The sequence below is a fragment of the Ornithorhynchus anatinus genome, chromosome 1 (assembly GCF_004115215.2).
Source record: "Ornithorhynchus anatinus isolate Pmale09 chromosome 1, mOrnAna1.pri.v4, whole genome shotgun sequence".
NCBI classification, from domain to species: domain Eukaryota; kingdom Metazoa; phylum Chordata; class Mammalia; order Monotremata; family Ornithorhynchidae; genus Ornithorhynchus; species Ornithorhynchus anatinus.
Genome location: NC_041728.1, coordinates 177,822,377 through 177,894,465, shown reverse-complemented (window position 1 = coordinate 177,894,465; position 72,089 = coordinate 177,822,377). Strand labels below are relative to the sequence as shown.

The window sequence follows — 72,089 nt, the reverse complement described above, 5'->3', positions numbered from 1 at the left end:
TGTAATAGATGGTGTCGACATATTTCCTGCCCTAGAGAGGTTTTTACAGTCTAGTGGGAAGCGAAAGGAGACTAGTTGCAGAAACAGAGACTCCGGCCATCAAGCCGAATCTCAGCAGAATCAGTCAGCGGAAAGACCGGCTACTGGCTGCATTGCCTTTTATTATTATTATTATTACTATTTAAGTGCTTACTAGATGCTGTGGCAAAGAGTTAAGTGGTGGGGTAGAGCAACCAATAAATTGTATTTATTGCTCATTGTGGGCAGGAAATGTGTCAGTTTATTGTTGTATTGTACTCTCCCAGTCGCTTAGTACAGCGCTCTGCTCACAGCAGTCACTCAATAAACACGACTAAATGAATGAATATTGAGCTCTTACTGTTTGCACTAAGCACATTGGAGATTACAATATAACAGTAATATAGACACCTGCTCTGCCCAAAGTGAGCCTCATTCAGTCGTATTTCTTGAGCACTTACTGTGTGCAGAGCACTGTACTAAGCATTTGGGAGAGTGCAACACAACAATATTGCAGACACATTCCCTGCCCACAGTGAGTTTACAGGAGATTACAGTCTAGGGAAGGAGAAAACAAGCTAATCAGGTTAGACACACTCACAATCCTTTTCCTACATGGGGCTCACGGGCTTAATCCCTATTTTACAAATGAGGCCCAGAGAAGTGAAGAGATTTGCCCAAGGTCACACAGAAGACAAGTCCCACAGCCAGAATTAGAACTCAGGTCTTTCTGATCCCAGGCCCACCTTCTATCCACCAGGCAACACTGCTTCTTGTTCCAACCAGTCAACCTCACTGGGATCCTTAGCTCGGAGCGAAATTTCCAAAGTGTGAATTCCATTTTCCCAGCGGATTGGGCTTAATGATGGTGGATTTTTGAAATCGTTTTTCATTTTGATTAAGAGTGCTCTGAGCCAGGTGAGAAAGTGCCTGCAGACCTCCCTTCTGAATTAACAAGGATTAGAGCATTTGTTTATGACGCACCCCGAAGGAGGGGGTTCATTCAAGGGCATTTAGGTCCGGACGCGGAGGAATGAAACAAATGGGCACGTTGAGTTTTGCTACGAAAACTGTGGCTTTAATGCATTGAACATACAAAAAAGCTATGGTCTTGAAATGCATGTACCTACGAAAAAGCTGTGGATCCAATGCATGAAACATACCCAGACCTCAAACAAAAGGTATTATATCTCCTAGGGTCCCAACAAGCAAAGCTATTACACAAAACTCGATCACAAAGTATTACGTGCCCTAGGGTCCCAATGTCTCGCTCCACGATAGAGCGGCTCTATGCACGTACCAACCTCTACCCCAAATGGACAGGTCCTCGAACCCCTTTTCCTCTCTGGTATTGGTGTTTCCCTTACTGAACCTCGGATCGGGCATCCCCGGGAAAGCCAAACACACCCCGCGCTGTCCTAGCCTCCCCTCTGGGTTGCAGCCTCTTACCCAGGTGCACGGGGCTTTTATGATGGGAGCGATGATGTGGAAGCTGGATGTTCCTAGTTCCTTAACCAAGTGGGAGAGTAAACCACATCACTGCCACGTTTTGGAAAAGATTATCTGCCTGTAACGCGTAACACTGAGCTTCTGTTGCTCACCTCCTCACTGTCCCCCGTTCACGCCTATCCCGCCGTCGACCCCTGGCCCACATCCTCCCGCTGTCCCGGAACGCCCTCCCTCCTCACCTCCGCCAAACTAACTCTCTTCCCCTCTTCAGAGCCCTACTGAGAGCTCACCTCCTCCAGGAGGCCTTCCCAGCTTCCCCTTTGCCCTCTGCTCCTTCTGCTACTTCTCTGCCCCCCCTTCACCTCCCCTCAGCTAAACCCACTTTCCCCCCTTTCCCTCTGCTCCTCCCCCTCTCCCTTCCCCTCCCCTCAGCACAGTGTTCATTTGTGTGTATTTTTATTACCCTATTTATTTTGTTAATGAGGTGTACATCCCCTTGATTCTATTTATTGCGATTAAGTTGTATTGTTTTTGTCCATCTGTCTGCCCTGATTAGACTATAAGCCCGTCAGTGGGCAGGGATTGTCTCTATATGTTACCAAATTGTACATTCCAAGTGCTTAATCAATACTATTGAATGAATGAATGAATAATGTACATATCAACATTTCGTGGAAATGGCAGGCGGGGAAGGTTTCAGGGAATTTGAGTGAGAAGTTTAGTCCCTGTTAAATAAAAACCTTGGGCCACGACTGCAAGCTGTGGCCTGTAACTACGAGTCTTTCGTTCCCGTACATAAACAACTAAGGGCATGTAAACATTTCCCGGATAACGGAGGAGATGGCAGGCCTTTCCAAAATGGAGTCGGTTTGGCTCGCCCTGGGCGGACGGCTGTGGACGTACCTCGGGCCGGTCTCACAGTTTAGCGCTTACTGTGTGACAAGTACTGTTCTAAGTGCTGGGGTAGATAAACGTTAACTAGATCGGACACTGTCCCCGTCCCTCATGGGGCTCACTGTCTAAGTAGGAGGAGAGCAGGTATCAAATCTCTATTTTGCAGATGAGGAAACAGAGACCCGTAGTGTTAAATTATATTCTCCCAAGTGCTTTGTAATAATAATGTTGGTATCTGTTAAGCGCTTACTATGTGCAGAGCACTGTTCTAAGCGCTGGGGTAGACACAGGGGAATCAGATTGTCCTACGTGGGGCTCACAGTCTCAATCCCCCTTTTACTGATGAGGTAACTGAGGCACAGAGAAGTGAAGTGATTTGCCCAAGGTCACACAGCAGGCAAACGGTAGAGCCAGGATTAGAACCCACGACCTCCCGACTCCCAGGCCTGTGCTCTATACACTATGCCATGCTGCTTCCTAATAAAGAGAGCAAGTCAGGGCGATGCAGATGTAGAAGGAAGTAGGAGAAGAGGAAAGGAGGGCTTAGTCAGGGAAGGCCTCCTGGAGGTGATATGCCTTCAATAAGGCTTTGGAGCAGTGGAGAGTAATTGTCTGGCAGATTTGAGGAGGGAGGGCGTTCCAGGCCAGAGGCAGGATGAGGGTGAGGGGTCAGTGGCAAGATAGATGATGATGGCATTTGTTAAGCGCTTACTATGTTCCGAGCACTGTTCTAAGCGCTGGGAAGGATACAAGGTCGTCGGGTTGTCCCACGTGGGGCTCACAGTCACAGCCTCCATTTTACAGATGAGGGAAGTGAGGCCCAGAGATGTCAAGTGACTTGCCTAAAGTCACACAGCTGATAAATGGCAGAGCGGGGATTAGAACCCACCACCTCTGACTCCCAAGCCCATGCTCTTGCCTCTAGGTACCTTCCACACAGTAAGGACTCAATAAATACCTGATTAACGGGAAGCAGTGTGGCCTAGTGGGAAGCAGCCTGATCCCTTGTGTGTGCTGAGGTACCCATATTCTTTCCTCTAGGAGTCCGCGATATTTTGGGTAGGTAGAACAGCGCTTGGCAGATAGTGAGAGCTTAACAAATACCAACATTATTATTATTATTACTGGGAGAAGGCTGGAACCTGGGGTTGTGAAACGGAAAACATCCGACACCTCAAAGTAGCTGATGTAGGGATGGGAGGGTCTTTTCCTCTTTCTTAAGAAAACCTTGGGAGAAGAACTTATGTCCATATCTGTGACTTATTTACTTACATTAATATCTGTTTCCCTCTCTAGACAGAAGCTCATTGTGGGCAGGGAAAGTGTCTTTCAACTCTGTTATATGGTACTCCCCCAAGCAAGTAGTACAGCGCTTGGCTCACAGTTAGCGCTCGGTAAATAGCATTGATTGAAAGACAAGCAATGAGTGATACTTATTGAGCGCTTACCATGTGCAGAGCTCTGTACTAAGTGGAATACTAAGGAGTTGATAGACACTGACCCCATGAAAAGAAAATTAAAACAAAGAACAACAATGTGTTGTGGGAGGGAACGTGCTAACCAACTCTGTTATATTGTACTCTACCCATTGCTCAGAACAGCAAGCGCTCAATAAATACCAGTGATTGAATGGCAACAGAAATTACCTAGTCTTCCGCAAAACACCAAGAGCAACCGTCAAGTTCTTCACGGTCTACAACTAGTCAGTCAAGCAATCAATGGTAATTGAAATAACTTTGGTATTGCTTAAGTGTTTACTACGTGCCAAGCACTGTACTAAGCACTAGAATAGATGCAATATAATCAGGTCCCAAATGCGGCTCACAAGAAGTTAAAGGAAGAACAGGTAGTGAATCTTGTTCTGGGCAGGGAACCAGTTACTAACTCTGTTGAATTTTAACCACCCAAGTGCTTAGTACAGTGCTCTGTCACAGTAAGCTTTGAAAAATGTCACTGATGGATTGATAGATTAATTGAATCCCCATTTGGGAAATGGGGGAACTGAGGCACAGAGTAGTTAAGTGACTTACTCCAGTCAACACTGCAGACATGTGGCAGAGTCGGGTCTAGAACCCAGGACCTCTAACACCCAGGCCTGTTCTCTTAATAATAATAATAAAGATGATGGTATTTGTTAAGCACTTACTATGTGCCAAGCATTATTCTAAGTTCTTGGGTAGATACAAGGTGATCACGTTGTCCCACGTGGGGCTCACAGTCTTAATCCCCATTTTACCGATGAAGTTCCTAAGGCACAGATAAGTTTAGTGACTTGCCCAAAGTCACTCAGCAGACAACTTTGGTGAAGCCGGCATTAGAACCCATGACCTCGGACTCCCAAACCCGGGCTCTTTCCACTAAGCCACGCTGCTTCCCGTTAACCAGGTATTTATTGAGCCTTTACTGTGTGGAGAGTACCTTTCTCCTGAAAGCACTATCTAACCTCAGTTGCTGACAAGTGGCAGATTGGGGATTCGAATCCATGACCTCTGACTCCTAAGACCGGGCTTTTTCCACTGAGCCACGCTGCTTCTCACAATGCCAAACACTCTATGCCAAACACTGTATTAAACACTGGCAAAGATGCAGTGCTGGGTCTCGTCGCCCCTCTCCGGTCCCCCTTCCTAGTCTCTTTCCCTGGTTTCTCTAATGTCCCGCTTGCTCTAAGTGCAGTTGTGCCCCAAAGCCTGGTTTGGGGTTCCCTGGACTTATTCCCTCTGGGAGCTGAGGAGCTCAATCACCTTCTGAAAAAAAAGAAAAACAGAATTCTAGATTTTACTAGCCTCTGGCCTACCTTTGCAATCTCCCATTTTTCTCTTCCCTGTAGGAATTCTCCACTTGAATGAGCTGACAGCAAATAAATCCCCGACCCAGAATAATTTCCCTTTGCAGGTGTCCCAGGGAATCAGTCCATCCATCTATCATATTTATTTATTGTTCTCTTGTACTCTCCCAAGCTTTTAGTATAGTGCTCTGCACACAGTAAGGACCTAAAAAATGCGACTGATTGATTGAATATTGCTATTATCACTACTACTACTACTAATTCATTCAGGCATATTTATTGAGCGCTTACTGTGTGCAGAGCACTGTACTAAGCACTTGGAGAAGTACAATACGGCAATAAAGAGAGACAATCCCTGTCCACAACGAGCTCACAATCTAGAGGGGGGGAAGCAAATAGAATTGGACAAATTGCCTGTCCCACATGGGGCTCACAGTCTTAATAATAATAACTGTGGCATTTGTTAAGTGCTTTTTATATGCCTGGCACTGTATCGTTATCATTATGGTATTTGTTAAGCGCTTACTATGTGCCAAGCACCGTTCTAAGCACCGGAGTGGGTTCATTCAATCGTATTTGTTGAGCGCTTACTCTGTGTAGAGTATTGAGTAAGCACTTGGGAGAATACAATAGAACAATAAACAGACACATTCCCTGCTCATAATAATAATGATAATAATAGTATTTGTTAAGCGTTTAATATGTGCCAAGCACAGTTCTAAGCACTGAGGTAGATACATGGTAATCAGGTTGTCCTACGTGGGGCTCACAATCTTAAGCTCAATTTTACAAATGAGGCAACTGAGGCACAGAGAAGTTAAGTGGCTTGCCTAAGGTCACCCAGCAGATGAGTGGCAGAGATGGAATTATTCATTCATTCATTCAATAGTATTTATTGAGCGCTTACTATGTGCAGAGCACTGTACTAAGCGCTTGGAATGGACAAATTGGCAACAGATAGAGACAGTCCCTGCCCACTGACGAGCGCACAGTCTAATCGGGGGAGACAGACAGACAAAAACAATAGCAATAAATAGAATCAAGGTGATATACATCTCATTAACAAAATAAATAGGGTAATAAAAAATATATACAATTGAGCTGACGAGCACAGTGCTGAGGGGAGGGGAAGGGAGAGGGGGAGGAGCAGAGGGAAAGGGGGGAAAAGTGGGCTTAGCTGAGGGGAGGTGAAGGGGGGGCAGAGAGGGAGCAGAGGGAAAGGGGAAGCTCAGTCTGGGAAGGCCTCTTGGAGGAGGTGAGCTCTAAGTAGGGCTTTGAAGAGGGGAAGAGAGTTGGTTGTGAGTCAGGTATACAGCCATCTAATTTGAGAAAGACGGAGACTTTAATGCATCACTTTGCCTAAAGAGGCAGCTAATATAAAAAGATACCAGAGATAAATGTCACTCCCCTTTATAAAAGGACCACCAAATGATGCTCATTTCGTCTTTAAGCATAAAAAGAGATTAGACCATTCTAGATTTGTTATTCTAAAGAGGGAAATTAGATCGCACGTCCTCTGACTCCCAAGACCGTGCTCTTCCACGAAGCCACACTGCTTTCCTACAAGGAACTTACAGTCTAGAAGGGGAATAGCAAACGGGGTTGGACAAAATCCCTGTTCCACATTGGGGCTCACTCTTTATCCCCATTTTACAGATGAAGTAACTGAGGCATGAAGAAGTTAAATGATTTGCCCAAGATAACACAGAAGACAAGTGTCAGGGCCGGAATTAGAACTCAGGTCCTTCTGACTCCCAGGCCCACAAGCTATCCACTAGTCTACACTGCTTCTCCATTACTGTGTGTGGAACACTGTGCTAAGCAGTTCAGGGAGTACAATAAAACAGAGCTGGTAGACACATTCCCGGCCCACAACGAGCTGTAGTTCTTTGTTTAATTTTCTTGGGGATCACGTCTATCAACTCTACTGTATTTTTATAACACAAGGAGCTTTCAGTAGAGAGGGGAGTTACTACACCTAGTAAACTCTACCTTCCCCGATGGTTTTAATTCTGCCTATATCCTTCCCCCTCTGATGATCAAATTAGAATTTTAAAAAAGTCTGGAACTTCTTCATCCAAACTAACCCTAAATTCTCCTTCCTTTGTCCTCGGTGGAGCGAGAGTATATCGAAAGTTGAAGTCGGAGGGCCAAAGAATAAAGTCTCTTTCATTTAAAAATAAATCCCGTTGACTATAGGGCTTAAAAAAATCCATATGGTATTTATTGGACATGCATTAGCGTATGTTGTCTCTTGTGATTAATTAGCAGTTGTCCTGGCTACATTTAGTTCAGGTGCCCAAATGCCTTCTAGCAGATGGTGGATGAGAACGAAAAAGATTATTGTTATTACTATAATTACTATTTTTCTGATGTCAAAAGTTTCTGAAATACTGGATACTCCAGAGGGTTGGCTCTTCCCATGCTGCTTCTCGGAGACAGAGAGAGCTTTGAGGCGGATAACATTCATTAAACCTCAGTCCCGAATTCTCTTTGGAAATGACATTTCCTATTACATTAAAGTGGAAAAAAAGTTGATTTATATGGGTGGCTCTTGGGCTCCATAATTATAGTCTAGGATTAATTGAATAGCCTGTAGCTTTTTGTACTGTATATGCTAATGATTACTAAAAATTGATTCTCTTCTATATTTCTTTATTAACTTATCTTAAAGTGACATATCGTGAATAACAGCTTTAAATACTGCTGGACTCGGCAACTTTGTAATTTCCAATTCAAGCTGTTTATTCTTCCGGTAGGTTTAGGTAATTTATTTTTCTAAAAAGGAAAGTCGCGATTTTAGGACCCAACCCAAAACATGGGAGAGGGCTAGAAGAGTCAAAATGTTCATCAACTCTGACTGAATGAGATCAATCAGTGGCATTTACTGAGTGCTTACGGTGTGAAGAGCACTGTACTAAGCTCTTGGGAAAGTACAGTGTAGTTAATAGGCATGATCCCTGCCCTCAAATAATAATAATAATAATTATAATAGTGTTGATATTTGTTAAGCGCTTACTATGTGCAGAGCACTGTTCTAAGTGTGGGGGTAGATACAGGGTAATCAGGTTGTCCCACATGAGGCTCACAGTCTTAATCCCCATTTTCCAGATGAGGGAACTGAGGCACAGAGAAGTGAAGTGACTTGCCCACAGTCACACAGCTGACAAGTGGCAGAGGCGGGATTCGAACCCATGACCCCGGACTCCCAAACCCGGGCTCTTTCCACTGACTCAAAGAACTCACAACTCTATTGTGTGCTGAGCAGTGTCCTAAACGCTTGGGAGAGTACAACAGAGTTAGCAGACACCACCCCTTCCCTTAAGGAGCTGATAGTTTATTGTGTGCAGAGCACTGTGCTTAAGAGTACAAAACCATCTCTTTCTACCCCCTCATTCTTCTCACGGAATCGATTTTGTTTCAAAGACTATACTGAGAGTGGGACCACAATCAGTGTCAATCAGTGACTTTTATTGAGCGATTACTGCAGGCAGAGTCTCTGTACTAAGGGCTCCAAGCTGGGGAACGGGGGGAGGTTGAGGAAGAGGATGATGATGATAATAATAATGAAAAATGTGTCCCATGCATTTACTAGTCATTCATTCGATCATATTTACTGAGCACTTTCCGGGTGCAGAGCACAGTAAAAAAAATATGGTATTTGTTCATTCATTCATTCAATAATATTTATTGAGCGCTTACTATGTGCAGAGCACTGTACTAAGCCCTTGGAATGTACAAATCGGCAACAGATAGACAGTCCCTGCCTTTTGACGGGCTTACGGTCTAATTGGGGGAGACGGGCAGACAAGAACAATGGCAATAAATAGAATCAAGGGGAAGAACATCTCATTAAAACAATGGCAATAAATAGAGTCAAGGTGATGTACATCTCATTAACAAAATAAATAGGGTAATGAAAATATGTACAGTTGAGCGGACGAGTACGGTGCCGAGGGGAGGGGAAGGGAGAGGGGGAAGAGCAGAGGGAAAGGGGGGAAGAGAGGGGTTAGCTGAGGAGAGGTGTAGGGGGGGTAGAGGGGAAGCAGAGGGAGCAGAGGGAAAAGGGGGAGCTCAGTCTGGAAGGCCTCTTGGAAGAGGTGAGCTCTCAGTAGGGCTTTGAAGAGGGGAAGAGAGTTAGTTTGACGGAGGTGAGGAGGGAGGGCATGCCAGGACCGCGGGAGGACGTGGCCCGGGGGTCGACGGCGGGATAGGCGAGAACGGGCGACGGTGAGGAGGTGGGCGGCGGAAGAGCGGAGCGTGCGGGGTGGACGGTGGAAAGAGAGAAGGGAGGAGAGGTAGGAGGGGGCAAGGTGATGGAGAGCCTTGAAGCCTAGAGTGAGGAGTTATTTGTTAAGCTCTTACTATGAACCAGGCACTTTACCTAAGCGCTGGGGTGGATACAACTAAATCAGGTTGGACACAGTCCCGGTCCAGCATAGGGCTCCCAGTCTTAATCCCGATTTTACAGATGAGGCACGGAGAAGTGAAGTGACTTTCCCAAGGCCACACAGTGGAAGAGTCCCAGCCCTTGCCCTCAAAGCTTGTTTCTCTGGGTCCAAGGTCAAACCACCAGCTGTTTGGGATGGGTCCATCTCAGGATCCCTGCTTGGCTCTGATGCCGAAGGAGAATCACCAGGAGAGGCTAATCTGTCCAATGATAATATCCCTTAAAGCAGCGTGAAGCAGCGGAGAAGCAGCTTGGCTTAGTGGATAGAGTATGGGTCTGCGAGTCAGAATGCCCTGGGTTCTAATCCTGACTCGACCACATGTCTGCTATGTTTAACCTTAGGCAAATCACTTCACTTCTCTGGGCCTCAGTTACCTCGTCTGTGAAATGGGGATTAAGAGTGTGAGCTCCATGTGGGACAGGGACTGTGTCCAGCTTGAATAACTTGTATCTACCCCAGAGCTTAAAACTGTGCTTGGCAGATAGTAAGTGTTGGCATTTATTAAGCGCTTACTATGTGCAGAGCACTGTTCTAAGCGCTGGGGTAGATACAGGGTCATCAGGTTGTCTCACGTGAGGCTCACAGTCTTAATCCCTATTTTATAGATGAGGTAACTGAGGCACGGAGAAGTTAAGTGACTTGCCCACAGTCACACAGCTGCCAAGCGGTAGAGCCGGGTTACGAACCCAGGACCTCTGACTCCCAAGCCCTTGCTCTTTCCACTGAGCTACGCTGCTTCTTATAGTGCTTAATAAGTACTATAATCATTATTATTATTAAAGCAACCACTAGGCAACATCACAGGTCTCTGGCTGTGGGGAATCGTTCCCCTGGATTCCGATTCTGAAGGATTCCGAAGCCTGAAGGGGACTGAAACTTCTGGAGCTCATTTCAGCCACTCTTCCTTCAGCTGCCTCCTCCACCTCCTCCCCCCTACAAGAGGTGAAATCATCCTTTTTTGGGTTTATAAAGATGTTTCTTTAGCCGCAGCCCTGTTCTAGAGTTTAACGATAATAATAATAATGTTGGTATTTGTTAAGCGCTTACTATGTGCTGTTCTAAGCGCTGGGGTATACAAGGTAATCAGGTTGTCCCACATGAGGCTCACAATCTTCATCCCCATTTAAACAGATGAGGTAACTGAGGCACAGAGAAGTGCAGTGACTTGCCCACAGCCACACAGCTGACAAGTGGCAGAGCTGGGATTCGAACCCATGACCTCTGGTTCCCAAGCCCATGCTCTTTCCACTGAGCCACGCTGCTTCTCTGATCATTTGAAAGGTGGGGAGAAACATAGATGGAAAGGGAGGGGTAGAGAGAGAGAGCGTGCAAGAGATAGAGTGAGTGAGTGTGAGAGAGAGAAAAAAATATAAGGAAACCCAGAGAATGGGAAATAGGAGTTAATGCCTTTTGGAAGAGAGAGAGAGAGAGAGGAGAAAGGGTAAGAGAATGGGAGATGGGAAATAAGAGATGATGCCTTGAGGAAAAGAGAGAGAGACAGACTGCTTTTCCATTATCTTTCTGAGGGAAAATCTACTTTATGGGACCCAGAGCGGAGATGTAATGATAACAATAATAATAATGATGATAATATCATAAGATGAGTAATGTTTGTTAAGTGCTTCCAATGTGTCCTGCACTGTTTTAAGAGCTCAGGTAGATACAGGTTCATCAGGTCATTCACGGTGCCTACCCACATGGGGTTCCTGGTCTATATAGGAGGGAGAACAGGTTCCCCATTTTACAGATGAGGAAAATGAGACCCAGCAATGTCAAGTAACTTGCCCTTATCACACAGCAGACACATGGCAGAGCTGGGATTAGAACCCAGGTTCTCTGACTCCCAAGCACAGGCTCTTTACACTAGGCCTCTCAGCTCTCCAGGAGTTTTTTTGGGGGGGTGGGGCAGTGGGAGGTGGAGAGGGTAGTGGATGGAATTTGTCTTGAAAACTCAGAAAGAAGGAGTTAAAGCCTAAGATTGTCTCAGAGTCTATTTTGAGAAAATGTAGATTCAACAAACTCTTCACGTGGAGGAGGGTATGAATGCCAAGTGGGTGTCTGATCTTATCCGATCCAATAATTAAGGATTATTTTTCCTCCTCTGGGGTAGGCGCTGATAAAATCACGTACATGTGTCTTGGCAAGTGCTAAGAGGTTTTCTCTTCTTCTTTCTTCGGGGAACAGGGTAGATTCATTCCAAAGCCAGGCCAGGGGTCTTGGAATACGGACCTGGGAGTCAGAGGACCTGGGTTCTAATCATCACTCCACCAGTTACCTGTTGTGTGCCCTTGGGCAAATCACTTCTCTATGCCTCAGTTCCCTCAATTGTTAAATGGGGATTTAATACCTGTTCTCCCTCCTGCTTAGACTGTGAGTCCCATGTGGGACAATCTGACCTGATTATCTCATGTCTACCCCAATCCTTAGTATAATACTTAGCATATTATTAAGTACTTAATAATAATAATTATAATGATGATGGTATTTGTTAAGCCCTTACTAGGTGCAAAGCACTGTTCTAAGCGCTGGGGGGGATACAAGGCGATCAGGTTGTCCCATGTGGAGCTCACAGTCTTAATCCCCATTTTACAGATGAGGTAACTGAGGCACAGAGCATTTAAATAACTTGCCCAAAGTCACAAAGCTGACAAGTGGCAGAGACAGGATTAGAACCCATGACTTCTGACTTCCAAGCCCAGACTTTTTCCACTGAGCCACGCTGCTTCTCTAACAAATAACACTTACCCTAACTCTAACAAATAACACTATTATTATTTGAAGGCTACAAACTCCTCTAGACTGTAAGCTCGCTGTGGGCAGGGAATATGTCTGTTTATTGTTGTACTCTCCCAAGTGCTTAGTACAGTGCTCTGCACATAGTAAGCGCTTGATAAATACGACTGAGTGAATACAAAAGAGTAATTGGACTGTTACACAGTCAAAGAACCTGCAGGTCCGAGAGGGCCGCCGTAGGTGGCAGGCAACTGTGTGTAGAAGTAAAGTCTCAGAATTGTTTTTGATTTTTCATAATCAGATCTTTCCCTGCACTTGGCAACATCCAGAGTTCACTGAGTCATTTGGAAATAGAGGGTCCATCATTCTCATAGAGCTATAATAATAATAATAATGATGACATTTGTTAATAATGGTGGTATTTGTTAAGCGCTTACTATGTGCAGAGCACTGTTTTAAGCGCTGGGGTAGATACAGGGTCATCAGGTTGTCCCATGTGAGGCTCAGAGTTAATCCCCACTTTATTCATTCATTCATTCAATAGTATTTATTGAGCGCTTACTATGTGCAGAGCACTGTACTAAACGCTTGGAATGTACAAATTGGCAACAGATAGAGACAGTCCCTGCCCTTTGACGGGCTTACAGTCTATTCGGGGGAGACAGGCAGACAAGAACAATGGCAATAAATAGAGTCAAGGGGAAGAACATCTCATAAAAACAATGGTAAAGAAATAGAATCGGGGTGATGTACATCTCATCAAACAAAATAAATAGGGTGATGAAGATATATACAGTTGAGCGGACGAGTACAGTGCTGAGGGGGTGGGACGGGAGAGGGGGAGGAGGAGAGGTGAAGGGGGGGTAGAGGGAGCAGGGGGAAAAAAGGGGGGAGCTCAGTGTGGGAAGGCCTCTCGGAGGAGGTGAGCTTTAAGTAGGGTTTTGAAGAGGGGAAGAGAATGAGTTTGGCGGAGGTGAGGAGGGAGGGCGTTCCGGGACCGCGGGAGGACGTGGCCCAGAGGTCGACGGCGGGATAGGCGAGACCGAGGGACGGTGAGGAGGTGGGCGTCAGAGGAGCGGAGCGTGCGTGGTGGGCAGAAGAAAGAGAGAAAGGAGGAGAGGTAGGAGGGGGCAAGGTGATGGAGAGCCTTGAAGCCTAGAGTGAGGAGTTGGAGTTTTTGTTTTGAGCAGAGGTTGATAGGCAACCACAGATTGCCTATCAACCTCATTTTACAGATGAGGTAACTGAAGCACAGAGAAATTACGCGACTTACCCACAGTCACACAGCTGACAAATGGCAGAGCAGGGATTCGAACCTAGGACCTCTGACTCCCAAGCCCGGGCTCTTTTCTAATGAGCCACGCAGCACTTGCTATGTGCCAAGCACTGTTCTAAGCTATCCAACACCCACGCTTGGGTTGTGGGATTTCTCTTATTGAAGCAGCGTGGTATAATAGAAGCAGAAGAGAATAGAGAATAGAGAATAGAGAATAGAAGAGAAGCAGCGTGGCTCAGTGGAAAGAGCACGGGCTTTGGAGTCAGGGCTCATGAGTTCGAATCCCAGCTCTGCCACTTGTCGGCTGTGTGACTGTGGGCAAGTCACTTAACTTCTCTGTGCCTCAGTTCCCTCATCTGTAAAATGGGGATTAAGACTGTGAGCCCCACGTGGGACAACCTGATTTCCCTATGTCTACCCCAGCGCTTAGAACAGTGCTCGGCACATAGTAAGCGCTTAACAAATACCAACATTAATAGAAAGAGCACAGACCTGGGAGTCAGGTCATGTGTTCTAATCCCTGCCCTGACACTTGTCTGCATTGTGACTTTGGGTAAGTCACTTCACTTGTCTCCTCAACTGTAAAATGGGGATTAAGACTGTGAGCCCAGCATGGGACCGAGACTGTGTCCAACCCAATTTGCTTGTATTCACCCCAGTGCTTGGTACAGTGCCTTGCACACAGTAAGTGATTAACCAATATAAATGTTATATTTGTTATATAACAAACATAATTATTCATTCATTGATTCAATTCATTCAGTTGTATTTATTGAGCACTTACTGTGAGCAGAGCACTGTATTAAGTGTTTGGAAAGTACAATACAGCAATAAAGAGAGACAATCCCTGCCCACAACAGGCTCACAGTCTAGCTGGGGGAGATAGACATCAAACGAGGAAACAGGCATTAATACAAATAAATAGAATTATAGATACTTAAATCTATACATAAGAGCCATGGGAGAGGGTTGGGGGGAGAGCAAAGGGAGTGTGTGGAGGTGTCGCAGAGGGAGGGGGAGCTGAGGAAAAGGGGGCTTAGTCTGGAAAGGCCTCATGGAGGAGGTGCGTTTTGGGGGCTAAAATGATTAGGCCCCTTCCACTGGATCTCAAACTCTTTGAGGGCAGGTGTCGGGGAAGCAGCGTGGCTCAGTGGAAAGAGCCCAGGCTTGGGAGTCAGAGGTCATGGGTTCGACTCCCAGCTCTGTCACTTGTCAGCTGTGTGACTGTGGGCAAGTCACTTCACTTCTCTGGGCCTCAGTTACCTCATCTGTAAAATGGAGATTAACTGTGAGCCTCACGTGGGACAATCTGATTACCCTGTATTCATTCATTCATTCATTCGTATTTATTGAGCGCTTACTATGTGCAGAGCACTGTACTAAGCGCTTGGAATGAGCAAGTCGGCAACAGATAGAGACAGTCCCTGCCATTTGACGGGGTTACGGTCTGATCGGGGGAGACAAACAGACGAGAACGATGGCAATAAATAGAGTCGAGGGGAAGAACATCTCGTAAAAACAATGGCAACTAAATAGAATCAAGGCGATGTACATTTCATTAACAAAATAAATAGGGTAATGAAAATATATACAGTTGAGCAGACGAGTACAGTGCTGAGGGGATGGGAAGGGAGAGGGGGACGAGCAGAGGGAAAGGGGGGTAAAGAGGGTTAAGCTGCGGAGAGGTGAAGGGGGGGTGGTAGAGGGAGTAGAGGGAGAAGGGGAGCTCAGTCTGGGAAGGCCTCTTGGAGGAGGTGAGTTTTAAGTAGGGTTTTGAAGAGGGGAAGAGAATCGGTTTGGTGGAGGTGAGGAGGGAGGGCGTTCCGGGACCGCGGGAGGACGTGGCGCGGGGGTCGATGGCGGGATGGGCGAGACCGAGGGACGGCGAGGAGGTGGGCAGCGGAGTGTGCGGGGTGGGCGTTGGAAAGAGAGAAGGGAGGAGAGGTAGGAAGGGGCGAGGTGATGTAGAGCCTCGAAGCCTAGAGTGAGGAGTTCTTGTTTGGAGCGGAGGTCGATAGGCAACCACTGGAGGTGTTTAAGAAGGGGAGTGACAGGCCCAGATCGTTTCTGCAGGAAGATGAGCTGGGCAGCGGAGTGAAAAATAGACTGGAGCAGGGCGAGAAAGGAGGAGGGGATACCCCAGCGCTTAGAAGAGTGCTCTGCACATAGTAAGCGCTTAACAAATTCCAACATTATTTTAGACTGTGGGCTGGAGGAGGGATAGAGTCCATGTCCCACCTCTGAATTTTCTCCCAGTGCTTAGTTCAGTGTTTTGCAAACTAGTGCATAATAAATACTATTTCTACTACTACCAACTCTACTGTACTTTCCCAAAGACTTAGCACAGTGCTCTGCACACAGTAAATGCTCAATAAATATCACTGATCGATTGATTCCTATCTTCCCACCATGACCAGATTTTTTTGATGATATCTGTTAAGTGGTTACTATATGCCAAGCGCTGGAGTAGATAATAATAATTATGGTATTTGATAAGCGCTTACTATGTACCAAGCACTGTTCTAAGCGCTGGGGTGGTTACAAGGTAATCAGGTTTTCCCACGTGGAGCTCACTGTGTTAATCCCCATTTTACAGTTGAAGTATCTGAGGCACAGAGCAGTTAAGTGACTTGCCCGAGGTCACACAGCAGACAAGTGGCAGAGCCGGGATCAGAACCCATGTCCTCTGAATCCCAGGCCCGTGCTCTTTCCACTAAACCACGCTGCTTCTCCAGATACAAGATGACCAGGTTGGAAACCGTCCAAGTCCTAGATGGGCTTCACAGTCTTAATCTACACACAGTAAGTGCTCAGTAAATACAATTGAATGAACGAATGAATGAATCCCCATTTTACAGAGGGAAGTGAGGCACAGAGAAGTTACTTGACTTGCCCAAAGTCCCACAGCAGAAGGATGGTTGAACCAGGATCCGAATCCAGATCCTCTGACTCCCAGGCCCAGGCTCTTTCCACTAGAGAAGGAGTGTGGCCCAGTGGAAAGAGCACCGACCTGGGAGTCAGAGACCCTGGGTTCTCATCCTGGCTCCTCCACTTGTCTGCTGTGTGATCTTGGGCAAGTCACTCCATTTCTCTTGGCCTGAGTTTGCTCATCTGTATAAAGGATATTAAGCCTACGAGCCCCATGTGAGACAGGGAATGTGTCCAACCCAGTTATCTTTTACTGTTATTATTTATTATATCACTAGTATTCATTTTATTACTTATTTAATTCATTATTAGTACTATTCATTATCCCTCTGGACTGTCAGCTTGTTGTGGGTAGAGAATGTCACTGTTTATTATTGATTGAACTTTCCCAAGCACTTAGTACAGTGCTCTGCACACAGTAAGCACTTAAAAAATGATTGAATGAATGAATGAAATGAATGAATTTTTGCTATACAGTAGTGCTTAGTACAGTGCCTGGCAAATAGTAAGCGCTAAACGAATACTACTAATAGGCCACATCGCTTCTCGGTGGTAATTCCAGTCTTTCTTCCTAATACTAGTAACTTTTTCTTTTCCCAGGGGCCAGTGTATTGACGATAATGACTCCAAAGCAGCATTCTTAAACTCGGAAGAGGCTGAAGAAACTAAATTCCAAGTCATAGTAGCATAGGTACAATATATGGCGTATTACTACTGTTAATACAGGCCACTCAGGATTGGGAATGAAACCTTACCTATAAATAGACCCCCAAATTCACGCCTTGAATGTGTCAGCAGCCTGACAGTAAATCTCTAGAATGTGAATGTCAGAGCTGAAGTGGGGGTTGGGTGACTAGGAGTCCAGGACTTTGGAATGCAAGGGCTATTTCCTGCTAACTCTAGTGACCGGATGCCTGGGGGCCTGGAGACTGAGTGCTTTATTGAAGGGTTTTCCCCTCTCCATCTGCCTGTTTACAAATTAGGAGTTTTCTAGGAGCTTCTGATAGGACACTCAATACCGTTAGCCATGAGAGTTTATTTATCATCTTCCTTTCCTTCCACGACCACTATATTTCTATTGATTTTGAGTGGGGCATCAAAGTTAATGGGATCTGTTCATTCATTCATTTGTTCAATCATACTTATTGAGCACTTACTGTGTGCAGAACACTGCATTAAGCGCTTGGGAGAATACAGTGATAAAGAGACATGTTCCCTGCCAGAGCTGAGAGACGAGGGAACTGAAGGGAGGTGGTGGTGGGGAGCTGAAGGGAGAGGAGGAAGATGGAGAGGAGGGGGATGGAGAGAGTTGGGGTGGGGGTGAAGAGAGGAGGGAGGGTGGGAAAAAGAGGAGGATGAAAAGGGAGAAGAGGGGGTTGGAGAGAGTAGAAGCGATGGGGACAGAGGAGGGGGTGGAGGGAGAGGAGGGGAGTGGAGAGAGGAGGGGAATGGAGAGAGGAGAGGGATGGAGAGAGAGCAGAGGGGAATAGAGAGGGATGGAGGGAGTGAAGAAATAGGAGGGGGTGAAGAAAGAGGAGGGGGTGGAGAAAGAGGAGGGGGATGGAGAGAGGGGATGGGATGGGGAGAGAGGAGGAGCATGGAAAGAGAGGAAGGAGATGGAAAGAGGGGGTGTAGAGATGGAAAATGGGGGGTTGGAAAGAGAGAGAGAGGAAATGAGAGAGAGAGAGAGAAATACTAATCTTCTCACTGTTCTTGTATCTCATCTATCTCAGCAGAGACCCCTTGCCATGTCCTGCTTCTGGCCTGGAATGCCCCCCTCCTCACATCTGACAAACGATGACTCTTCCTCCCTTCAAAGCCTTACTGAAGGCACATCACCCCCAAGTGCCTTTTTCCGAATAAGCCTTTTTTTTCCCCTTCTCTTCAACTCCTTTTTGCATCGCCTTGATTTGCTTCCTCTATTCAGCCCCCCCACCCCTTCCAGCCACACAACACTTATGTAGCTCTCTGTAATACATTTATTTTTATAAATTTTGACCGTGAGCTTGCTGTGGGCAGGGAATATATCTGTTGTTGTACTCTCCCAAGTGCTTAATAGAGGGCTTTGCACACATTCAGCGTTCAGTAAATAAGACTGAGAGAGAAAGAGGGAAGGGAAAGGGAGAAGTTGGGGGCAGGGGAGAGAGAGAGAGAGAGAGAGAATGAGTCGAGGACTCCAAACCTGAGGAAAGATAGGAAACTGGAGCCAACCGAGGCCATAGGATGAGGCTGCAGGATCTCCACCCCTGGGAGAACTGAGAGCACCAACATTTACATGAATTCACATACCCAGGGGCCTGGGCGTCAGAGGATCTGGGTTCTAAACCTAGTTTTGCTACTTGCCTGCTGTGTGACCTTAGCAGTCACTTATCTTATTTGTGCTTCAGTTTCTTCATCTGTAAAATGGGTATTTAATACTCGTTCTCTCTCCTACTTGGGACTGTGAGCCCCATGGGGGACCTATCTTGTATTCATTCAGTCGTATTTATTGAGCACTTACTACTAATCATAATGGTGGTATTTGTTAAGTGCTTACTATGTGCCAAGCACTGTTCTAAGCACTGGGGGGATACAAGGTGATCAGGTTGTCCCACGTGGGGCTCACAGTCTTCATCCCCATTTTACAGATGAGGGAACTGAGGCACAGAGAAGTCAAGTGACTTGCCCAAAGTCACACAGTTGACAAGCGGCAGAGCCGGGATTCGAACCCATGACCTCTGACTCTTTCCACTGAGCCACGCTGCTTCTCACGCTGCAGGACACTGTACTAAGTGTTCGGGAGAGTTCAATATAAAAATAACCAGACACGTTCCCTGCCCACAGTGAGCTTACAGTCTAAAGGATAAGCTTGATTATCTTGTATCTGCCCCTATGCCTAGTACAGTGCTCAGCACATAGTAAGTGCCTATCGAATAAGACGGTTTGTATGCCTACATACATATCAGACACACAGGCTCATAAACACAGATCTACAAATTGTCATATGATCTCAGGGGGGCAATCTAGTATTGATGATGACAATCTAGTGATGATGCGCCTTCTCTCCGTGTGAGAATGCCCATCAATTAGCTCAGTTTTCTTCGTCCATCTTGGCTCGGTGGAAAGTGCCTGGGCTTGGGAGTCAGAGGTCATGGGTTCGAATCCCGGCTCTGCCGCTTGGCAGCTGTGTGACTGTGGGCAAGTCACTTAACTTCTCTGTGCCTCAGTTACCTCATCTGTAAAAATGGGGATGAAGACTGTGAGCCTCACGTGGGACAACCTGATCACCCTGTATCTACCCCAGCGCTTAGAACAATGCTCTGCACATAGTAAGTGCTTAACAAATACCAACATTATTATGGTTATATCGATCGTGAAGGTTATTTAGAATTTACAAGTTTAGATCCCAGAGCTGGAAAAGACAACTAAGCCAATGTTCCACAGACTAAGATTTTTTTAAGACCTTCAAAGAGCAAGATTCCACACTCTCCAGTTGATGCCCCTTTGATAGATTCAGTAAAATGTCATTCAGACCTATAATAATGATGATGGCATTTGTTAAGCACTTACTATGCGCCGAGGACTGTTCTAAACGCTTGAAAAAACAAGTCAAATTCCATGGATACATTATAGGGTGGGTGGGGGGCGGCGAGACGGAGTTCTTCCTTACCAGCTAAAGAACACCATCCATTCATTCATTCAATCATATTTATTGAGCGCTCTCGGTATGCAGAACACTGTACTAAGTGCTTGAGATAGTACAATACAGACACCTTTCATTCATTCGTTGGGGCCTATTGAGTGCCTCATGGGTGCAGAGGACTGTCTCTATCTGTTGCCGACCTGTTCATCCCAAGCGCTTAGTACAGTGCTCTGCACATAGTAAGCGCTCAATAAATACTATTGAATGAATATTAGGGCCTGAGGAAGAATTTAATCAAGGATCTTCAGGACTTGGATCACCAGGGGTTACAGTCAGATAGGGTAACTGAGGCACTGAGAAGTGATTAGAGAAGCAGCGTGGCTCAATGGAAAGAGCCTGGGCTTGGGAGTCAGAAGTCATGGGTTCGAATACCGTTTCTGCCACTTGTCAGCTGTGTGACTCTGGGCAAGTCACTTCACTTCTCTCTGCCTCAGTTACCTCATCTGTAAAATGGAGATTAACCGTGAGCCTCACGTGGGACAACCTGATTACCCTGTATCTACCCCAGCATTTAGAACAGTACTCTGCACATAGTAAGCGCTTAACAAATACCACCATTATTATTATTATTATTATTATTTGCCCAAGTTAACACAGCAGACAAGGGCAGAGCTGAGATTAGGACCAAATCCCCAACACAGAAAGAAGGAATTCATTCAAGAGACTGTGATCGCCCTGTGGGACAGACTCTATCTGATCTGATTATCTTCATCATAAATTCATTCAATAGTATTTATTGAGTGCTTACTATGTGCAGAGCACTGTACTAAGCGCTTGGAATGTACAAATCGGTAACAGATAGAGACAGTCCCTGCCCTTTGACGGGCTGACAGTCTAATAGGTCTTGGATCGCCAGTTGATTTAATAATACACTTTTATTTTCGTTCTCCCCACGTCTCTCCTGTCACTGTAGACAACACCACTCTCCTCCCTATCTCATTAGCCCATATTTTTGGCATTATTTTCAACTCACCTCACTCATTCAACCCACATATTCACTGTCACCAAATAAATCCTGTTTGGTCTGCTGGTACTAAACTGTGGTCAGGAAGGGACAAAGGGAAAAGGGAACGTTTTGATAAGGTGAGAGGCTCTGTTACTTGCATGCTGTGTGTCCTTGGGTAAGTAACTTCACTGTTCTGTGCCTCGGTTACCACATCTGTAAAATGGGGATTAAGACTGTGAGGGCCATGTGCATCCGGGACCATGCCCAATCCAATTATCTTGAATCTACCCCAGCCCTTAGCATTCATTCATTCATGCATTCATTCATATTTATTGAGCGCTTACTGTGTGCAGAGGCCGTACTAAGGGCTTGGAAAGTACAATACGGCAATAAAGAGAGACAATCCCTGACCACAGCGGGTTTATAATCTAGAGATGGGGAAGCAGACACCAAAACAAGTAAATAGGCCTCTATTTAAATAAATAGAATTATAGATATATACTTATATACATAGTGCTATGGGCCAGGGACGGGGCGGGGGAGGGAAGGGCAAAGGGAGTGAGTCGAGATGACACGAAAGGGAGGGGGAGCTGAGTACAGTGCTTGGCACATAGTAAGCATGTAACAGATACCATAAAAAATAGCCAATATCATCAGAGTTTCATCTGGGCAGTAAACATCCAAATATTAGATGAGTTCCTTACTGCATATTTACCATCTGGTAATAATTGACACACACAGTGGCGTAGCTGGAGCAGAATGGGCAGCGTGCCTTTCCAAAGTAAATACGTGATTATTTCTCCACTGCACAGGTTAGAGGATAATTGTTCTTGGATCTGCTCAGTATAATTACTCGACAGGAACATGAAAATGGTGAGGCACCCAAGTTCTACTTTCGCATAATCAATTATTATCACCGGAGTCTGAACTACGGTGATTATCCACTGGCTGGAACAAAAGAGTAATTTTCAGGGAATAGGGTCAGTTTTGGGGGTACGGAAAGGGGCATGTGTCCTGGAGGCATATAAAATCACACTATGGTCCATTTTCATGGAGAGGTTCGTTGCCTAGGGATAAAGCACAGGACTGGGAGTCAGAAGGTCATCCCGGCTCCACCATTCGTCTGCTGTGTGACTTTGGGCAAGTCATCTCACTTCTCTGTGCCTCATTTACCTCATCTGTAAAGTGGGGATAATAATAATAGTTACGGTATTTGTTAAGCTCTTACTAAGTGCCAAGCCCCGTTCTAAGTCCTGCAGCAGATACAAGATAATCAGGTTGTCCCACTTGGGGCTCACAGTCTTAATCCCCATTTTACAGATGAAGTAATTTAGGCACAGAGAAGTGACGTGGCTTGCCCAAGGTCACACAGCAGATAAATGGTGGAGCCAGAATTAGAAGCCACGTCCTGTGGTTCCCAAGCCCACGCTCTTTCTACTCAGCCACGCTGCTTCTCTTATATCTACCTCAGTGCCTAGCACATAAGTAAGCATTTCACAAATACCAAAATGATTAATTACTATCATTATTACATTTTGGGGATTGTTGGAAGTCACATTTTTTTTCTCTCCAAATTAATTTTAGTCTAGGAGTGAATGAAAACTCAGATAATTAGAATCCCAACCTCCACTGTAGCCACTGTTTTGTGAGTGCTATCTACAAAAGGAACCCGGGCCTGGGAATCAGAAGACCTGGGTTCTAATCCTGACTCTGCCACGTGCCTCCTGTTTGACCATGGGCAAGTGGCAGAACCACAGGCAGTGGAGACAGGATTAGAACCGGGTCTTTCTGACTCTCAGGCCCATGCTCTATCCACTAGGCTATGCTGCTTCTCATCGTCACTTAACTTTGCCCTGCCTCAGTTTCCTCATGTGCGGAATAGGGATTCAATATGTGTTCTTTCTCTCCCTAAGACTGTGATCGCCCTGTGGGACAGACTCTATCTGATCTAATTATCTTCATCACCCCAGTTCTCGGCTAATATGACAATTACTGTTAGAGAAGCAGCGTGGCACAGTGGAAAGAGCCGGGCTTGGGAGTCAGAGGTCACGGGTTCGTATTCCGACTCTGCCCCTTGTCAGCTGTGTGACTGTGGGCGTGTCACTTCACTTCTCTGTGCCTCAGTTCCCTCATCTGTAAAATGGGGGTGAAGACTGTGAGCCTCACGTGGGACAATCTCATTCCCCTGTATCTACCGCAGCGCTTAGAACAGTGCTCTGCACGTAGTAAGCGCTTAACAAATACCAACATTATTAATTACTGTTGCTAAATACTTCCTTTTTCTCGCCTTATTTCTTCTCTTTCCCACCCTCTAGGAAGTGTTGTTAAAGAGTAGAGAAATGGCCAGAAGGCCGAGAACAGGAAGGAAAAGGAGGAGAAGCTAAAGGGATATCCTGGATTAATTCTCTTGGATGTTAAACCTATGCAGTTGGCTGAATTTCTGTCATATTCACGCCACTGTCTGATTTGGCCTTCTCAGGCTGGGAGGCTGGCCAAGTGCACTGTGGAAAGGAGATGATTCAGAAGGGGCAGGGATAATAATAATAATGATAATTGCTGTATTTGTTAAGCGTTTACTCTGTGCCAGGCATTGTTCTAAGCACTGGGGGTAGACACAACGAAATTGGGTTGGACACAGTCCCTGTCCTACATAGGGCTCATAATCTTAATCCCTATTTACCAGATGAGGTAACTGAGGCACGGAGAAGTGACTTGCCCAAGGTCACACAGCAGACAAGTGGCGGAGTCAGGATTGGAACCCAGGTCCTTCTGACTCCCAGGCCTAGACTTTATGCGCTAGGCCACGACGTGAGCCTTCTCGAAAGAGCTTAGCAGTTGGAGTCAGACCACCTTAGTTCTCATCCCAGCTCTACCTCTGCCCTGCTGTAAATCATTTAAACCACTGTGCCTCAGTTTCCTCCTCTCTAATCTAGATATAAGATACCAGCTATCTCTAACAATAAATGGTATCTCCACCTTTTAGAATGTAAGTCCTGTCTCCTGATCTATATTATAATCTCCTTGAGGGCACAGATCCTGTCTGCTTATTCTATTGTACTCTCTCAAGTGCTTAGCACAGTGCTCTGTGCACGGTTGCCTGTAAACTCCTCGAAGGCGGGGATCTGTTGTATTATTCTTTCCTGATCGTGTGTTAGAGAAGCAGCATGGCTTAATGGAAAGGGGATGGGCTTTGGAGTCAGAGGTCAAGGGTTCTAAATCCAGCTCTGCCACTTAGCAGCTGTGTGACTTTGGGCAAGTCACTTACCTTCTCTGTGCCTCAGTTACCTCATCTGTAAAATGGGGATTAAGACTGTGATCCCCATATGGACAACCTGATCACCTTGTTTCTACCTCAGCACTGAGGACAGTGTTTGGCCCATAGTAACCGCTTAAATACCAGAATTATTATCCTTATATGTTGTGCCAATCCCTGATGATCTGGACATGCCCTACACACCTGTTGGTTCTGCCTCTCCAGCCCATCAGCTGGGGTGAATCTTCTCCCCCCACCTGGGATTATTAATAATAATAATGATGGTATTTGTTAAGCGCTTATTTTATGTGCAAAGCATTAAGCCCTGGGGTGGTATACAAGGTAATCAGGTTGTCCCACTTGGGGATCACAGTCTTAATCCCTATTTTACAGATGAAGGAACTGAGGCCCAGAGAAGTTAAGTGACTTGCCCAAAGTCACATCTGACAAGTGGCGGAGCTAGGATTAGAACCCATGACCTAACCCAGGTTCTCTGACTCTCAGGCTTGGGTTCTTCGCTGTATCTCACGCAGAAGCGGGCAAAGGAAACGCTAGAAGCTGCTACAGGGTTGATGCGGTGTGGGGAAGTTGGGGAAGACATTTTGTTGGAGGAGGTGGGATGTGACAGGCAGATTTAGCATCTGGACCGTAGAGTCCCAGCCATATCAGAATTTCCAAAGAACTCCTTTACCTTTCCCAACCTTAAAATGAACCTTCCCAGACTAAGCCCCACTTCTCCCCAGCCACCCCCCGCCCATCGTCCCGACTCTCTCCCTTTGCTCTACCCCTCCCTCCCCACCCACAGAACTTGTTCATATATGTACATATCTATAATTCTATTTATTTATATTAATGCTATTGATGCCTGTTTGTTCATTCATTCATTCAATAGTATTTACTGAGCGCCTACTATGTGCAGAGCACTGTACTAAGCGCTTGGAATGTACAGATCGGTAACAGATAGAGACAGTCCCTGCCCTTTGACGGGCTTACAGTCTAATCGGGTCGGGGGGAGGGGGATGGACAGACAAGAACAGTGGCAATAAATAGAATCAAGTTTACTTGTTCTGATGTTAGTCTCCCCTCTTCTAGACTGTGAGCCCACTGTGGGCAGGGATAGAAGCAGTGTGGCTCAGTGGAAAGAGCACAGGCTTCGGAGTCAGAGGTCAAGGGTTTGAATCCCGGCTCTGTCACTTTGGGCATGTCACTTAACTTCTCTGTGCCTCAGTTCCCTCATCTGTAAAATGGGGATTAAGACTGTGAGCTTCACCTGGGAGAACCTGATGACCCCGTATCTATCCCAGCTCTTAGAACAGTGCTCTGCACATAGTAAGCGCTTAACAAATATCGACGTTATTATTGTCTCTCTCTGTTGCTGAATTGTACTTTCCAAGCACTTAATACAGTGCTCCACACATAGTAACCCTCAATAAATACGATGGAATGAATGAAAAGAATGCAGGCCTGGGAGTCAGGGAACCTGGTTTGTAATCCCAGCTCTGTCACCTGTCTGCTGCGTGACCTTGAGCGGGTCCCCTTGATTTATCTTTTCTTCGTTGGTAAAGTGGGAGTCTGGCGGTCGTTTTCTCTCCCATTTAGACTGTGAGTCCCATTGGGGACAGGGCCTGTGCTATTCTGCTGATCTTGTATTGTCCCCAGAGCTTTGCACGGTGTTTGGTATGTAGCCTCCTTCAAGGATTTATTGAAGGCATATCTCCTCCAAGATGCTAACCCAGGCTAAGCCCCAATTTTCCTCATCTCCCACTCCCTGCTGCATCGCCATAAGTTACTCCTTTTGCTCTTCCCCTCCTCTTCCCAACCCCACAACTCTTATGTATATATCTGTCATTTTCTTTATTTGTACTGATGTCCACAACTCTTGTTTATATCTGTCATTTTACTTATTTGCACTGATGTCCGTCTCCCAGCCTCTAGACTGTGAGCTCGGGGGGGAACGCCACCGTTTATGGTTGTATTGCACTTTCCCAAGCACTTAGGACAGTGCTCCGCTCCCAGAAGCACTTAATAAATACGATTAAATGAATGAATGAATAGTAAGCGCTTAACAAATACCACAGTTATATTGTTCTTGCTCTGACTGAAAGTTTTTTTCAGGCTTCTCTAAAAGTTGTAGATTGCACTTTGGAATTGTAGTTTTCAACTTGAACCATCTGGGAGCCGTTCTGCGGGGTAGAGACGGGGAAACGGGGGAGGAGAGGAATTACTAATTAAAACGGATCACCCTCCGAAGCTTCCTCTTTCATCCCGACGAATCAAAACCACAGTCAGCGAGAGGCTATTAATGAGAGAGTCATATCCCGGTGTACTGCATACGATGATCTCGTTTGAAATCTTATCTTTTTTTCCTACCCCTCTGCTCCCGTACTATTCGTAGCAGATGGCTGAGATATAAATTCAAGCTTGAAGCCTCCCTCCCCCTCCCGAAAGCCCTGGCAGAAAGCTAATGGGAAGATTAACTGGATCTAATTGATGGTATTTATTTAATGGAGAACTATCTGTTCGGTCTGCAACGAGCAGTGTGTTTGCGAGGGGCAGCGTGATTTAAAGGGTGTTATTTTTGGGTTGTTTTCTTCAGCGGAACGAATGTGCATGCATGCGTCTTGCCGTCGCTCTTAATAGGCCTTGTTCGTTCTCTCGTTTCCTCAGCACTGCCACGTTTCCACCCACGGAGTCCTGTTCTAGGGGTTCGGCAAAAAGGACGGGGGCAACTGAGCCCTGGAGTGAAGCCAGTTGGGGACTCTGCTGAAAGCGGAATCCTTCAGAGCAGTAAACTGGGAGAGGGTTATCCGGTCTTGGGAACAGCTCAGCGATGTCCAGGAGCAGGAAAAGCAGCTCAGCCTAGAGGAAATCTATCAACCCATTTTATTTATTGAGGGCTTACTATGTGCAGAGCACTTTACTAAGCACTTGGGAGAGTAAAATACAACAGAATTAACAGGCACTTTCCCTGACCATAATGAGTTTACAGTCTAGATGATGATGATGGCATTTGTTAAGCCCTCATTACGTGCCAGGCGCTGTACTGAGCGCTAGGCTGGATAGAGGCAAATTAAGTTGGCCCATGGGACGCTCACAGTCTCAATCCCCGTTTTACAGATGAATTAGCTGAGGCACAGAGGAGTGACTTGCCCAAGGTCACGCAGCAGACAAGTGGCACAGCACAGATTAGAACCCAAGACCTTGTGATTCCCAGGCCCGTGGTCTATCCACTTTGGCATGCTGCTTCTCCAAGAAAAGAACCAGAGCCTGGGAGTCAATGGATATGAATTTTAAATCCAGGTTCTGTCTCTTTTCTGCTGGGTGACCTTGGGTATAACACTTTTACTTGTTTGGGCCTCAGTGATCTCATCTGTAAAATGGAGTTTAAGACTGGAAACCCTAGATGAATCAGGGCCTGGGTCCAACCAGATTACTCCAGGGCTTAGAACATTGCTTGACATCTAATAATAATAACATTGATATTTGTTAAGTGCTTACTATGTGCCAAGCACTATTCTAAGTGCTGGGGTAGATACGGGGTAATCAGGTTGTCCCAACATGGGGCTCACAGTCCTAAACCCAGTTTTACAGATGAGGTAATTGAGGCGCAGAGAAGTTCGAGTGGCTTGCCCAAGGTCACACAGCAGACAAATGGCGGAGGTGGAATTAGAACCCATGTCCTCTGACTCCCAAGCCTGTGTTCTTTCGACTAAGCCGTGCTGCTTCTCTTGAAGCAAGTACTTAGTAGTAAGTACTTAAATACCATTAAGGGAAGAAAAAAAGAGGAGGAAAATCAACAGAAACACATTGACTGTTTGCACGGCACCGTAGTGCTGCTAAGCCATTGGGAGGCCATCTTGTTTGGACCAGCGGAATAATCATTTTGCACGCTTGGGTTCCCGTGGGAGGCAATAGAGACATCACCTTTTGCTCAAGCAGTGTTAACTCGGTGGGTAAAGCATCAGCCCGGTGAGGCATTTCATCCTCCCTCTTGTCTGGGTCCTCAGATCGTCATCATTGTCGCCCGGGATTCGTAGGGAGGGCAGTTATGGAGCGCCGATGGTGTTTTACTGTACCGCTCTTGCCCTCTCTCTCTATCTCTCACTCTCGCCCTCTCTCTCCCTGTCTCTCTGTGCTGCCTCCCTTGAGGCTCTCAGGTTAATCATTCTTTGCTCATCTAGGTTCTTCTCAGAAGCATCCAGTGCTTGCCTACTCATCGCCCCAAACAGAAACTTCTTACTGCCTTCTTTAAGGCATACAGTCTGCTGTCTCCCCCCCTCATCTCTCGCTTCAACTCATCCAGCTGACTTTGCTCCTTTAACACTAACATACTCAATGTACCTTGATCTCATCTATCTCACCGCCAACCTCTTGCCCATGTCCTCCCTCTGGCCTGGAACTCCCTCCCACTTCATAGCCAACGGACCACCACTCTGCCCATTTTCAAAATCATACTAAAATCACGTCTCCTCCAAGAAGCCTTCCTTGACTCTCCTTGCATTTCCTCACCATGCCTGTCCTCCCTTCTGCAATGCCTTGGTCTCGTGTCTTTAAATAGTAAGCAGTGTGGCCTAGTGGGAAGGGCAAAGACCCGGAAGGCAGAGGATGAGGGTTCTAACCCCGGGTCCCCCTCGTGTCTGCTGTGTGACCTTGGGCAAGTCACTTAACTACTCTGGGCCTCAGTTACTTCAGCTGTAAAATGGGGTTTAAGAGTGTGAACCCCACGTAGGACAGGGACTGTGTCCAACTTGATTATTTCATTCAGTCATTCATTCAATAATATTTATTGAGCGCTTACTATGTGCAGAGCACTGTACTAAGTGCTTAGAATGTACAAATCGGTAACAGATAGAGACAGGTCCTGCCCTCTGATGGGCTTACAGTCTAATCGGGGGAGACGGACAGACAAGAATAATAGCAATGGTACCTACCCCAGTGCTTAGAACTGTCCTTGACACACAGTAAGAGCTTAACAAGTACCATAAGTATTATTATTTTTATTATTATTAAGCTTCTTGAGGACAGGGATCATGTCCACCAACTGAATTGTACTGTAGTCTCCCCCAGCTGCTTAGTACAGTGCTCTGCATGTACTGAGTGCTTAATAAATGCCACTGATTGAGAGCGTTAGCAGAATGCAGTATTAGACACATATACGATGAAAACAGATGTCAAAGGTCCTGCCTTCAAGGAGCTTACAATCTTACAGGAGAGAGAGACAGGCCCAAGTTATTTGCCAAGAGTGGAAGCAGGAGGAAAAGGTTTTGTAACCATAAGAAAGGCAAATATGACAGGAGAAAAGAACTGACAATTCATTATGTAGGGAAGAATGCTATGTGTGGAAACGACAGTATTAAATGAGAAGCAGTTTGGCCTAGTGGAAAGAACACGGGCCTGGGAGCCAGAAGACCTGTGTTCTAATCTCTGCTACACCTCCTCCAAGAGGCCTTCCCAGACTGAGCTCCCCTTTTCCCTCTGCTCCCCCTACCCCGCCCCTTTCACCTCTCCGCAGCTAAACCTCTTCTGCCCCTCTTCCTCTGTTTCTCCCCCTCTCCCATCCCCTCAGCACTGTACTCGTCCACTCAACTGTATATATCTTCATTACCCTATTTATTTTGTTAATGAGATGTACATCACCTTGATTCTATTTATTTGCTATTGTTTTAATGAGTTGTTCTTCCCCTTGACTCTATTTATTGCCGTTGTTCTTCTCTGTCTGTCTCCCCCGATTAGACTGTAAGCCCAAAGGGCAGGGACGGTCTCTGTTACCGATTTGTACATTCCAAGCGCTTAGTACAGTGCTCTGCACATAGTAAGCGTTCAATAAATACTATTGAATGAATGAATGCTTCACCACTTGTCTGCTGTGTGACCTTGGGCAAGTCACTTAACTTCAAAGTGCCTCAGTTCCCTCATCTGTAAAATGGGGAACAAAAATGTGAACCCTATGGGAGATAGGGACGGTGTCAAACCTGATTAGCTTGTATCTGCCCCAGTGCTTAGTATAGTGTCTGGCACAAAGTAAGTACTTAAATACCATTAGAAAAAAAAAGAGTTCTGAGGGTTCCTCTTAATTGGATTGATATGACTGGGGTGCCCTCTGCCTTCTATCTCACTTCAATCCCTCGGCCTTCCAATATTTGGGTGGAGAGACAACTTTAACCATTTTCTGCTGAGTCCTAATAAAGGTAAATAATAATAATGATAATGATAAATTATAATGGTTTTTGTAAAGCATTTACTATGTGCCAGGCACTGTACTAAATGCTGGGAAAGATACAAGCAAATCAAGTGGAACACAGTCCCTGTCCCTCGTGGGGCTCAAAGTCTCAATCCTCATCTTCCAGATGCAGTAACTGAGGACCAGAGAAGTTAAGTGACTTTCCCATGGTCACACAGCAGACAAGTGGTGGAGCGGGAATTAGAACTCATGACCTTCTGACTCCCAGGCCTGTGCTCTGTCCACTATACCATGCTGCTTCTCATACAAGATATCAGATTAGCTTAGATACAGGCTAATCAGGTTGGACAGGGACTGTGTCCAACATAGTCCCTGTCCTACACAGGGCTCACATTCTTAATCCTAATAATGATAATATTATAATAAGTCAATCAGTGCTATTTAAAAAAGAAACTGACCAATGCAGAGTTTCAACAGCCTAACAGAAAAACCCACCTGCAGCAAAAAGCAGCAGAATTTCCTTTCAGCATTTCCCCCCCTTCTAACTGTTCAAGTGAGATAAGAAGCCTAGAGCGGAGTCTATTCAGCAAGGACTCGCCTTTCCCCTGACGGTATCACACCGTCAAAACATCGCTCATGCCCAAGGTTAACGGAGCATGGGGCTTGTCAGACCCAGAGGTCGTACACTTTTTGCTCCACATTTAATCTATGCTGGTTCACTCCTCTCCGACGATTGGATGGGCTCTTCCTTTCTCTCCGATTATCCTTTCAGCTAATTAAATGCCAGTTCGTGTTTCCCAATCAGAGAGGACGTGATAATCCAAGGGCAGGAGCCAATCTGGGGGTAAGGTTGCGGCTGTGGAGTCTGGTGTGGGGGGGCGGCTCACATGCACTGTTCAGACTGCATTGCCTGCGTCTGTTTGTGGATTGTGCCTAACTAATGGAAGGGGCAGTGAACCCTGGGGAAAAAAAATAAACATCAGTAAAAGCCTTTCACTGCAGTTATTTCCATACGTTTCTCATCTTCCTCCCTTCCCTTCATTCACGAGAATGTCTAGAGACATTTTAGTAAGGCCTCATCTTTGATCCCGCCATGAACCCCTTCCCCTTGGCCTTGAACTTCCTCCCTGTGTGGATATATATATATATATATATATATATATATATATATATATTTGTATATATAAAAAAGAGTCCATCATTCTCCACCTTCAAAACCCTTCCCAAATCCCATCTCTTCTAAAAGGCATTTCCTAAGTAAGCCTTCATTTTCCCTATTCCCGTTTCTTTCTGTGTTCCCCATGCATTTTATGGCCTAGTGGATAGAGCACGGACCTGGGACTCAGAAGGTTCTGGGTTCTAATCTCATTTGCGCCACTTGTCCACTGTGTGATCTTGGGCAAGTCACTTCACTTCTCTGCGCCTCAGTTACCTCATCTGTAAAATGGTGATTGAGACTGTGAACCCCTTTTGGGACAGGGACTGTGTCCTACCCGATTAATCTGTGTTTGCCCCAGTGCTGTAAGGGCTTTTCAAGTATCATATCAAATATCATTATCATTACCTCAAACTCTTGGTATTCACCCTACCCTAAGCCCCACAGCACCTATGTACATATCCATAACTTTTTTTTTTAAATATTAATGCCCATCTCCCCCTCTAGACTCTGAGATCCTTGCAGGTAAGGATTGTTTCTACTGACCCTTCGGTATTGTTCAATCATATTTATTAAGTGATTACTGTGTGCAAAGCACTGTACTAAGTGCCTGATCTCTCCCAAGTGTTTAGTACAGTGCTTTGGACACAGTAAATGGTCATAAATACTACTGGTTTGTTGCAGACACCCTGCTGGAAGATGGCTGCTACTACTAGAATGAAGAGGAGCTCACTTCCTCAGTTTCCCCATCTGACACCTTCTCAAGGTCTACCCTTTTTCTGTGGTATTTGTTAAGCACTTACTATGTGTCTAACACTGTTCTAAGCATTGAGGTAGATACCAGTTCATTAGATTGGACATAGTCTCTGTCCCGCATGGACCTCAGAGTCTAAGTATGAGGAAGAACAGTTACTGCATCCCCATTTTTCCCTTCTCCCCAAAGACTTTTCTGTCCCCCCCCCTTTTTTAATGACATTTGTTAAGCGCTTACTATGCGCCAGGCACTATACTAAGGGCTGAGGTTAATACAAGTTGTAGACCCAGTCCATGACCTTCATGGGGCTTACAGTCTTCAACCCCATTTTACAGATGAGGTAACTAAGGCTCAGAGAAAGTAAGTGATTTGCCCGAGATCACACAGTAGACAAGTAGTAAAGGCGTTTAATCATCTTCTTCCCGTTCACCCATCTGGGAGATGTAGCGGTCGGGGCTCCTTGCTCACCTGTGGTCAAGAAACATTTGTCTCTGAGTTACTGGGGGGATCCCATCCAGGCTCACTGACTTTCTTTGACTTTCAAAGTATTTCTTTGACTCTCACCTCACTTCTTTCCTACTCCAACCCAGCCCACACACTTCTTTCCTTTAATGCTAACCTTCTCACTGTACCTCGATCTCTTCTATCTCATTGCCAACCTCTTACCCATGTCCTACTGTAGTCTGGAATGCTCTCCCTCCTCACACCTGACAGAAAATTACTCTCTCCACCATCGAAGCTTTATTGAAGTCACATTTCCTCCAAGAGCCTTTCCTAAGCCCTCCATTCCTCTTCTCCTTCTTCCTTCTGCATCTCCCTGCCTCACTCCCTTCATTCATCGCTTCTCCCAGCCCCACACCACTTATGTCCATTATCTGCCATTTATTTAAATTAACGTCTGTCTCCGCCTCTAGACTGTAAGCTCACTGTGGGCAGGGAACGTGTCTGTTTATTGTGGTACTCTCCCAAGTGCTTAGTAAAATGCTTTGCATACAGTCAGTCCTCAATAAATATGATCAAATGAATGTTCCCTGCCCATAAGGAGTTTACAGTTTGGAGGGAAAGACAGACATTCATATAAGTAATTTATAATACCTAATTTAAAGGTATCTATTAAAGTGCTGTGGGATGAACACCCAACGTCATAAGCTCACAGATCAAAGTGCAAAAGGGAGAGCAAGCAGGGAAAAAAAAGACAGTTTAATTACAGAAGGCCTCTGGGAGAAGATGTGAAATTAATAATGCTCTGAAGGTGGAGACATACAGGGGGGATGGAGTTCCAGGCTAGGGGGAGGATGTGGGAAAGGGGTCGGTGACCAGATAGATGTGATCGGGGCACAGCGAGTAAGTTGGGGGGAGAGAAGCAGACTGGGCAGGATGGACTAGTAGAAGACTTAGTGAGGTGAGGTAAGGTGGGGTGAGTTGATTGAATGCCTTAAAGTTGATGGTACGGAATTTCTGTTGGCTGCAGAGGTGGATGGCCGCTATTAGAGGTTTTGAAGGAATGGAGAGACATGAACTGAATGTTATTGTTGATAAATGATCCGGGCAGCAGAGTCATGAGTTCAAAGAAGCTCTCAATCTCCCTCCATTCCCCATTCTGGTGTCGAATGCTCAGGGTCACCCCATTCTCCTTGTCTCTGAATTCTTCAGGCTGCAGCTCAAAACATTTCTTCCCGTTAGGCAGAGAGGACAGATGGCCACTTCTTGGGATGTCCACTGTGGACTGGGCCATTAGATGGAGGGACAGGTGGGTAGAGCTCAGAGAGCTGGACATCATCGCTCAGGGGCTCTGAGGAAGGCGGGATGTTATTCAGCACAGTTAGTAATTATTAATGAGGAGCAGTAGATCGTTAACACCACACATTTCCAGGAGATTGAATAGGATCCGGAGGGCAGGAAGAGAGAACAGTTGATAGAAAGAGTGCTTCCATTTAGCCAATTAAAATCTCACTCCCCTGTCACTCTGGCACCATCATAATTTGTGATGGGCGCACTTCCACATCAATCATATAATAATAATAATAATCATGATGATGGCATGTGATAAGTGCTTACTATGTGCCAGGCACTGTTCTAAGCGTTGGGGTAGATACAAGGTTAGCAGGTTGTCCCACGTGGGACTGAGTCTTAATCCCCATTTTACAGATGAAGTAACTGAGACGTGAGAAGTGAAGTGATTTCCCAAAGTCACGCAGCACAGAAGCATCGTGGCAAAGTGGACAGAGCACGGGCTTAGGAGTCAGAGGTCATGGGTTCTAATCCTGGCTCCGCCACCTGTCAGCTGTGTGACTTTGGGCGTCACTTAACTTCTCGGTGCCTCAGTTACCTCATCTGTAAAATGGGGATTAAAAAAACAGTGTGTGAGCCCCACATGGGACAACCTGATTACCCTGTATCTACCTCAGCGCTTAGAACAGTGCTCGGCACATAGTAAGCGCTTAACAAATACCAACATTATTGTTTTTATTATTACAAGTGGAACAGCCAGGATATTTGAGCACTCTGTGTAGAGCACTGAACTAAGCAGTTGGAGAGTATATTACAACAATACACGGAAATATTCCCTGCCCACAACAAGCTTACAGTCTAGAGCAGCTCCTTCCACGCAGAGGAGCAGTGAGACCTAATGGATAGAACACGAGCTTGACACACACATTCAATCCATCACTAAATCCTGCCGGTCCCACCTTCACAACGTTGCAAAATTCCACCCTTTCCTCTCCATCCAACCTGCTACGACATTAATACAATCATTCATCCTCTCCTGCCGGTGTTACTTCATCAGCTTCCCTGTCGATCTCCCAGCCTCCTGTTTTTCACTAATACAGTCCATTCTTCACTCTGATGCCCAGATGATTTTTCAACAAAAAACATTTATTCAATCGTATTTATTGAGTTTTTCCTATGTGCAGAGGACTGTATCAAGCGCTTGGAATGTACAATTCGGCAACAGAGACAATCCCTGCCAGTCTAAAAGGGGGAGACGGGCAGCAAAACAAAACAAGGAGACAAGCATCAATACCAACAAAGTAGATAAATAGAATCATAGATATATACGTATCATTAATAAAATGGAGTAATAATATATACAAATATACACAAGCGCTGTGGTGAGAGGAGGAGGAGCAGAGGGAAAGGGAGGGCTCAGTCTGGGAAGGCCTCCTGGAGGAAGTGAACTCTCAGTAGGGCTTTGAAGAAGGGAAGAGAGGTAGTTTGGTGGATGTGAGGAGGGAGGGCATTCCAGGACAGCGGGAGGACGTGGCCCAGGGGTCGATGGCAGGACAGGAGAGAACAAGGCTCAGTGAGGAAGCTAGCGGCCAAGGAGTGGAGTGTGCGGGCTGGGCTGTAGAAGGAGAGAAAGGAGGTGAGGTAGGAGGGGGCAAGGTGATGGACAGCTTTGAAGCCAAAAGTGAGGACTTTTTGCCTCACGTGAAGGTTGATAGGCAACAACTGAAGATTTTTGCAGAGGGGAGTGACATGTCCAGAGCATTTCTGTAGAAAGATAATAATAATGTTGGTATTTGTTAAGCGCTTACTATGTGCCGAGCACTGTTCTAAGCGCTGGGGTAGACACAGAGGAATCAGGTTGTCCCACGTGGGGCTCACAGTCTTCATCCCCATTTTACAGATGAGGGAACTGAGGCACCGAGAAGTGAAGTGACTTGCCCAAAGTCACACAGCTGACAAGTGGCAGAGCCGGGGTTCGAACCCATGACCTCTGACTCCAAAGCCCGTGCTCTTTTCCACTGAGCCACGCTGCTTCTCTACTTACATAAGTACCCTTTGCCTCATATTTTAATATTCCATTGCCAGGGGTAGCCCTAACTACTATATACAAACATTTGTGTCCAGTTGTTAGTAAAAAATGTAAATTGTATTATGTATCATTACAGTACAGAGCACCATCACAACCCCCCCCCCCCGCTGTTGCCACTCCCATTAATAAAGATCTTTAGCTAATTGGACATTTATGCTTATAGAAAATAGTCTTTTGGAAAGCAGCAACTTTTAGAAAATTTGCTGCTTTCCAAAATACTATTTTCTATAAGTATTTTCTTTGTTACATGTTTGACAAACCTCAAAATGTATATTATGAGTGACCATATATGTATGCAGATCTATAACTTCTCAGAGCCAAATTTGAATGTGAATTTCTCAGAGCCAAAGGGTATTTACTAAGAAGGTATTTTCTTAGGCTGGGATCTTTTTTATTTTCAGCCATTGTCTTTTATGGGATAAAACTTACTACTGTTTTTGAAACAGCTCTATTTTCTCCTATGGTTTCTGGAAATATTCAGATTCTTCTCATTAGCATAGGATGATAGTACCCTTGCCAAAGGTTAGAAGTACCTCAAAGTAATCAGTTGCTTCTTTTTTACAAAAAAGTATAACAATTAAAAATTCAGACAAACTGTAAATGCAGTCACAATTATTCAGGACATGACACCCCGCTCCTCAAAAACTTTAATGTTTGCCCATCCACCACCACAAACAAAAACTCCTCACCATTGGCTTTAAAACACTCTACCACCCTGGCCCCTTCTACCTCACCTTGCGACTCTCCTACAACCCATTCCACACACTTTGCTCCTCTAATGCTAACCTTCTCACTGTCCCTTGATCTGGTCTGTCTTGCCGCCAACCCCTGGCCCACGTTCTGCCTCTGGCCTGGAACGCCCTCCCTCCTCAAATCCGATAGACAGTGACTCTCCCCGCTTTCAAAGCCCTATTGAAGGGACATCTCCTCCAAGAGGACTTCCCTAACTAAACCTTCCTTTCATCTTCTCCCACTCCCTTCTGCATCACCCTGACTTGCTCCTTTTTTCCTTCCTTCCTTCATCCCAGGCATACAACACTTGTGTACATATCGGTAATTTATATTTGCATTCATGTATGTCTCTCTCCCTCTAGACTGTAAACTTGTTGTGGCAGGGAATATATCTGTTTATTGTTGTATTGTACTCTCCCAAGTACTTGGGAAGCTGGGAAGCAGCATGGCTCAGTGGAAAGAGCCCGGGCTTGGGAGTCAGAGGTCATGGGTTCCAATCCCGGCTCTGACCCTGTCAGCTGTGTGATTGTGGGCGAGTCACTTAACTTCTCTGTGCCTCAGTTACCTCATCTGCAAAATGGGGATGAAGACTGTGAGCCTCAAGTGGGACAACCTGATGACCCTGTATCTACCCCAGCGCTTAGAACAGTGCTTTGCACATAGTGAGCGCTTAACAAATACCAACATTATCATTATTATTACTTAGTACAGTGCTCTGCACACAGAAAGCACTGAATAAAGATGATTGAATGAATGAATGACCTGGGTTCTAATCCCAGCTCTGCTGTTTGTCTGTTGTATTAACTTGGTAAAGTCACTTCACTTCTCTGGGCCTCAGTTACCAGATCTCTAAAATGGGGATTAAATCTGTGAGCTTCATGGGGGACAGGGACTATGTCCAACAGGAAACAGCGTGGCATAGTGGATAGAGCTTGGGCCTGGGAGTCCAAAGATCATGGGTTCTAATCCCGGCTCTGTCACTTGTCTGCTCTGTGGCCTTGGGCAAGTCGCTTTCCTTTTATGGACCTCAGTTACCTCATCTGTAAAATGGGGATTGACACTGTGAGCCCTACGTGGAACAGGGACCGCATCCAACCTGATCTGCTTGTATCCACCCAAGACTTAGTACAGTGCTTGGCACATTGTAAGTCCTTAAAAAATACCATAGTTATTATTAGCTTTTATTTATCCCAGTGCTTTGAACAGTGCCCAGAATTTAGTAAGCGCTTAACTGATCCCTTTAAAAAAGAGAATTATTAATGAGGAGCAGCAGATCATTAGCCCCACATATTTCTAGGAGAATAAATAGGATCAGGACGTCAGGAAGCTATACCTTCTGTTAGAAAAAGAGCTTCCATTTAGTGGCTTAAAATGTAGGAATCTACGGTGATATAATTTGCATTTCGCCTCTTGTGGCTTCTCACCGACCCATCACTCCGTGACACACTTACAGTCAGTGACAGGTGCCGCCTTTGCTTGCCAACCACATAAATACACACTGTGTTCTATAATTTAGGGGTTTTTTATGGTACTTGTTGAGCACTTAATATGTGCCACACATGATACTAAGATCTGGGGTAGATACAAGAAAATCAGGTCAGAGCAGTTCCTTGTCGTTCATGGGGCTTACAGTTCAAGTCAGTGGGAAGATGATTTAGTCCACATTTTACAGATGAGGTCACTGAGGCACAGAGAAGTGAAGTGACTTGCCTGCGGTCACACAGCGGTCATGTGGCTGAGCAGGGATAATAATAACGTTGGTATTTGTTAAGCGCTTACTATGTGCAGAGCACTGTTCTAAGCGCTGGGGTAGATACAAGGTAATCAGGTTGGCCTACGTGAGGCTCGCAGTTAATCCCCATTTTACAAATGAGGTAACTGTGGCACAGAGAAGTTAAGTGACTTGCCCACAGTCACACAGCTGACAAGTGGCAGAGCCGGGATTCAAACTCATGACCTCTGACTCCCAAACCCGGGCTCTTGCCGATGAGTCACGCTGCTGGATTAGTACCCAGGTCCTCTGACTTCCAAGCCCAGGCTCTGTCCTTTAGGCCATGTCGTTTCCTACACTCCTCCTCTAGACTGTAAGTTCGTTGTGGGCTGGGACTGTGTCTGTTATATTGTACTCACCCAAGTGCTTATTACAGTGGTCTGCATACAGTAAGTGCTCAATAAATGATTGAATGAATGTCACACTTTCTTCCTGATGAACTGTTCGTTATGGAAAAGTCAACTCTGCATGCTTACCCTGCTTACTGTGTCCAACCCAATTTGCTTGTATCTACCCAAACGCTTAGTACAGTGTCTGGAATCTAGTAACCACTTAAATACCATAATTATTATTGTTAGATCTGAAGAGAAACTCTTGGGTCTAAAGGGAATCAATTCAGAGTGTTTAATAATAATAATAATAATAATAATGGTATTTAAGTGCTTACTATATGCCAGGCACCGTACTAAGCGCTTGAGTAGATACAAGCAAATTGGCTTGGACACAGTCCCTGTCCCACATGGGACTCACACTCTCAATCCCCATTTTACAGGTGAGGTAACTGAGGCACAGAGAAGTGAAGTTGATTCTATTTATTTGCTCTTGATTCTATTTATTTGCTATTGCATTACTGAAATGTTCTTCCCCTTGATTCTATTTATTGCCATTGTTCTTGCCTGTCTGTCTCCCCCGATTAGACCGTAAACCCGTCAAAGGGCAGGGACTGTCTCTGTTACCGATTTGTACATTCCAAGCGCTTAGTACAGTGCTCTGAACTAAGCGCTCAATAAATACTATTGAATGAATGAATTTGCCCAATTTGCCCAAGGCAACACACAACAGAAAAATGAAAGTGGTTTCCCAGACCCATTCTTCATTCATTCAATAGTAGTATTTATTGAGCGCTTACTATGTGCAGAGCACTGTACTAAGCGCTTGGAATGAACAAGTCGGCAACAGATAGAGACAGTCCCTGCCGTTTGACGGCCTTACGGTCTAATCGGGGGAGACGGACAGACGAGAACAATGGCAATAAATAGAGTCGAGGGGAAGAACATCTCGTAAAAACAATGGCGACTAAATAGAATCGAGGCGATGTACATCTCATTAACAAAATAAATAGGGTAATGGAAATATATACAGTTGAGTGGACGAGTACAGTGCTGAGGGGAGGGGAAGGGAGAGGGGGAGGAGCAGAGGGAAAGGGGGAAAAGAGGGTTTAGCTGCGGAGAGGTGAAGGGGGGGTGGTAGAGGGAGTAGAGGGAGAAGGGGAGCTCAGTCTGGGAAGGGCTCTCGGAGGAGGTGAGTTTTAAGTAGGGTTTTGAAGAGGGGAAGAGAATGAGTTTGGCGGAGGTGAGGAGGGAGGGCGTTCCGGGACCGCGGGAGGATGTGGCCCGGGGGTCGACGGCGGGAGGGGAGAGACCGAGGGACGGCGAGGAGGTGGGCGGCGGACGAGCGGAGCGTGCGGGGTGGGTGGTAGAAAGAGAGAAGGGAGGAGAGGTAGGAAGGGGCGAGGTGATGTAGAGCCTCGAAGCCTAGAGTGAGGAGTTTTTGTTTGGAGCGGAGGTCGATAGGCAACCACTGGAGTTGTTTAAGAAGGGGAGTGACAGGCCCAGATTGTTTCTGCAGGAAGATGAGCCGGGCAGCGGAGTGAAAAGTAGACTGGAACGGGGCGAGAGAGGAGGAAGGGAGGTCAGAGAGAAGGCCGACACAGTAGTCTAGCCGGGATATAATGAGAGCCCGTAGCAGTAAGGTAGCCGTTTGGGTGGAGAGGAAAGGGCAGATCTTGGCGATATCGTAGAGGTGAAACTGGCAGGTCTTGGTAACGGATAGGATGTGTGGGGTGAACGAGAGAGACGAGTCAAGGATGACACCGGCATTCAAGTGGGAAGAGAGTGGGAGATGAGGAATGGTGGAGCTTAGTCTGGGAAGGCCTCTGGGAGGAGGTGTGCCATGTCCTGCCTCTGGCATTGAAAGCCTTCCCTCCTCAAATCTGAAAGACAATGACTCTCCCCACCTTCAAAGTCTTATTGAAGGCACATCTCCTCCAAGAGGCCTTCCCAGTTTAAGCTCCACCTTTCCTTATTCCCCACTCCCTTCTGGTCACCCTCACTTGCTCCCTTTGCTCTTCACCCCCTAGCCCCAAAGCACTCATGTCCATCTCTCTTATTTTATCTATTTGTATTGATGTCTGTCTCCCCGTCTAAGCTCCTTGTGGGCCGGGATTGTGTCTGCTTATTGCTGTACTCTCCCAAGTGCTCAGTGTAGTGCTCTGCACACAGTAAGCACTCAATAAATACAACTGAATGAATGAAAGGATCCTGAGCTTCGAAGGAACCTTGAAAGGGGGTCAAGCCCATCCCCTTGCCTCCAGGGAGCCGGTGAGGAGGAGGACCGATTAAAGAGCTTGAGAAATGGTGGGTTTTCTCTGGGCCCACAGTTTCCGGGGACAGAAATCCAAGTAATGTTGGCTGTCAGCAGAGTAGGGCCAGAGATATCCCCACAGAGTGACAAATGAACAAAATCTGGAAGAGTTTCTTCAGCACCCTGGGTAGCTGAAATCAAAGGCTCTACATAAAAATCACTCTGATTAATAAATGCCCAGCCAGCAAGGAAGGGGAGTCGGATCCCTGCTAATGACAAATCTTTGGCATTTTAAAGCTCCCAGACACAGCTCTTGCTGTCTCTAGAATTTGGCAAATTCTTGCTTTAACTCACACAGAAAAGCATGCTCTTTAAGGACATTAAACATGTCTGAATGTTTCCAAGTGAAGCTCAGTCAATTACATTTTATAGACAGCTTCAGATTAACACCCCAAGGGCCCCTGAAATTAAATAATTACTACATTTATTAAGAATTTACTCTCTGTCAAAAAACTGAATTAAGGAACCGGCATAGCAAACTAGGCAGAACACGGGCCTGGGAGTCAGGAGGACCCGGGATCTAGTCCTGACTCCGCCACATGTCTACTGAGTGACCTCGGGCAAGTCGAGCCAATTCTCTGTGCCTCAGTTACTTTATCTATAAAATGGGGATTAAGACTGTGAGCCACATGTGGGACAGGGACTGAGTCAGACTTGTCATTCATTCAATTGCATTTGTTGAGCACTTTCTATGTGCAGAGCAGTGTACTAAACTCTTGGGAGAGTAATAATAATAATGATGGTGGTGTTTGTTAAGTGCTTAATATGTGCCAAGCCCTGTTCTAAATTCTGGGGTAGATAAAAAGTAATCAGGATGTCCCTTTTGGGTCTCACAGTCATATCCCCATTTTACAGATGAGGTCACTGAGGCACAGAGAAGTTGAGTGAGTTGCCCACAGTCACACAGCTGATAAATGGCGGAGGTGGGATTAGAATTCACGACCTTTGACTCCCAAACCTGGGCTCTTCCCACTAAGCCATAACAGACATATTCCCTGCCCCAAGCGAGCTTTCAGTCTAGACCTGATTTGGTCATACCTACCCCTACACTTAGTACAGTGCCCGGCCCATAGTAAGTACTTAAATATCACAGTTATCATTATTATAATACAAGATAAAAAATACAGAATTCTTGTCACTAAGGGGTCTTATTTCAGAGAGAGGGAGAGCAAATCTCTTAACCTGATCTTAGATGGGAGGTCAGGAGAGAGGGTGAGTGAGCTGTATAAGGTGACAATAGAAATAGCACAGGATTCAGAGACAGGAGACTTGGGTTCTAATTCTGATTCTGCCATTGACCTGCTTTGTGACCTTATGCAAGTCACTTCACTTCTTCGTGGCTCAGTATCTTCACTGGGAAAATGGGGATTACAAACTAGTTCTCTCTTCCTCGAAAAAATCTTTTTGGATCTTTTGAGTTGTGCTTTTCAGTTGCTGGGCATTTCCTCCTCAGGTCACTCTTTTCTGTTCGCAAGTCCTTCCTGATTCAATTTAGACTTGTGATTGTTGGTGATATAGCGATTCATTCAATCATATTTATTGAGCATTACTGTGTGCAGTGTAAAAAATAAGTAAATGTTGGTATTTGTTAAGCGCTTACTATGTGCAGAGCACTGTTCTAAGCACTGGGGTAGATACAGGGTAATCAGGTTGTCCCACGTGAGGCTCACAGTTAATCCCCATTTTACAGCTGAGGTAACCTGAGGCACAGAGAAGTGAAGTGACTTGCCCACAGTCACACAGCTGACAAGTGGCAAAGCTGGGATTCGAACCCATGATCTGACTCCCAAGCCCGGGCTCTTTCCACTGAGCCACGCTTCTTCTCGGGAGAGTACAAATAGGAATAAACAGACATTCCCGGCCCACAATGAGGCTGGGGGGGGGAGGGAGGGGAGGGGAAGAGGGATATAGACATTAACTAAATTTCAGCTTTGGACATAAGTGCTGTGGGACTGCGAGGGCAGTTGAATAAAGGGAGCAAGTCAAGGAGTGGAAGAGGAGGAAAGGAGGGCTGTGTCAGGGAAAGGTTCTTGGAGGATGTATGCTTCAAAAATAAGGCTTCAAAGATGGGGAGAGTCACTGTCTGTCCGATACTAGGAGGGAGGGTGTTCTAGGCTAGAGGCAGACCGTGGACGAGGGGTTGGTGGCAAGACGGGCGAGATCGAGGCAGAGAGGGAAGTTGGAACAATAACTGAGGGAATCCCTAACTGACCTCATTTCCCCACCCCATTTGCCCTCCCTACTGCATCAAGCAGTTGTCTCTCACCCCATAGAACTTCAGTACATTTGGGGACATGTGTCAATCAAGCATATTTATTGAGCACAGGCAACTATAATAATGTTGGTATTTGTTAAGCGCTTACTATGTGCAGAGCACTGTTCTAAGCGCTGGGGTAGATACAGGGTAATCAGGTTGTTCCACATGGGGCTCACAGTCTAAATCCCCATTTTACAGATGAGGTAACTGAGGCACAGAGAAGTTAAGTGACTTGCCCAAAGTCACACAGCTGACAAGCGGCAGAGCCGGGAGTCGAACCCATGACCTCTGACTCCGAAGCCCAGGCTCTTTCCACTGAGCCACGCTGCTAGAATTCAACAGCAACATGAGACAAGTTCCCCAGAGAAGGAGACAAAATTTAGAGAGTAAAAGCTGGAGGAGATACAAGGATGTAAGCAGGAGACAGCTCGGGCACAAGACGGAAAAAGTATTCACACCCTTTATTCACTCATGTACACATTTGCAAGTTATTATAATGTCTGTCTCCCCTTTTAGGCTGTAAGCTCATTGTGGACAGGAAACCTGACTTCCGACTCTGTAGTAGTACACAGCTCCTCACGCAGTAAGCCCCCAATAAATAGCATTAATTGATTTTCTTGAATTTCTTAGAGTTTTTCCTCTCAGAGAAGTTTAAAGCTTCTCATGAGCTCATTATGGGCAGTGGAATGGAATGTGTTTGTTATATTGGTCTCGCCCAGTGATCTGAAAAGACTAAGGGCTCAATCAACATGATTGACTGTGACTAATTTATCCAGACAATAGGCATGTGAAGAAGCAGCGTGGCTCAGTGGAAAGAGCCCGGGCTTTGGAGTCAGAAGTCATGAGTTCGAATCCCAGCTCTGCCACATGTCAGCTGTGTGTCTGTGGGCAAGTCACTTCACTTCTCTGGGCCTCAGTTACCTCATCTGTAAAATGGGGATTAAGACTGTGAGCCCCATGTAGGACAACCTGATTCCCCTATGTCTACCCCAGCGCTTAGAACAGTGCTCTGCACATAGTAAGCGCTTAACAAATACAAACATCATTATTATTATTATTATTAAATGTGGAAACTAGAGCCCTAAGAGTTTTATGTGGCCACACAAGCCACAGCGTTTAGCACTTGTGTGCAGAGCACTGGACTAAGTCTTTGGGCACCTGTGTGCTGAGCACTGAACTAAGCCTTTGAGAGGAGTATTATAGCATTTCTTAAGCATTTATTATATGCCAACCACTGTTCTAAATGCTGGGGTAGATACAAGGTAACTGGGCTTGCCACAGTCCCTGTCCCACATCGGGCTCACACTCTTAATCCCCATTTTACAGATGGGGTAACTGAGGCCCAGAGAAGTGAAATGACTTGCCCCAGGTCACACAGCAGACAACTGGAAGAGCTGGGATTAGAACCCAGGTCCTTCCGACTCCCGGGCCCAGGCTCTATCTATTAAGCCATGCACACAGTAACACAGAGGGAGGAAATACGTCATCTGAGTTTCCAAGAACAACTCAGCAAAACAGGCCTGTTGAAAAAAATCCAACCACCACACACTGCCTCTTTCAGACCTTCCCCACCTGAACCCTGTCATCCTCAACCCTCGTTTTTTGAACTTTAATCAATATTGTTTAAGAGACTCCAGCCACTGGTCCTTTGCTGATGTTACCAGGGATAAAAGACGAGACAGGCGTAAAGGCTGATATGCCATCAGAAGTGAAGGACAAGAAGAATAATAATGGTGGTATTTGTTAAACTCTTATTCATTCATTCAATAGTATTTATTGAGCACTTACTATGTGCAGAGCACTGTACTAAGTGCTTAGAATGTACCATTCAGCAACAGAAAGACAATCCCTGTCCAATGACAGTCTCAACTCTTACTATGTGCCAGGCACTGAACTAAGCTCTGGGAAAGATACAAGGTAATCAGGTTGGATACAGTTCCTGTCCCATATGGGGCTGACATTCTTAATCTCTATTTTACAGATGAAGTAATTGAGATCCAGAAAACTCAACTCATCTGCCAAAGTCACACAGCAGACAAATGGCAGAGCCAGAATTAGAACCCAGGTCCTTCTGACTCCCAGGCCCGTGATCTATCCACTAGGCCATGTGGCCATTTTGAGAGGTCAGCTTCGGATGGAACAACTGGACTCCAGCCTCAAACTGAGGTATAAATAAGTCATGAGCCACTTGGGGAAAAAAATCAAAACCCTCTTTGAAATGACATCCACAATCAGCCTCCTCCAGTCTTTCCATCACAGCGGGAAGAAGTAGTGAGAAAGTCATATTTTTCTTGGTTTCCTGGAAGACTCTCAGGCTCTGTTTCAAAAGAGACTTCAGACGGGCTGTGGCAAACCTGAACTCACAGTTAACTTCCAAGCTCCTTGAAAGAATACACCATAAATCCCCTCCTGGGGCTCCTCACTGTCCCACAGTTAAGAGGTAACTACCCAACTAATCATAATAACTGCAGAATGTAAGTGTTTACTATGTGACAAGTACCATGGAAAAAACAACAACAATCATAATAATTGTGGCATTTGTTAAGCACTTACTATGTGTCAGTCACTGTACTTAGCACTGGGGTGGATACAAGCAAATCAGGTTGGACACAGTCCCTGTTCCCATGGATCCCACAGTCCTAATCCCCATTTTACAGATGAGGTAACTGAGGCACGGATAAGTGAATAGACTTGCCCAAAGTCACATAGCAGACACATGGTGGAGCCAGGATTAGAACCCAGGTCCTTCTGACTCCCAGGCCCGAACTCTACTAGGCCACGCAGCTCCTCAAGATAATACAAGATGAAATACAATAAAATAAAATGCAAGATAATCAGATTAGACACAGTCCTTGTCCCTCACAAGGAGGGAGGGAGAACAGGTGTTGAATCCCCATTTTACAGATGAAGGAACTGAGGCACAGAGAAGTTAAGTATCTTGTCCAAGTTCCACAGCAGGTACCTGGTGGAACTGGGATTAGACCTCAGGTCCTCTGCCTTCCAGGCCCAGATTCTTTCCACTAGGCCACACGGCTTCCCTTTTTCACAGTCTCCCATGATACCCAGCTCTGGGAAGAGGCCTTGGGAAAGGTGAATCACCATTGCCTGCTTTGGCTAGTATACCTGGAGTGGACACAGGAAGTCCCCTGAGGGGTCGGAACCAAGGAGAAGCCAAACCATAGTAATTAATAATACTATATAATGCTATATTTATAATTATAATATATAATATAGTACCATTTGTTAAGCACTACTCTCTGCCAAGCACTGTATAGCACCTTAGGGTAGAGACAAAATAGGCATACTGGACATAGTCCCACATGGGAATCACACCTTAAACCCCATTTACAGATGAGGACACAAAGAAAAAAAAAAGCAACTCACCCAAGGTCACGCAGCAGGTCAGTGGAAGTTAGAAAACTCCCAGACTGGGGCCTTTTCCATATTCTATCAGTTTCCACATGGTGTTGCTGTGAAGGAGAAGGCAGACAGGAGTAACTTCTGTTTCCCTGGGAGCTACTGACCCTGGAAAGCTAAGTGATTTAGCTGCAGCCAAAACAGTAAGGAGCCCTTCAGGACTCGACTCCCGTCGACATCGGCTGGACAGACTAAGTCCCTGATAGGCCCCGGACACTCCCTGATGCGGTCCAGGGTAAAAGCCACAGGAGCTAGATGGTTTGATTTAGTCCAAGCTCCCTTTCTGGGAGACAGAGCCGTGTGGAAAAAAAATGAGTCTTTAATTAGCTTCATCAACCCAGGCAGGAGAAAGATCTCTTCTTCAGGTGTGCTCAGTTCTCTTCTCCATTTGCCTCAGGGCCTGCACCTGTGCTGGAGCCTCTTGCGATACCCCTGAGAGTCAATTCCTGAGGGGTTGGTGGGCTGATGGGTTAGTAGTGTGGCTTAGTGGATAGAGCATGGTCTGGAGTCAGAAGGTCATGGGTTCATTCATTCATTCAATCGTATTTATTGAGCGCTTACTGTGTGCAGAGAACTGTACTAAGCGCTTGGAAAGTACAATAGGGCAACAGATAGAGGCAATCTCTACCCAACAACGGGCTCACAGTCTAGAAAGGGGCAGACAACAAAATAAAGTAGACAGGCAACAATAGAATTGAAATAACTAAATAGAATTATAGATGTATACACATCATTAATAAAATAAATAGAATAATAAATATATACTTATATACACAGGTGGTGTGGGGGGGGGAGGTGGGTAGAGCAGAGGGAGTGAGTAGGGACAATGGGGAGCAGAGAAGGAGCATAGGAAAAGGGGGGCTCAGTCTGGGAAGGCCTCCTGGAGGAGGTGAGCTTTCAGTAGGGCTTTGAAGGGGGAAGAGTGCTAGTTTGGTGGATGTGAAGAGGGAGGGCATTTCAGGTCAGTGGTAGGACGTGGGCCAGGGGTCAACGGTGGGACAGGAGAGAAGGAAGCACAGTGAGGAAGTTAGCAGTAGAGGAGCGGAGCGTGCGGTCTGGGCTCTAGAAGGAGAGAAAGGAGGTGAGGTAGGAGGGGGCAGGTGAGGGACAGCTTTGAAGCCAGTAGTGAGGAGCTTTTGCTTGATATGAAGGATGATAGGCAACCACTGGAAATTTTTGAGGAGGGGGGTGACATGGCCAGAACGTTTCTGTAGAAAGATAATCCGGGCGGCAGAGTGAAGTATAGACTGAAGTGGGGAAAGACAGGAGGGTGGGAGATTAGAAAGGTTGCTGATGCAGTCATCCAGTCAGGATACGACGAGTGACTGTACTAACAAGGTAGTGGTTCAGATGGAGAGGAAAGGGTGGATCTTGGCGATGTTGTCAAGGTGAGACCAGAAGGTTTTGGTGATGGATTGGATATGTGGGGTGAATGAGAGCGCGGAGTCAAGGATGATGCCAAGGTTGCAGGCTTGTGAGATGAAAAAGGATGGTAGTGAGGTCCACAGTGACGAGAAAGTCAGGAAAGGACAGGATTTGGAGGGAAGATAAGGAGCTCAGTCTTAGACTTGTTGAGTTTTAGGTAGCGGGAGGTCATCCACGTGGAGATGTCCTGAAGGCAGGAGTCTATTACCCAATTTATTTTGTTATTGAGGTGTGCATCCCCTTGATTCTATTTATTGTGATTATGTTGTCTTGTTTTTGTCCGTCTGACTCCCCCGATTAGACTGTAAACCCGTCATTGGGCAGGGATTGTCTCTATCTGTCGCCAAATTGTACATTCCAAGCGCTTAGCACGGTGCTCTGCACATAGTAAACACTCAATAAATACTATTAAATGAATGAATGAATGAGGCGATGTGAGCCTGGAGGGAGAGAGAACGGGGAGGAGATGTAGATTTGGGTATCATCCGCTTAGAGATGATAGTTGAAGCCGTGGAAGCGAATGAGTTCATCAAGGGGTTCTAATCCCAACTCCATCACCTGCCTGCTGTGTGATTTTGGACTTAGTGGATAGAGCACGGGCCTGGGAATCAGAAGATCATGGGCTCTAATCCCGGCTCCACCACATGTCTGCTGTGTGACTTTTGTCAAATCACTTCACTTCTCGGTAAATTTGGGATTAAGAGTGTGAGCCCCTTGTGGGGACAGGGACTGTGTCCAACCTGACTAACTTGTATCTACCCTGGTGCTTAGAATAGTGCTTGGCACATAGTAAGTGCTTAACAAGTACCATAAATAACAGGACTTCACTTCTCTGCACCTCAGTTACCTCATCTGTGAAACGGGGGTTAAGACTGTGAGCCCCATGTGGGACAAGGACTGTGTCCAACTCAATTTGCTTGTATCCACTCCAGTGCTTAGTACATTGCCTGTCACATAGTAAGTGCTTAACAAGTACTATCATTATTATTATAAAAGGACTGAAATGTTATATCCTTGGGACAATTTGTGTGGAGGAAATGAAATCATTGGCTTGACTTTTGGATAAGGAGAATTTGGTGGAGGATTCCATCATTTATTCATTCAATGCGATTTATTGAGCACACACTGTGTGCAAATCACTGCATTAAGCACTTGGGAGGGTACAATATTTAATGTTGGTATTTGTTAAGCACTTACTATTTGCAGAGCTCTGTTCCAAGCACTGGGGTAGATACAGGGTCATCAGGTTGCCCCACGTGGGGCTCACAGTCTTCATCCCCATTTTACAGAGGAGGTCACTGAGGCACAGAGAAGTGAAGTGACTTGCCCACAGTCACACAGCTAACAAGTGGCAGAGCTGGAATTCGAACCCATGACCTCTGACTCCCAAGCCCGTGCTTTTTCCACTGGGCCACACTGCTTCTCTAGCAATATGACAATATGACAATAAAGTACATAGTACATAGTACAATATGACAATAAATGGACACATTCCCTGCCCACAAAGAGCTGCCCGAAAACATGGCTGTCACTCCACAACCTCTAAGTCAGCTTGTCCAGTTTCCCTTCCAGTGCAGCCAAAAGCCTTGTAGGAAATAAATAAATAAAGAAAAATAAAACGGGAAAGGCACCACTGTCATATACCTAACTGACACAAACCCTTTCATGCTGAAGTAGAGGCAGAGGAAAATGAAAATAAAATCACCAGAAAGCCAGAGTTTCTGAAGTCAACTGAGTCCCCTCAATCAATCAATCAGTGGTATTTATGGAGAACTTACTATGTGCAGAACACTGTACTAAGACCTTGGGCGAGTACAGGACAACAGAATTAGCAGATCCGTTCCCTGCCCACAATGAGTTTATAGCTTGATTTATCTGGTGCCTGTTCAGATGGAAGGTGCCAAAGTGCAAGATTCCATTTGGAAAGGTTACACCAGCATTACCTTATCTATGAAGACCATTCTACATAGTTCGTTGTCACTCTGACCGTCATCATCATCATCAGGGAGATGGACCCAGAACAATGGTTTAGAAAGAGGATCCTGGCAGCCCAGTGAAATTTGGAATGGAGAGGGGTGAGGCTGGGGCAGGGAGACCAGGAAGGAGGCTGAAATATAAAACTCGTCTTACAAACTCCTGTTGCCTCACCCTCCCCAATCTCTCTTGCCCCTAAATACTTGTTATTTAGTTTACTGAGAAAAGTGAAATCTTCAGATGTGATCCCCTTAAAATCTCCCCATCTCCTCTCCAGGACTTTTCTTCTGCACCTTTTTTGACTCTTCCATCTTTTCCAGCAGAATCTCAAGAGGAGATCCCTCCCTTTCTCTCCAAATCTACCCCCTCCCCCTGTGCCTCCAACCATATCACCCTGTGCCTTATCAAAACACTTCACCTCTCCTTTCTCTTTCCCCCCACCCCCCAAGCCATCTTTAACTGTTCACCTTCCATCAGCTTCTTTCTTACTGCTTTCAAACATGCTCATAATGATAATAACCATAATTATGGTACTTACGTGCCAAGCACTGTTCTAAACGCTGGGGTACATACAAGATAGTCAGGTTGGACACAGTCCCTGTCCCACATGGGGCTCACAGTCTAAATCCCCATTTTACAGATGAGGTAACTGAGGCGCAGAGAAGTGAAGTCACTTGCCTAAGGTCACACAGCAGACAAGTGGCAGAACTGGAATTAGAACCCATGACCTTCTGATTCCCAGGCCTTTGCGTTATCCACTAAGCTACGCTACTTTTCCACGTCTCCCTTATCCTAAAATAAATCCTCCCTTGACCCCACTACTCTCTCCACTTATCGCCTCATCTCCCGATTAGTATTAATAACAATAATAATGATAATGGTATTTGTTAAGCGCTTACTATGTGCCAAGCACTGTTCTAAGTGCTGGGGTAGATACAAGGTAATCAGGTTCAGGAAGCAGCGGGGCTCAGTGGAAAGAGCCTGGGCTTCGGAGTCAGAGGTCATGAGTTCGACTCCTGGCTCTGCCACTTGTCAGCTGTGTGACTTTGGGCACATCACTTCACTTCTCTGTGCCTCAGTTACCTCATCTGTAAAATGTGGATTAACTGTGAGCCTCACGTGGGACAACCTGATTACCCTGTATCTACCCCAGCGCTTAGAACAGTGCTCTGCACATAGTAAGCACTTAACAGATACATTATTATTGTCCCATGTGGGGCTCAGTCAATCCCCATTTTACAGAGGAGGTAACTGAGGCACAAAGAAATGAAGTGACTTACCCAAAGCCACACAGCTAAGTGGCAGAGCAGAATTAGAATCCATGATGTCTGACTCCCAAGCCTGTGTTCTTTCCATTAGCCACGCTGCTTCAAACTCTTCCTCTCTCCAAATTCTTTGAATGAGTTGTCTACACCCGTTGCCTCAAGTTCCTCTCCTCCAGTTCTTCCTCTGATCCCCTCAAAACTGTATTCCAACCCCTTCACTCCACAGAAACTGTCCTCTCAGTGGTCACCAGTGATTTGGGAAGCAGCGTGGCTCAGTGGAAAGAGCCCGGGCTTCGGAGTCAGAGGTCATGGGTTCGACTCCCGGCTCTGCCACTTGTCAGCTGTGTGACTGTGGGCAAGTCACTTCACTTCTCTGGGCCTCACTTACCCCATCTGTAAAATGGGGATGAAGACTGTAAGCCTCACGTGGGACAACCTAATTACCCTGTACCTACCCCAGCGCCTAGAACAGTGCTCTGCACATAGTAAGCGCTTAACAAATACCAACATTATCTCCTTATTTTCATATCCAAAGGCCTCTACTCCATCCTAATTTGTCTCGACCTTTCGGCTGCCTTTGCCATGTTTCTCCTGGAAACATTATCCATCTTGGCTTCACCGTTCCTGTGCTCTTCTGGTTTTCCTCCTGTCCTCTCTGACTTCTCATTCTGAGTCTCTTTCACAGGCTCCTCCTCCGCCTCCCACCTCTTAACTGTGGAAGTTCCTCAAGGCTCAGTTCTGGGTCCCCTTCTATTCTCCATCTCCATCCACTCCTTTGGAGAAATTCTCATGTCTTCAACTACCAGAAGGTCGTGGGTTCTAAACCCGCCTCTGCCGCTTGTCTGCTGTGTTACCTAGGACAAGTCACTTCACTTCTCTGTGCCTCAGTTACCTCATCTGTAAAATGGGGATTGAGACTGTGAGCCCCATGTGGGGCAGGGATTGTGTCCAACCCGATTTGCTTGTATCCACCACAGCACTTTTAATACAGTTCCTGACACACAGTAAATGATTAGCAAATACCACACATTATTAATTGGATTTATTTTTATTATTATCATCAATTTGGATTTAACAAGTCCAAAACAGAGTTCCTTATCTTCCTAACCTAACCCTCTCCTTTTCCTGAGTTTCCCAACACTTGAGACAGCACCACCATCCTTCCCCTCTCACAGGCCCGTAACCTTGGACTCCTCTCTCTCATTCAACCCACACATTCGGTCCATCACCAAATCACGTCAGTTCCACCTTCACAACACCACTAAAATCCATTCTTTCCTCTTCATCCAAACTGCTACCACGTTAGCAAAATCACTCATCCTCTACTGCCTTGATTACTGCATCAGACTCCTTGCCGACCTCTCAACCTCCTGTTTCTCCTCACCATTCCATACTTCACTCCACTGCCCAGATCGTCTTTTTACAGAAACGTCCAGGACATGTCACCCCGCTCCTCAAAAATCTCCAGTGGTTGCCCATCCACCTCTGCATCAGACAAAGACTCCTCACCATTGACTTTAAAGCAGTCCATCACCTTGCCCCCTCCTACCTCACCTTGCTTCTCTCCTTCTACAACCCAGCCCGCACACTTCGCTCCCCTAGTGCTAATCTTCTCACTGGGCCTCCATCTTGCCTGTTTTGCCCCCGACTCCTAGCCCACATCCTGCCTCTAGTTTGGAACACCCTCCCTCCTGAAATCCAGCAGACAATTATTTGTCCCTCTTGTCCAAAGACTTTTTCAAGGCCCATCTCCTCCAAGAGGTCTTCCCAGACTAAGCCCCACTTTTCCTCATTTCCCGTTCCCTTCTGCATCAGCCAGACTTGCTCCCTTTGCTCTTCCCCGCCCCTCCCAACCCTACAGCCCTTATGTATATATCTGTAATTTTATCCATTTGGATTGATGTCATTCTCCCCTTTTCTAGTCTGTGAGCTCATCGTGGGCAGCGGATGTCACCATTCTGTTGTACTTTCTCAGCGCTTAGTACAGTATTCTGCACATAGTAAGTGCTTAATAAATACGATTGAACTAATGAATGAAAATTATTATACCATCACTATGTGGACATTTCTACTTGGATGTGCCCCAGACACTTCAAAATAAACACGTCCAAAACAGAACTGCTCATCTCCTGAGCCAAACCTTGCGCTCCTCTTGACTTTCCCATCACTGTAGATAGTAAGATTCATTCATTCAATTGTATTTATTGAGCACTTACTGTATGCAGAGCACTGTACTAAGCGCTTGGAAAGTACAATTCGGCACAATCCTCCCTGTAGCACAAGCCTGTAACCTTGATATTGTTCTCAACTCATCTCTCACATTCAAACCACATATTCGCTTGGTCTTCAAATCCCGTTGGTTTAAGCTTCACTACCATAACTAAATTTCTCACTTTCCTCTCCAACGTGGCTCAGTGGAAAGAGCCTGGGCTTCGGAGTCAGAGGTCATGAGTTCGACTCCCGGCTCTGCCACTTGTCAGCTGTGTGACTGTGGGCCAGTCACTTCACTTCTCTGTGCCTCAGGTACCTCATCTGTAAAATGGGGATCAACTGTGAGCCTCACATGGGACGACCTGATTACCCTGTATCTACCCCAGCGCTTAGAACAGTGCTCTGCACATAGTAAGTGCTTAACAAATACCAACATTATTATTGTTATTATATTATTCCAAGTGTTTATCCTATCCTGCTTCAATTCTTGAATCAGCTTCCTTGCTGACCTCCCTGCCTCCTGCCTCTCCCCACTCCAGTCCTTACTTCACTCTGCTGCCTGGATCATTTTTCTTCAAAACCATTCAGTCCATGTTTGTCCATTTCTCAAGAATATCTGGTGGTTGCCCATCCACCTCTGCATCAAACAGAAACTCCTTATTGGCTTAGAGCACTTCCATCCCCTTGATGATGATGGTGGTATTTGTTAAGCGCTTACTATGTGCAGAGCACTGTTCTAAGCGCTGGGGGATACAGGGTGATCAGGTGGTCCCACGTGGGCCTCACAGTTTTCATCCCCATTTTACAGATGAGGTAACAGGCTCAGAGAAGTGAAGTGACTTGCCTAAAGTCACACAGCTGGCAAGCGGAGGAGTCGGAATTTGAACCCATGACCTCTGACTTCCAAACCCGGGCTCTTTCTGCTGAGCCGTGCTGCTTCTCCGTGTCTCCTCCTACCTCACCTCCCTTATTTCTTACTACAAACCAGCTGACACCCTTTGCTCCTCTAATGCCTCAGTTACCTCATCTGTAAAATGGGGATGAAGACTGTGAGCCCCACGTGGGACAACCTGATTCCCCTGTGTCTACCCCAGTGCTTAGAACAGTGCTCGGCACATAGTAAGCGCTTAACAAATACCAACATTATTATTATTAATGCAACCTACTCACTAGGCCTAGATCTCAGCTATCTTGTTGCCAACTTCTTGCCCACATCCTTCCTCTGACCTGAAACCCCTTTCGCTTAACTTTGCTTTAACTGTCCTCAGTTCCCGCATCGGTAAAATGCAGATTGAGACCCAGCACCCCCTCTGATGCAGGGACTGTGTCCAACCCAAATCGCTTGTATCCACTCCAGCGCTGAGCACAGTGCCTGACACATAGTAAGCGCTTAACTAATACCATCATCATTATTATTATTCCCCTTCATACGTGAGGGACGATCACTCTCTCCACCTTCACAGCCTTATTAAAAGAACATTTCCTCCAACAGCTTTTCCCCAACTACGCCCTCATTTCGTCTACACCCACTCACTCTCTAATAATGTAGGTATCTGTTAAGCGCTTACTATGTGCAGAGCACTGTTCTAAGCGCTGGGGTAGATACAGGGTCATCAGGTTGTCCCACGTGAGGCTCACAGTCTTAATCCCCATTTTCCAGATGAGGGAACTGAGGCATAGAGAAGGGAAGCAGCGTGGGTCAGTGGAAAGAGCCCGGGCTTGGGAGTCAGAGATCATGGGTTCGAATCTCGGCTCTGCCACCTGTGTGACTGTGGGCAAGTCACTTCACTTCTCGGTGCCTCAGTTCCCTCATCTGGAAAATGGGGATTGAGACTGTGAGCCTCACGTGGGACGACCTAATCACCTTGTATCTACCCCAGCGCTTAGAACAGTGCTCGGCACATAGTAAGCGCTTAACAAATACCAACGTGATGAAGTGACTTGCCCACAGTCACACAGCTGACGAGTGGCAGAGCCGGGGTTCGAACCCATGACCTTTGACTCCCAAGCCCGGGCTCTTTCCGCTGAGCCACGCTGCTTCCCAAAATAATGTTGGTACTTGTTAAGCGCTTACTATGTGCAGAGCACTGTTCTAAGCGCTGGGGTAGATACAGGGTCATCAGGTTGTCCCACGTGAGGCTCACAGTCTTAATCCCCATTTTCCAGATGAGGGAACTGAGGCATAGAGAAGGGAAGCAGCGTGGGTCAGTGGAAAGAGCCCGGGCTTGGGAGTCAGAGATCATGGGTTCGAATCTCGGCTCTGCCACCTGTGTGACTGTGGGCAAGTCACTTCACTTCTCGGTGCCTCAGTTCCCTCATCTGGAAAATGGGGATTGAGACTGTGAGCCTCACGTGGGACGACCTAATCACCTTGTATCTACCCCAGCGCTTAGAACAGTGCTCGGCACATAGTAAGCGCTTAACAAATACCAACGTGATGAAGTGACTTGCCCACAGTCACACAGCTGACGAGTGGCAGAGCCGGGGTTCGAACCCATGACCTTTGACTCCCAAGCCCGGGCTCTTTCCGCTGAGCCACGCTGCTTCTCTATCTCCTTTGCACTTGGATTTGAACCCTTTATTCACCCAACCCTCGGCCCCATAACATCCATGCACTTATCCATAATTTATTTATATTAACATCTGTCTCCCCCTCTAGACTGGAAGCTCCTTTTGGGCAGGGAACAGATCTACCAACTGTGTTATACAGTGTCCCCTCCCAATTGCTTAGTACGGTGTTCTGCGCGCATACCATTGATTGATTGATTGGAAGAGGTCCACGTTCTTTCTCAAACAGGGAATTGTAGCACAGTGCTCTCTGTGGATCCCCAGTAAAGACTCATTGCTAATAATGATGCTACGTTTCACTCCCTGTTTCCAGGGCAACGGGCTTGCCCGCTCTCCCACCTCACTCTCACGGACCGTTCATGGTCGCTCTGGATCGCTCTTCCATAAACACGCCGGCCACGAGCATGCTCAGACTCTGACTGACTTCAGACACCGTGGTCTCCAGCCCGAACAGTTTCACATGCTCACGAGAACTGGATGATTTGAGCCAAAGGGAAAGGTCTGAATTGTTCATCCATTTTCTGCCTTTCTGGGTGCACAAACGATAAGACCTGGGAAGCAACATGGCTTAGTAATAACGTTGGTATTTGTTAAGCACTTACTACTTGCAGAGCACTGTTCTAAGCGCTGGGGTAAATACAGGGTAATCAGGTTGTCCCACGTGAGGCTCACAGTTAATCCCCGTTTTCCAGATGAGGTAACTGAGGCACAGAGAAGTTAAGTGACTCGCCCACAGTCGCACAGCTGACAAGTGGCAGAGCTGGGAGTCGAACTCATGACCTCTGACTCCGAAGCCCAGGCTCTTTTCCACTGAGCCAATAGAACATGGACCTGGGAGTCAGAAGGGCCTGGGTTCTAACCCTGGCTCCGCCACTAGTCTGCTGTGTGACCTTGGGCAAGGCACTTCACTTCTCTGGCCCTCAGTTACGTCATCTGGATAATGGGGACTAAGAGTGAGAGCCCCATGTGGGCCGGGGACTACGTCCAACCTGATTAACTTGTATCCACCCTAGTGCATAGAACAGTCCTTGGCACGTGACAAGTAATAATTATGGTATTTGTTAAGCGCTTACGATGTACCAGGCACTGTACTAAGTGCTGGGGTAGATACAAGGTAATTAGGTCGGACACAGTTCCTGTCTCACGTGGGGCTCACGGTCTCAATCTCGATTTTACTAATTCATTCATTCAATCATATTTATTGAGCGCTTACCGTTTGCAGAACACTGTACTAAGGGTTTGGAAAGTACAGATGAGATACCATAATCATAATAATTATTATCAATAGTGAAAGGGGTGAAGGATGACGAGGGTGCATGAAACTTCAGAACTGAAAGGGAAGGACAAATGAGAGGTGGAATTCTGGAGACGTTGTATCAACTCTGGCAAAGCCAGTTTACTGCTGGAAGTTCCCGAAGTGATTAACAAGTGTGTGAGGAAGTCCCTAAATCACAGGTGTAACTGTAAAAATCCCTGGGCAGATCCCATATGGCAAAGTGTTGTTTAAAACCAAGGTGAAGGGTATTACAGGGTGCTCCAAACTGACAAATACGTCCGCAAAACTATCCATAAATTCGGTAATGCTAACGGATTCGGAAATATAAAAGGGAAATGGATTAGACACATAATGCGGAAAATAGACTCCGAATGCATTTCTAATGAAAATATGTTCCCCCTAATTCCCATAATGTATTACTATAAAACACAGAATTGAAGATTTAAGGACCAGGTGGTGAGATGCATCAGAAAAGATGTTAATGTAGGTTTTCGAGGCAGCGTTTTAAGGATCCTGCTGCGCCTTTGAAAACGAAGCAGCATCAGAGGATTTGCCACGAGGGGAGATTCTGCTTTTTCCAAGAGCAGCTCCCTGTGGGCAGGGAACCCGTCTACCAACTCGGTTATATTATCCTCTCCTAAGCATTTAGTACAGTGCTCTGCACACAGTAAGTGCTCAATAAATGGGAGTGGGATTGATTGTTTTTTGCATGGATACTGATGGTGTTTTTTTTCTGTTTCCTCAAACAGGGAATTTTACTGGTTAGGATGAAAGATGGTGGGGAAATAAAGGCAAAGAACACATTTTATAGCCCGCCTCATGAATGGAGGGGATACTCCGATCATGACGCTGTCTGCAATCTGTATTTATGTCGTCTTATGCCGTCGAGTCGTGTCCGACCCATAGCGGTGCCGTAGACGCATCTCTCCCAGAACGCCCCACCTCCGTCTGCAATCATTCTGGTAGTGGATCCGTAGAGTCATTTACAAATCCATAATTTATTTAATTTTACTATCTGTCTCTCTCTCTCTAGACTGTAAGGTCGTTGTGGGAAGGGATCATGTGGGAGGGGATCATGTCTGTTTTACTGTTATACTGTACTCTCCCAAGTGCTTGGTACAGTGTTTTGCATGCAGGAAGTGCTCCATAAATAGGATTGACTGACGGCCCGACTGACTGAATAGGGGGATCCTAACTGTCTTCCATTTCCAAGGAAGACTGAAAAATCATGCGCTCTGCAGTGAGAGGGATTTAGGAGAGACACAAAGAAGAACTTTGAGAGTGAATATTGGTAGGGATTGTTCCAACCTCTTCAGGAAACTGCCCTTATCCAGAGGCAATCAATCAATCAGTGACATGTACTGAGAACCTCTTACCTGCAGAGCACTGTACTAAGTACTAGAGAGAGTACAATAAACTGCCAAAATGAGCTTGCAGTTTAAGGGAGAGACAGACATTAATACAGAGAAATCATTTACAAAATTATTCATACCCTAATGCCATTGAAAACACAAGCCTTTTATAATTGTTGCACTTATTAAGGACTTGCTATGTTTCGAAGCAGCGTGGCTTAGTGGAAAGAGCACAGGCTTGGGAGTCAGAGGTCCTGTGTTCTAATCCTGCCTCTTGTCAGCTGTGTGACTTTGGGCAAGTCACTTCACTCTCTTATTCACCATTAAAATGACTTAACTGAGGCACAGAGAGATTCAGAACCCACGTTCTCTGACTTCCAAGCCCGGCCATGCTGCTTCTCTGCGTGATAGCGGTTTGGATGGAGAGGGAAGGGCAGATGTGGCGACATTGTTAAGGTGAGACCAGGAGGCTTTGGTGACGGATTGGGTGTCTGGGGTGAATGAGAGAGTGGAGTCAAGGATGACGCTAAGGTTGCGGGCTTGTGAGACGGGAAGGACGATAGTGCTGTGCCTAGTGACGGGAAAGTTAGGGAGAGGACAGGATTTGGGAGGGAAGATAAGGAGCTCAGTCTTGGACATGTTGAGTTTTAGGTGGCGGGAGGTCATCCAAGTAGAGATGTCCTGAAGGCAGGAGGAGATACGAGTCTGGAGGGAGGGAGAGAGAACAGAGGAGGAGGTATAGATTTGGGTATCATCCACGAAGAGATGATAGTTGAAACCGTGGGAGCGACGAATTCACCAAGGGAGTGAGTGTAGATGGAAAATAGAAGAGGACCAAGAACTGACCCTTGAGGAACCCCTACAGTTAGGAGATGGGAGGGGGATGAGGAGCCAGCAAAGGAGGCTGAGAATGAAAGGCTAGAGATATAAGAGGAGAACCAGGAGAAGATGGAGTCAGTGAAACCAAGGTTGGATAACGAGTTGAAGAGACAGAGCTGGTCTGTAGTGTCAGAGGCAGCTGAGAGGTCGAGGAGGATTACGGTAGAGTAGGAGCCATTGGATTTGGCAAGAAGGAGGTCATGGGTGACCTTTAAGATGACAGAACTGTACTATAATGTAACCTCTCAAGCACGTAGTACAGTGCTCTGCGCACAGTAAGCTCTCAATCGATGTGATTGATTGATCGATAGCAACGGGGTGCTCTCCATGACACCCATCCTCAAATTTAGGGATATACCAATTTTCCCGCTTTTCCCTCTAATAACCCACCATAGATCTAATGTCCACTACTCTAACTCTATGCTTGCCGTTCTTCTATCAATCCTTTTTCCTCTGAATGACCCATGCTGGGCCTCTCCTGCCTTAGTTTATCCAGCAACTTGGCCTACAGGATAGAGTGCAGTCTGGTGAGTCAGAAGGACCTGAGTTCCAATCCCCCATCTCCTACTTGGCTGCTCTGTGACCTTGGACAAGTCACTTCACTTCTCCATGCCACAGTTACCACATCTGCAAAATGGGCATTGGAAAGAGGCCGGGCTTGGGAGTCAGAGGTCATGGGTTCGAAACCCGCCTCCGCCACTTGTCAGCTGTGTGACTTTGGGCAAGTCACTTCACTTCTCTGGGCCTCAGTTACCTCATCTGTAAAATGGGGATGAAGCCTGTGAGCCCCATGAGGGACAACCTGATCACCTTGTATCCCCCCAGTGCTTAGAACAGTGCTTTGCACATAGTAAGCGCTTAACAAATACCAACATTATTATTATTATTATGTGAGACATGAACTATGTCCAACCTTGTATCTACCCACTGCTTAGTATAAGCTGCTTGGGGAAGCAGCGTGGCTCAGAGGAAAGAGCCTGCACTTCGGAGTCAGAGGTCATGGGTTCGACTCCTGTTTCTGCCACTTGTCAACTGTGTGACCGTGGACAAGTCACTTCACTTCTCTGTGCCTCAGTGACCTCATCCGTAAAATGGGGATTAACTGTGAGCCTCACGTGGCCTGACCTGATGACCCTGTATCTCCCCCAGTGCTTAGAACAGTGCTCTGCACATAGTAAGCGCTTAACAAATTCCAACATTATTATTATTATTAATTCCTGTCACCTAGTCAGTGCTTAATAAACTCCAATAAAAAGGGGCTTAAAATCCAACAGGGATCGTTCCCTGTCTACCCTTTCCCCATATTTCGTGACTGGAAATTTCACAATAGTTCCCTTTTTGCATTTTTCATTCCAAACCAGAGTCCTAAGCTTTGGGATGTTGAGGACCAATCATATTTTGTCTTTCTGTTCCCTCACAAAAATATAAGTTCCTTTAGCACAGGGGATGTTCATGTTGTTTCTATTTTACTCTTCCAAGTGCTTCATATACTTCCTATAGTGCTCGTCTCTGTTCAGAAAATACCTCTCCTTCATTAACTGCTTGTAAGGGGAGCTGCCGATCAACTAACTAATTGATGGAGAAGCAGCGTAGCCTAGGGGAAATGTCACAGGAGTTGGAGGACCTGGGTTCTAATCGTGGCTCTCTCACTTGTCTGCTGGGTGACCTTGGGCAAGTTACTAAACTTCTCAGTCCCTCATCTGTAAAATGGGGATTAAGAGTGTGAGCCCCATGTGCGACATGGACTTTGTCCACCTGATTATCTTCTATCTATCCCAGCGCTTAGTACAATGCCTGGCACAAAGTGAGCACTTAAATACCATAATGCCATAATAAGTGCACTGAGAGCTATCTTTGTGAAGAGCGCTCTATTAACTGGTAATAATAATAATGTTGGTATTTGTTAAGCACTTACCATGTGCAGAGCACTGTTCTAAGCGCTGGGGTAGACACAGGGGAATCAGGTTGTCCCACGTGGGGCTCACAGCCCTAATACCCATTTAACAGATGAGGTCACTGAGGCACAGAGAAGTGAAGTGACTTGCCCACAGTCACACAGCTGACAAGTGGCAGAGCCGGGATTTGAACCCATGACCTCTGACTCCAAAGCCCGTGCTCCCTATTTGTTAAGCTCTTACTATGTGCCACTCACTGTTCTAAGCGCTGGGATAGATACGAGATTAACAGGTTGTCCCACTTGGGACTCACAGTTTCAATACCCATTTTACAGATGAGGTAACGGAGGCACAGAGAAGTTAAGTGACTTGCCCAGCGTCACATAGCTGACAAGTGGCGGAGTCAGGATTAGAACCCATGACCTCTGACTCCCAAGCCCTGGCTCTTTCCACTAAGCCAAGCTGCTTCTCTCTAATTGTGAGAGTTCAGTGGAGTTAGTCGACATGATCCCTGCCCTCAAGGAGCTTGCAGTCTAAGGGGGAAGGCAGGCATTAGAATAAACTACAGGTAAGGATAGCAACCAAGTAAAAGGAAAAAGAAATAAACAAGAACCTCTAGAATATAAGCTCCTTTTGATCAAAGAACATGTCTTCCGACTCCATTTTATTGTGGTCTCCCAAGCGTACAGTGCTCTACCCACAGTAAGTGTTCAATAAATACCACTGATTAAGATGCCCAGCTCCCTATTAATTGAATTGCCATTTTCTCATTCAAATTCAATAAGGCGATGACGTTTCATACATATTCCAACCAAATCTTCCATTCTACTGTAATTTCCCCTCTCTGTCTCTTCCTACTTTTCATGCCCCCTCAGAATGGAGCATAATATCACTTTTGATCCAATCGTACACTCAATCAATCATATATATTGAATGCTTACTCCGTGCAGAGAACCGTATTAAGGGCTTGGGAGAGTACAATATGAGAGTCAGTAGATGTGTTTCCTGCCCGCAACAATCTAAGTCTAGAGAGGGAGACAGACATTAATATGCAAAAATGAATTATGGATACGTACGTCAGTGCTGTGGGAATGAGGCAGGGGTGAATAAGGGTTCAAATCCAAGTGCAAGCGTGATGCGGAAGCGAATGGGAGAAGAGGAGATGAGGCTTAGTCAGGGAAGGCCTCTTGGAAGAGATGTGCCTTTAATAAGGCTTTGAAGGTGGGGAGCGTGATCGTCTATTGGATAGAAGAGGGAGGGCGTTCCAAGCCAGAGGCGGGATGTGGGCAAGAGGTCGGTGGTGAGATAGATGAGATCGAAGTACGGTGAGTAGGATGGCACTAGAGGAGCAAAGTGTGCGGGCTGGGTTGGAATAGAAAATCAGTGAGGCAAGGTAGAACGGGGCAAGGTGAGTGCTTTAAAGTTGAAGGTAAGGAGTTTCTGTTTGAATGTGGAGGTGGATTGAAAACCACTGGAGGTCCGTGAGGAGTAGGGAAACACAGACTGAACATCTTTGCAGAATAAATTCATTCATTCATTCAATAGCATTTATTGAGCGCTCACTATGTACAGAGGACTGTACCAAGCTCTTGGATTGTACAATTCGGGAACAGATAGAGACAATCCCTGCCCGATAATGGGCTCACAGTCTAAAGAGGGGAGACAGCAAAGCGAAACAGAACAAAACAAGACAACATCATCAAGATAAATAGAATAATGATCCGGGCAGCAGAGTGAAGTATGGACGGGAGGTGGAAGAGGCAGGAGGCGGGGAGGTCAGCAAGGAGCCCGATACAGTAATCGAGACGGGATAGGATAAGTACTTGGATTAATGTAGTAGCAGTAAGGATGGAGAGGAAAGAGTGGATTTTAGAGGGGCTGTGAAGGTTGAACTGGTAGGATTTGGTGAGCGAATATGTGGGTCGAATGAGAAAGAAGAGTCGAGTAACGCTAAGGTTTTGGGTTTGTCAGACTGGAAGGATGGAGGTGCCGTCTCGCGTGTCAGAAGAGTCAGTGGGGAGGATAGGTGGAAAGAAAAGGAGTTCTGTTTGGGACGTGTTAAATTCGAGGTGTCAGCCGGACATCGAAGTAGAGATGTGCTGAAAGCAGGAGGAAATGCTCATCTACGGAGAAGGAGAGAGATCAGGGCTGGAGATGTAGATTTGGGAATCATCCGCATAGAGGTGGTAGGTGAAACCATGGGAGCGAACGAGTTTCCCAAAGGAATGAGTGCAGAGGGAGAATAGAAGGGGACCCGGAACTGAACCTTGAGGATCTCCCACTGTTAGGGGGTAGGAGGCAGAGGAGGAGGCCACAAAAGACACTGAGAATGAGCAGCCAGAGACATCAGGAGATCCTTCTCCCTTCACATCTACTCAGTCACCCTAAAACTGTCCATTCTTCCTTTAGAACTCTTCCTAACCCTTTCCTTTGAAAGGCAAAACCTGACCATCAGTTTCAAGGAACGCTAACAGCTCATTCCCGTTTACTGTGTGCAGAACACTGTACTAAGCGCTTGGCAGAGAATAATATAACAATTAGACGCATTCCCTGCCCGAAGCGAGCTTACTCTCTAGGGAACCAGTGTGGCGTAGTGGAAAGAGCCCGGGCTTGGGAGTCAGAGGTCACGGGTTCGAAACCCAGCTCTGCCACTTGTCAGCTGTGTGACTGTGGACAAGTCACTTCACTTCTCTGTGCCTCAGTTCCCTCATCTGTAAAATGGGGATTAAGACTGTGAGCCCCACGTGGGACAACCTGATCCCCTTGTATCCCCCCCAGCGCTTAGAACAGTGCTGTGCACATAGTAAGCACTTAATAAATACCACCATTATTAGCGTAGCAGCATGGCTCAGTGGAAAGAGGCCGGGCTTGGGAGTCAGAGGTCACGGGTTCGAATGCCAGCTCTGCAACTTGTCAGCTGTGTGAGACTGTGGGCAAGTCTCTGTGCCTCAGTTACCTCATCTGTAAAATGGGGATTAACTGTGAGCCTCACGTGGGACAACCTGATTACCCTGTATCTACCCCAGCGCTTAGAACAGTGCTCTGCACATAGTAAGGGTTTAACAAATACCAACATCATTATTATTATTTACCAAATCTTTTCACTAGGCACCCAGGAAATAAACCAAAACTCTGTCTTGGATTTTGGCTAAATGGCTTTCATCCATTCCTAGACAACATGAGACACAAAGGACTAAGATGTTTATGTCATTTTAGGAATTTTAAATCCCTCATGAGTTTTTATGAAATATGTAATAATCATAATAATGTTGGTATTTGTTAAGCACTTACTATGTGCAGAGCACTGTTCTAAGCGCTGGGGTAGACACAGGGGAATCAGGTTGTCCCACGTGGGGCTCACAGTCTTAATCCCCATTTTACAGATGAGGGAACTGAGTCACAGAGAAGTTAAGTGACTTGCCCACAGTCACACAGCTGACAAGTGGCAGAGCTGGGATTCGAACTCATGAGCCCTGACTCCAAAACCCGTGCTCTTTCCACTGCACCACGCTGCTTCTCATGTGACTGCTGAACTTTTTTCCCCGAATAGGAAGTGGGATTTTCTGTAGCACACAAGACGGCCCTGATTCCCTGTTGATTCTTCCAATGATTTTATGGCTGTGTGAGTTCTTCGGGCATGTTATTCAACAGTTCACCAAGACTGCGTAACCTCTGTCTACGAGGTTAGGGAAATTGAGAAGGAGAATGACCTAGTGGAAAGATCCTGGACCTGGGAGCAGGAGACCTGGGTTCTAATCCCAGCTCTGCCGCTTCCCCGTTGTGTCACCTTGGGTAAGGCACTTAACTTCTCTGTGCTTCAGTTTCCTCAACTGTAAAAGGAGGATCCAGGACCTGATTCTCCTCCTATCTGTGCTGCGAGCCCCATGTGGAGCAGTGACTATGTGCAAATTTATTAGCTTGTATCTATCCCAGTACTTAAAACAGCCTTGACACAGAGAAAGCACTTAACAAATACCATTATCAATCAATCAATTGTATTTATTGAGGGCTTTTTACTTTCTACAGGCTGGGAGAGTTCTGTAAAACAGAGATGAAAGACACATTTCCTGCCCACAGTGAGCTTACACACTAAGACTACTGAAAGCTCACCTCCTCCAGGAGACCTTCCCAGACTGAACCCCCCTTTTCCTCTGCTCCTCCTCCCCTCCCAATCGCCCCAACTCCCTCCCTCTGCTCTACCTCCCCTCCCCGCGCCCCAGCACTTGTGTTTATTTGTATATAATTATTATTCTATTTTCTTAATGATGTGTGTATATCTATAATTCTATTTATTTATATTGACCATGAAAAATGCTTGGGCGAATACTAGTTGTTAGACCAGATCCCTGCCCTCAAGGAGTTTGCAGTGTAAAGAAGAAGCCCGGTTCTAAGCACTGGGATAGATACAAGACAGGCAGATTGTCCCAGGTGGGACTCACAGCCTTAATCCCCCTTTTACAGATGAAGTGAGGAACAGAGAAGTGAAGTGACTTGCCCAAGGTCACACATCAGACACCTGGCGGAGCCGGGGTTAGAACCCACGTCCTCCGACTCCCAAGCCCGGGCTCTTTCCACTAAGCCATGCTCCTACCACTGACGGAGTGATCGACTGGGAAACAGAATGCCTAGTGGAAATAGCACCGGCCTGGGAGTCACAAAGATCTGGATTCTAATCCCGGCTCTGCCACTTGTCTGCTGTGTGACCTTGGACAAGTCACCTCACTTTTCTGCTCTTCAGTTCCCTCCTCTGTAAAATGGAGATTAAGCTCTGAGCCTCATGTGGGACAGGGACTGTGCCCAACTAATTATCTTGTATCTACCGCAGCGCTTAGAACAGTGCCTGGGACGTAGTAAGCAATTCACAAATACCCCAATTATTATCGATTGAGAATACTTCACCACTGTGGTGGTGTTACAAGTGGCTTAAGACCAGTGTTCTTGGTGTGACATGTGCCTTGAGATCCGGGTTCTATGGGTTCCGTGGGTGACCCCCCTCCCACCCTTGTCACAAGCCCGCGGCTGGTACCAACCAGGACTTTCCTGGCCCAGGGGAGCCTCAGTGACGCATAGTACAATCAAACCACTCCACCGACCACCAAGGTTACTGTGGAAAGTGTTTTACTCCTTTTAACCAACGTGCAAAGGAGTTACACGTACGCACTCTCACTCCAAGGGCCCAATACCAGTCTGCCGGTCAAAGGAGCCCGTTCCGTCCGTTCCGTCAATCCCACGGCAGATGGTTGGGAGAAATTCCTGGCGACACTGACCGCTGTTGCTGAAAGCCTTCTCCTCATGCCGCTTCCCCCAAACCGAATTGTACATTCCAAACGCTTAGTACAGTGCTCTGCACATAGTAAGTGCTCAATAAATACAATTAAATGAATGAACGCTGCTTCTTACCTGCTTCCAATTGCTGCTGCCTCCTGTTGCTTCTGCCTTCTTCTGCTTGAATGCTACTCTCCTGCCATGCTTCTCTCTGCTTGCTTCTTCGCGATGCAAAGCAACCGCCTTTTATCTGCCTTAGGAATTGCAGCTGTGGCTCTATGTGGGCAGTTCTTGATTGGTCCAAGCCCATTACCGGGTAGAGCAGGGAAAGAAAGCCCCGACTCTCCCCATGCTCTCCAGGCCCGGGCCCGCAATCACCTGTCCTCAGGTAGAGCCCATCACCACCTTCTCCAGTCTCTTCCTTACTGTTCTCGGGATCACAGTCACTAATAAGACAGCATGCTATGGGCTCACCATATCCCTTCCCTGAACCCCTGCTATAATCTCGATCTCAACTCTTCGTCTTGGCAGCGTACCAAGTCCATCTGTGTCCAATCCTGGTGATTTTCTGTGGATGGCCCCTTAGATTGGGCATCAAGCATGAATTAATTTATCACTGATTGATCAGTCGATCCAAGCAATCGAATCATTCGAATGAATGGAAGCAGCATGGCATAGGGGATAGGGCATGATCCCGGGAGTCAGAAGGTCATGGGTTCTAATCCTGGCTTTGCCACTTATCTGCTGTGTGACCATGGGCAAATGACTTTATTTCTTTGGGCCTCAGTTACTTCATTTTGAAAATGGGCATTGAGACTGTGAGTCCCATGTGGCACAGAGTCTGGGTCCAACCCGATTTGCAGGTATACACCCCGGAGCTTTTTCTAAAGTGCCTGGCACACAATAAGTGCTTAACAAATACCATAATCATTAATAATCAATAATAATAATGGTATTTGTTAAGTGCTTAGCTATCATTATTATTACTATTATTATTATTTATTGAGGGCTTACTTTGTGCAGAGAACTGTAGTAAGTGCTTCATCTAATAATAATAATGATGGTATTTGTTAAGTGCTTACCTATGTGCAAAGCACTGTTCTAAGTTACCAGATGAGGTAACTGAGGCACAGAGAAATCAAGTGACTTGCCCAAACTCACAAAGCTGACAAGCAGCGGAGCAGGGATTAGAACCCATGACCTCTGACTCCCCAGCCCGGACTCTTTCCACTGAGCCATGCTGCTTCTCAACCTCTTGCACCTCAGTGGTAAAATACTGCATTCTAGTTACGTCTTCTTAAGTGCGGGATTTATTACAAAATGCGTTTCGGATGACGCTTATGGATTCAGACATTTTCTACACTGGTTCTAGGATTGAGGTGCTCATTTAAAAAGAGCTACCTCCGCTTCAGTGCAGTTTCAGAATCCCAGAACGTCCACTGATCTGACAGAGTGTAAACGATGCTTGTGATAGGGATTGCTGCTTTCGTTTAATTTTAAATGTAATAGGCACGCACTGGGCAATCAATATGCGTAGAAAAATCCAGGCCATTATTTGAAGCTAAGATTGCATTAAATCAGTTGAATGACAAGGGACCAGCTGTCTTGCAATGTTATGTACAGAACAAGTCAACAAATTCACATATAAATTAAGCTTAGGGTGCCAATCAAGATTGCTCTGCCTTTTGAGGTATAATCTTTTTCAGAGCGGGAGAATGGGCATTGACTGGATTCTATCCCACCTGGATTCTTCATTCATTAATTCAGTCGTACTTATTGAGCACTTACTGTGTGCAGAGCACTGTACTAAGTGCTTGGAAAGTACATTTCAGCCACAGAGACAATCCCTGCCCACAACGGACTCAGAGTCTGGAAGCCGCTGGGGGTGGGGGGTGCATCAAAACAAGTCAACAGGCATCAATAGCATCAATATAATTAAACAAAATTATATATATATATACACACACACATAAGAACATAAAGCAGGCATTAATATAAATAGAATTATAGATATGTACATATATACACAAGTGCTGTGGGGTGGGGACAGGGGTAGAGGAAAAGGAATGAGTTGGGGTAAGGTCGGGGGTGAGAGGGGGAGCTGAGGAAAAGAGGGCTTAGTTTGGGAAGGCCTCCTGGAGCTTCCTGTCTCTCCCTGATCCAGTCCATACTTCACTCAGCTGCCTGGATCATTTTTCTCCAAAAACGTCCAGGACATGTCACCTCACTCCTCAAAAAAACTCCAGTGGTTGCCCAACCATCTCTTCATCAAACAGAAACTCCACCATTGGCTTTAAAGCAGTTCATCACCTTGTCCCCTCCTACCTCACCTTGCTTCTCTCCTTCTACAACCCAGCCTGCACACTTCTCTCCTCAAGTGCTTACCTTCTCACTGGGCCTCCATCTTGCCTGTGTTGCCACTGACCCCTAGCCCACATCCTGCCTCTGGCCTGGGTTGCCCTCCTTCCTCAAATCCAAAAGACAATGACTCCTCCCCTCCTTCAAAGCCTTAAGGAAGGCACGCTTCCTCCAAGAGACGTTCCCAGACTGAGCCCCACCTTTCCTCATCTTCCATTCCCTTCTGCTTCTCCTGACTTGCTCCCTTTGCTCTTCCTCACTCCCAGCCCCGCAACACTCATGTCCATATCTATAATTTTATTTATTTTTATTGATGTCTGTCTCCCCCGTCTAGACTCTGAGCTGGTTGTGGGCAGGGAATGTGACGGTATTGTATTCTCCCAAGCACTTAGTAAAGTGCTCTGCACACAGTAAGGGCTCAATAAATATGAATGAATGAATGAATGAATGAATAGTCTCTTGCCCAGTGTCATTTAGAATATAAGGATGTCAGAGCAACGGTTTCCAGAGAAACTGGAAATGTGTGGGGAAAAGTGAAGATGATAATGATTGATGTTTCTGGTATTTGTTAAGCGTTTTCTATGGGTCATGCATTGTACTGGGTAGAGGGATAGATACAACCTAATCACTTCCTCCTTCTCAGGTCACCTGGAGAGTTTCCAGTACCCTACCAGTCTTAACTACAAGAGGGAGAGTCAGACAGAGGCATATCAATTCCATTCCTAGCTTGGCCAATGGCTAGCGAACGGAAGGCAATCTGCTACAAGTCAAAACTCACTCAAAACGCAGCGGCGTGGGAGAGAGTCAAGGCTGGAGACTCAAGTTTGTTGCACGGAAGGAGCCAGTGATAAACCACTTCTGGATTTTTACAAAGAAAGTTCTATGGATACACTCCCAGAATGATTGCAGGTGGAAGTGGGATGTTATGGGAGAGATGCGTCCATGGCTTCGCTATGGATCGGACATGACTCGACAGCATAATTCAACAACAACAACAATCAGGTCCTGCATGGGGTTCACAGTCTAAGTAGGAGGGAGAACAGGTTTGAATCCCCATTTTGCAGGTGTGTTCATTAAGCTCTCACCATGTGCCGGGTACTGTACTAAGCACTAAGGTAGATGGTGCCAGTGGAAAAGATAAATGTAGTTCAGTTTTCTGGACAGCACCTACTTCTACATAATAGTCTGTGAAGACCCAGCTTGTCAGGAAGGTTATGGGGTCACTCATTCCGGGGAAATTAAAGTATTGAACTGTAAGCTCACGGTGGGCAAGGAATGTGTCAATCAACTCTGTTGTATGGTACTTTCCCAAGCGCTTAGTCTCCTTGCAGGATGGCAACTGGAGAGTTTCCAGTAGTCTACCAGTCTTGGCTATGGGAGGGAGAGTCAAGCAGAGGCCTCCCCTTTCTATTCCTAGCTTGGGCAATGGCTAGCGGGCGGAAGGCAATCTGCTACAAGTCAAAACTCACCTGTGCCTGGCAGCGGCGGCGTGGGAGAGAGTTGAGGGCAGAGACTCAAGTTTACTGCATGCAATATTAAACCACTTCTGTGTTTTTACCAAGAATATCCTATGGATCCATTACCAGAACGATTGTAGATGGAGATGGGGCATTCTGGGAGAGATGTATCCATGGAGTCGCTATGGGTCAGAGATGACTCAACAGCATAAAACAAGAGCTGAGCTGAGTATTGTACTCTGCACACAGAAAATACCATTGATTGATTGATTTTAACTGTATTTGTTAAAAGCTAAGTGTGTCAGGTTCGACAGTCCCTGTCTCACGTGGGGTTCCCAATCTTAATCCCCATTTTACAGATGAGGTAACTGAGGCACTGAGAAGTTGAACCATTTGCTTAAGGTCACCTGGCAGGCAAGTGGCAGAGCAGGGATCAGAACCCAGGTCCTCCGACTCCCAACCTCACACTGTTTCTCAACTCTAGAGTCCGAACCTGAATTGCTCTGCTTGTTTCCCCACAGTCCTCTTTTGGTCGGAACCTTCTCCACTACTATATTCAGGCCGTGCGTTTATTTCACTTTTGCCCCGATCACATTTATAACCTAGCGATCTAAAAATAGCAAGCACATCATCGATTACATTGAGTAAATCATAAAGTAGGCAGTGAATCTGAACACATAATCAACAACCAAAAGGGTAACATATGCCCCTCCCTTACAGAAGCAAAGCGGTAACCCTGAAACATTATCGATTCAAAGTGGATTTCAAATTCACAGAAAAATACAAATCGTCTACTTTGCATTTCCAGGCCCCAGGACTCTGAGGGTCACGTTAACTGATTTTAATTATATTTTGTCAGGATACCTCGAAGACCATAAATCTGAATGCCAATAAGTGAATACATATCATTTTGATACCCTAGAGCCACTCAATTAAAATGGCCATATATAAATGCCACATATATCATCATAAGCACCCAGAAGCCAATACATTTAAATTCCAACATGCTAAGTTCGGT

General features: G+C 46.1%; 1 long non-coding RNA gene across 1 annotated transcript; it reads right to left on the bottom strand.

The window, feature by feature from the left end:
* Nucleotides 1–33,758: 33,758 nt before the first annotated feature.
* LOC114815182 lies at nucleotides 33,759–67,478 on the bottom strand. The gene is made up of 3 exons (XR_003762962.1): nucleotides 67,392–67,478; nucleotides 47,114–47,199; nucleotides 33,759–34,298 (listed from the first exon to the last, which is right to left on the bottom strand). It is a non-coding gene; the product is annotated as an uncharacterized LOC114815182 (long non-coding RNA).
* Nucleotides 67,479–72,089: the final 4,611 nt, after the last annotated feature.